General features: G+C 28.9%; 1 protein-coding gene and 1 long non-coding RNA gene across 4 annotated transcripts; both read right to left on the bottom strand.

The window, feature by feature from the left end:
* Positions 1–6,709: 6,709 nt before the first annotated feature.
* On the bottom strand, positions 6,710–7,141 carry LOC119671341. The gene is made up of 2 exons (XR_005251809.1): positions 7,054–7,141; positions 6,710–6,996 (listed from the first exon to the last, which is right to left on the bottom strand). It is a non-coding gene; the product is annotated as an uncharacterized LOC119671341 (long non-coding RNA).
* Positions 7,142–40,391: 33,250 nt separating this feature from the next.
* Positions 40,392–43,478, bottom strand: LOC119670456. 3 transcript variants are annotated; one of them, XM_038080724.1, is made up of 3 exons: positions 43,379–43,478; positions 40,658–41,604; positions 40,392–40,599 (listed from the first exon to the last, which is right to left on the bottom strand). In XM_038080724.1, the coding sequence occupies exon 2, from the start codon at positions 41,589–41,591 to the stop codon at positions 40,695–40,697; it is 897 nt and encodes a 298-aa protein (XP_037936652.1). In that variant the 5' UTR covers positions 41,592–41,604; positions 43,379–43,478; the 3' UTR covers positions 40,392–40,599; positions 40,658–40,694. The 3 variants fall into 3 exon arrangements, with proteins under 3 accessions (XP_037936652.1, XP_037936651.1, XP_037936650.1); XM_038080723.1 differs by lacking the exon at positions 43,379–43,478 and adding an exon at positions 42,776–42,917; XM_038080722.1 differs by lacking the exon at positions 43,379–43,478 and adding an exon at positions 42,776–42,917 and having other exon boundaries at positions 40,658–41,663.
* Positions 43,479–72,089: the final 28,611 nt, after the last annotated feature.

The raw sequence follows: 72,089 nt of genomic DNA on the forward strand, positions 1-72,089 counted from the left end.
CCGTTAATTCTTAAGAAAAAAAATAGTCACATAGGGTTTTTATTTGTTCAACTATTTATACTATTAATGCATAATAGTTGCATTTTCGATATCTGAGGTGTAAAAAATCGTTTTGATTATGGAAATACTTTTTTATTGGGTTATCTATAACTGTAATAAATATTATACAAATATATTATTTAAGACATTATACTTTTAAGTTAGGTTTTGATATTTTACAATACAAAAGCTTAATAAGCATCGGATGTGTTAAGTTTGTAAAAACTTACTACAAAATTATGACAATTTCTCATATCAAATTTATATCAATGAAGAGGTTCAGTTTTCGATTGGTGAACAATGTTAACAAACAAAACTGTCACATTTAGGATAGTTGAAGTCCCAAAAAAAAATCCGGTAAAGACTATTCGAACCTAAATAGCCATTGTATGGCACAGTATTAGTTTGGAGGTGTGAATGATATCCACTTTTTAGAAAATCGATGATTGTGTGATGGAAACTGATGGATTCGGATGACAACAGGTTCATAATTACCAACCTTTTTTATGTGATATTTAAGATACAGATATAAAAAATGTATGCTTTCGACAGGATGAAACCATAAACATGTCTTGTTTTGATTTCGTTGCTTGCTTAGTTTCTTGTACGGTTATTTTAAATTTTAGTGATCAGTATCTTATAATTTGTCACCACATAACTTTTTTTGGACTTATGTGGGATAATCCGAAGGATTTACAAAGATGTAGTACTGTATTGGCTTATGTGGCATAATGTAAAGAACTCAGAAATCGACTACTCTTAAAAAAGTAGACTGTTCTGCATGTCATCACTCTGGACGTGATATTCAGGTTAAATTAATTAAGTCTTTATTAATTTGTTGTCATAAATACTAATAATATATCCTCGCTATATACATAAGATTATTCCTAATTTCATGTTTATATTATTGTTTTGTGATTATATGCTTATAATATTTTAAATGTATTATTCTCATACAATAATTAAATAACAGGATATGCTTTAGAGGCATTCATTATGATAAGGCAAAAATAACGCATTTCAAAAGTGCTAGCAGCAAATAGTGCTTAAGATATACTCAAACCTTTTGCTTGATGCCTTCGCGCCATTATAATACTACCGACATCAGCCAACATAACACTACCGGCACTGGTCGCTATACCTAATACTACTAGCACCGGCCGTTATAATACTACCGGCACGGTTCGTTGTAATACTATAGGGCCTTGTTATCTTCTCTCTGGAGAATAAAGTACAACAATAACTATAATGCTAAAAAACTCGTGCCATTAGCATCAATAGCATCATTTATACTATTAGTAGAAGAAATATTAATTTTATTTTATAATGTAGTAATTTTCTTAATTTTATTTGTTTATGTTTTTTTTTTGTATTACATTTTCATTATTATTTAAATATGATTAAGTACATATTTTGTAGTTAGTAACCTAAAACGCAAAAATTATAACTTGTCATTGTTTCTTAATAAAAATTTTCTTATATTTTAGTATAACATTAGTAATGCAAAATTTTATTGTTTTTATTATTTTATTATTATATATTTTTTTAATACTTGAAGATAACATTTGTGTTCATACTTGGTTTTTTAAATTTTACTATTTATTTTGAAATAATTTTTATGTCAATTTTGAACAATTCTGATATAGAAGCCTGACTGCATCTTGACCTGAAATTTGTTTACAGATACTTTTGCAATGTAACACAGATACATAAAATGTAAATAAAATCATTTTCAGACTTCAATACCAAAATTTGTTTTGCAAATATCCTTTTGAGATTAAAGACCAAAATAAAGTATATTTTTTATTCTCAAACGCTCTGATGTTAGTATGGCACAGTAACCTAAATTCATAAAACATTAATTTTTTCTTTGTGAATTGTTTCAAATGAGACACAGATTTAATAGTAGGAAAAACTTAATTATTACTTGCATTCATAGTATTCTTTTTTTTTTTTGTTGGTACACAAGTAGCTTAATGAAGTATTAATCAGTTTTTTAAATTATGTCATATTTTTATATTATATAGCAAAATATCCATAATGAGTCTATTGAAAGTATCTCATAGCCGTTTTTATACTCGCAGATAAGTTAATTTTTCATCTTGTTTGTTTAATATTGCTAACATTTATTTATATTTATGTTAAATTAAAAAAATTCTCTATATATATTCATAGCTCCACATATATGTCTATTTAAAAATATTTATTATTTTTTATTATTATTGTTATTTTATTATTATGTTGAAGCTATTTGAGCCAGTGCACTTGAGCACTTTTACTCTTTCTTGACTGGATTATTGTTTATCACTTCATCAGACTAAGCAATAATTGGCATCAGATCTGCATACCTCCCCGAGAAGCCTGTAACCATTCTGAGATTTGATAACGCGGTGTTGGTAAGTCTGTCAGTTTTCTTAAATAATTTCATGGCTCTATCATTTATGTATTATTTTATCGGATCAATCTTGAAGTCCCCGAGGATGCCATTCGTCCTAATGTACTATGGTACTTTGAAAAGTCTTCTCAAAGCCTGGCTTTGTGCAATTTTTAGCTGGCGAATAGCAGTGTTTGAAGTTTTGCTCAACGCTACACATCCATATAGAAGGGACGGACGAACTATTTGGTTATATATCAGTTTCCTATTCTTAGCATTGAGATTTTTATTTCTGAATAGTGGTTGGAGGTGATGAAGAATTTTTATACAACTAATTCTTTGCAGTTGAACATATGAATCGTTTGTCCAATGTTTGTTTATATAATTTTTTCTAATAAAAATTTGCAATAAAGAGAACTAAACCAATATTTTATATACAAAATTTTAAAATCTTTCTAACCTCAAGTTAATTTCAGAATATAAAATGAATTATGTTTTAAGAATTTATGGTACTTCAGTTTATTTAATCTCATTATATCAGCTTCAGTTCATAATAATAAGGGAATTGAGTTTATTTACCTTTAGGTATATGGACGTTTCAAAGTTCAATACTCAGAGACTTGCAATTAATTTCGATACAAATAACTAACTACAATTTCCTTACAAAATGTATTTGTTTCAGTGCAAGGATCTATTCAGCAATAACAGGTCTTATAATTTAGCATTCAGTGAAACAACAACAACCACAATAACAATAGCAACAACATTCTACTATGAGGAGTGCTATTCAAATTCAATTGAGTTTTGTATGCAGCTAATTAAATACGTGACTACTTGAATTGAAATTGATTTTTATTGAATTTAGAGTAAATCGTTTCTGCGAATGTTTGGCAAAATATCCTGGTACATATTTTGTGTATTTTAGAAAAGTAATCCAAATAAAATCGCATTTTAATTGAAGTTAAATGAAATGCTAATGAAAAAAAAAATACGGATATATAAATGGAAAGGAAGCAAAGCTTCAATTACAACAATGATTCTATGGTTTCGTATCTAGTTCAAAAAAATTTTTATTAAAATAATAGAATTCATTAAAAAAATTAAAAGTATCTAGAAAAAGTTGAAATATATAAAGAATTCTAAAATATAAAAAAACATATGCATTAGGTTAATTTAATTCGAATGCAAAAAATATTAGTGGAATTCACGATCACGGGTAACGAATTCAGTAATCGAGTAACTTGAAACCACTACAAAACGGCAGCAGTATAGTGCCTCTTCGCGATTTAGTTGTCACCGTTTCACACTAGAATACTCTATTATTTCAAATCCATGGACGTGACTTCGTTCAATATTTTAAATGCTATTCATTTAAATCCTATTCATAAAGTTGATCAACTTTACATAGGTGATATAATGGGTAGCTTGCAATGTTCTGTAAGCTTTGTCTGTTTATTAATTGCAGCACAAAGTTTATTGGTGAGTAATTGTTATAATGAGGAGTTACGTTGATAACTTCTGATAGTGTGATATGTATGTGATCTGTATAGAATAACTTTTTAGTTCGAGCTGTTTCGAATTGATGTTGTCTGTAGCTGTCGCGCGGTGGTTGGCCACATGCCGCTGTGGTTTAGCCAGGCATCCCTGTAGCTAGTCTCACATTATCGCATATTGCTGCGTAACGATGCTGCTTTAGTCCTGATTAAGAGAATTATGTGCAGCTAACTGTAACTCGGTAAATGTCAGTGTATGCTATGACATGTCGGAGCTGATTACATAGGTCTAAATTTTAGGATATATTTATCACTTTACCAGTGGTATACGCTATTGTGATGCATTTGCTGAAAACTAAGACCACGTGTGGTGCTTATTTTAAGGAATTACCATTTACCCTGGGCTGTTACGAAGTCTTGGGGAGTCTGGGTACCATCCCTTATTTTTTTTTTTTTTGTTACGCTGACTGTCGTAGCATTTATTTGGCATCACCTATGTTAAGTTATTGTCGTTAACATACATTGATAACTGCTTTTCTGGAATTTAATATAAATTCTGTTATAACTTTGTGACAAAATTGGCAGCAGGGAGGAGTTTGCAGTTAAATTAAAGTGGTTTATAAAGCTGTTCTTCGAAGAATTTCGCTTCAGAGAATATTGCTTTATGAGATAGTATTGAAGTTCTCTATTGTTTTCACTTATATTAATACTGCTTGTCTTTGTTGGCAAATCAAAGTGCAGACGTTCTTTACTCGTTAATGTTAATTGGTTGTTTTTTTAATCTGCTAAGACTATAATTCATTGTAGTCTAGAAAATAACTTTTTTCTTGGATGCAATTTTGTTTAAAAAAACTTATGGAAACAACTCTTACCCAGGGTCACTACAACTCTAACTTTCAATTTTTTTTTACGACAGGTGAAAGGCACCAAGAGCCAAAGAATGTTATTTTACAGCACTAAAAATAAAATGTTGATAAAATTCCGCCCAATCCTGCAAGTCTGTGTCGGTTACACTCAGTTCCGTGACCTTTCTTTCGTTGCTGTTGTTGACCAGGTTTCGGTCCTCGCATTAACTCAAAATGCCACTTACAGGCATATTTGGTTAAAAACGCCCTTCGAAAGCACTAAACTTTTGATTTCTCCGAAAAAACTTTTAATCCTCGATTAATAGGTCTCAGTATATTTATCAGAATGATATGTTTTGATTTTCGCATACATGAGCGTTTTCAAAAAAAAGTGTTCAGTTGGTCTATTCTACTTAGTTCTTGTAATTTTTTCAATTCTAATTAAAAGTAGTAACAAATGACCTGTCAGCACGACCATTAGTTGTATTACTTTGCTCCGAAATAATTTTTTTATAATCTAAAAAATTTTATTTATAATTACCTATAGTAAATTATTCTATTATCGACACAAAATTAAAAAAAAAAAGCTTTTTATTGTGGAAAATATTTATTGCTCTTAACAAAGTGAATTTTTAGTTATTTATCATTATATCTTTTTTATAAGGAAGAGTTAAAATTTTCTTTTTCAATTTTATATTTCAAAACAACCATTTAAAAATAGTTATATTTAATTAATTTTTAGAAAAACGCAATAAAAATGACAAAAAATTATTCTTCTGCATTTCCTGCAAATAAACTTAATATTTTTAATTGTAATTTTGCATAATGAAATTAGAATATAAAAGCAATTAAATTTAATTAATATTAAGAAAATCATAATTTACGAGTTGTTGATTTTATAATAATGTATTTATATAAATTACATATATAAAAGTATTTTATATTATTTATGTGAGTAAATGGCAATATTCTTCTTTTTGATACAAATTATGTAAAATTTATTCAGTTTATGCTTCAATAAAATATATCTTTATTTACACAATAAGAGTTATTAATTGTGGATGAATGAATGAAGTATATTATTCACTGTTTGTAAAGATTACTTATAAAACATATTGACATAAAAATTTCAAGTATATATCAAAATTTAAACAGAATTTCAAATCCAAAAATATTTATTTAATGTTATTTTATTATAAAATGTTTGTAATTACTGAGTCATATAAAATATAAATTATTTATTTATTCAAAATATTTATGTTCAAACTTAGTAAAATTAGGTAAGTTTTATTTAATTTGTATTTCAGTAATAAGAGTCATATTATAAGACAGATACTAATTTAATAGACTTACTATTATGTACTTTTAACATGAAAGTAATTGGCATTAGACAAATTCATAGACAAATTCATCAAATTGATATCAAGTATTTGTTTATTATCTCAGAAATAATAATTTCACTCTTTTGTTTAATAGAAAATAAGGTATGACTTAATAATTATTTATTAACTAAATTTAAAATTTATTTAAATTGAAGTTTTCCAATAGTAGTGAACTACAACAGCATAAATTATTTTTATATTATTTTAATTAATTTAATTTTTGGCTGACCAAATAGCTATTTTGAATATTACTAAATACCCATCATCATTGGTCTTGGAAATAATTCATGTATTTACTTATTCGTAAATAATTTATTGAGACTGCAAGTACTAGGAATCGAACTCGTATCCCCCCCAAATTTGAAGCTCAGTGTCAGCGTTTCTTAACCAACTGATCCAAAGCCGTACTTGACTTTTATGTTCGCACATTTTTCTAGAGTTTTGTTAATTTATTTTAATTTGGATTTAATTACATTTAAATTTAAAATATATTTAAGTTTAAATTTATTGAAATATAATTATGTTCAAAATTATTTATATTTTTCTTTATTGTACAATATTTAGGCAATCAAATACCCGATTAAACCAAATCACTCATTAAATAGAAAGAGTATAATGGCTGGTGGCAAAACCAAATGGTCTTATTTGAATTCATTAAAAATGCTATAGAGGTTTTTGTGGCTTTCAATAACATGGACTGTAAGCTACTAACTGGTGCGACACCTCTTTGGTTCTGGCTTCACTGACAACAGTTTATAACGCCTTTGCTTGGACGAAGGTGACGTCATGGAACATTTGTTATCCATAGACTCGTATAATATCTGTAACAATGTAATAAGTCAATTTCACTGCCACTAAAACAACTAAAATTTATAAAAATTAGTTTTAAAATACACAAAAATATATAAATTACCTCTTACTTATAATTATTGAACCAATGCAATACCAAGACGGCATATTTAAAGTCATGTCAAGTACATTTTATACAACGTAATGGTATATAATAAAATTAAAGCAGATAATTTACTTATACCATAATAAACAAAATTACGTAAGACGTTTTTGTCAAAGCCAATTTTTTTAAATTTTATATATGAAGCACACATACTTTATATACTTACTTACGTACATATTTATTTGGGTATAATAACCCATTTCCGGATTCGGACTGATATATTATGTTTCTCCTGGCGTCACTACTACGTACGCGCCTTCATCAGTCTCGTACATCATGTTGGGTAATGCTAAACTTAATCATTTTACCGGAGACACCAAAAAGTTCTTGAGTCTTCTTTGAGAATATCCTTCGAACATTTTCCGTGTTCCCAAAAGCAGCCAAAGAAAGAGAAGCCTGTGTTTGTTTTTACAAATTATGCTTTAATAATAGTTTTAATGCGTTAAAGTATATATTAATGGGTTTCTATATTGTTTTACAACTGCTGACAATAAAATTGAAAAACAAATTCTTCTTTCATTCGCTAGGGTCGTCAATGTTAGACTTAATGTGCGATCATCTTGCTGTCGTATTAGAAGCTGTCATAGTAAATATTTTAAAATGGAGTTACATAGTCATTCTTGTATCTGCAATTGTTTCACTGCCCATCAGTCTGTTAGTATGTTTATCAGCTAATTATTTATTCAGTTAATGTTTCCATTAGAGAACCTCTTGACTCATCTGCCCATTTGGGCACCAATAATATGGCCTCTTACAGAGGAAGCTTACCGAATAAAATTTAGCATAGCATATATACACGTAATTTGACGTACTGCAAGTCGAAAAAAAAAAATTAGTTATATGGATTTGTATTATAATGTATGCGAAGCATAAATCACAGATGAAGTTGAACTAACATGTTTAATTTAAGTTACGGTTAAAAGCAATTTGAAAATTAGTAACTAATAATAAAAAATTTTTCGAGAAGAGAACTATAATCTGTAAACTGCATGTGTTTTCCTACTTGTCCAGTCCAAATGAAAACCTTAGATATTAAAGAATTCATTGGTGTTTTATTAAAATTGTTTCAAGAAGTCTTTAATATGTTTAATTATAGTCACTCAATTAGAAGTGCATGAGGTGCCGGAATATTAAAATAATTATTGTTAACATTTCTCAACTCAGAGAAAAAAAATAATTAACAAACTTTTAATTTCTGTTCTTTATTTAACAGTAGGTATTTTCCCTGCCAGAAAGCAGAAATAATTGAAATTCATAGGACATCAAAATTGTTTTTAATGGCACAACTTAATTATTTCGCAGCGCGTTAAAAACCAAAACTCTGCACTCGAATTATTTCTGCGAAGGAATTTTTATTGAAATCACTATGCGAAAAATTTTATTTATTTTAATAAAAATTTCGTAAGAAAAAAGTAAATAAACTCACGCTCGGATGCGTGCTAACACAATTCCCTTTTGCTGCAGGAAGGAATATCCTAAGTTCCCTCCACAAAGTAGGCAAGCACTGATTAATTTGTTTCATTATCATTAACTTGGTTTGGATTATCAAATCAGCCTAAACGCTGCCTACCATTGTGCCATTGTGGAAGGAGCGTTGTATTCATCTACATCGAAGGTGGGGTGCTACTGGTGCTGTCGGAGCTAATACCTAACACAATTTGTTATAATGTGGAATTAATTACGAAAATTTTCTAGACGCCTTTGTTAAATTTAATTTCAGTTATTTTTCATGTTAATTAAAACACAATTAGCCAAAACAGCAGCAGAATGGAACTTCTTATGCAGAAACGCACACATCAGAAAATAAATGTTACACATTTCATCAATTAATTAAAATTCTAAAAGATTAATAAAGAGTTTTTCATCTCACAGCAATTAAGCAAAAAAGATGCGAAAATTTCTTAAAAATGAGATTTTAATTATTTTCGACTTAAAAACAAACATAAATTTGCAGAAGTAGAGAAAAAGTTCAATTTTTAGTCTAACAGTCACGAAATAATACTTGACCTATTATCTGCAATGAAGTTTGTAAGGAGTAAAACTATCACCACAAATTATGTAAAATAATGTTATAGTCCTTTCTAAAAATAAATTTGAAGACTTATTAGAGACTAAGAATGTTCTCTGACAGTTAATAAGCAACTCTTAGTATGACTTATCACCAGCTTAACAGGGCTGATGATATTTTCAGAAAGATGAAAACAAGTCTGATAATGAAAGTCTTAGACTTGTAGACTAAGATGAAAGTCTTGTTGAGTTTAAGCAAACGGATACCTTACCAGTATTAAAAAATTTAACTTCGAATATTTAAGAACAACGTGCTCTCACTCCCAGTCCCAAACTAGATGTTGACATCATTATAGTTTATTAATATTTCTGAAGAGAAGTCACATCATCACTTAAATCCTTAAAGTATATAATGCATACAACACATATATTATGTTATATATAATTTATACAACACTAACAAGTACTTATCTTATCCCTGGTACTTGCAGTCTCAAAAAATTATTTACGAGTAATTAAAAATAAGAAAAAGTTCCAAAACCACTGATGATAGGTATTTGGCAACACTTCAATCAAAAGTTCAATTCATTTAAATAATATATAAAGATTTTTTGTTGTTGTTCTTCACTACTTTTTGAAAGAATAATAATATAATAATATAAGAATAATAACGAATAATAACATATGGACAGAAACATGTCTTTCAATTAAGATGAACCATTACAAAAGTATATGTAATAAAACAGCAGTTAAACAATAAAGAAAATATATTAAAGTACCGTAAATATTTTATAAATATAAAAATTTAATTAAAAATCAATTAAAAATATTTAATGATGAATGATGATGTGATGAAATAAAGGTAATACCGACAGAAATGTAATATGGAACCATTACTTTACACTAATGATATGATACGATAATAAATTAGAGTAATGAATGAAGGAAGGATGGGATTCTAAGAAGAGATGGTGCTTGTTAGTACTATTGATAATGCTCAAATATTTCAAATATTTATATTTAGTGATCTGTCTAACATTCCAGCACATGGCATCAGGTAATATAAGAAGCTATCACCGTTTTTTATTACTTGATGATGGTGGTACCTATACAACTGGCAACACCTATACCTATGACTATTAATTTATTTTGAATTTTTTAAAAACAGTCCAAGAAAAATAAGTAATATTTAATGGACCTGTGGCTTTACTGCAACAAACACGCTATAAAAAAAAATCTGATATACAAATGTTAAGTGTTTACAATCCAAAAAAACTGTACACGCTTTCTTAGGGCTTATAGATGAAACAGTATGCCCCAGAGTGTTGATAAGGAATAAACAGAGTATGTATATATATACACATATGCACATACAAGAATACTACCATTCAAATATAACTTTTATTCCATATTCTTGTCCATTTATATACATACATATGTTACATATGTCCATTGACAACATGTCATCATAACAAATATTTTATAGAGCTTAACTTGCATGGACTTTTTTTCTATTCGGTAAAAAAAATTCCAATAAGAATATTCGCTCACAACAGAATAGAATCGATCATCTGCATAAACTTATATGCATAGATATGTGCGTATATTGCTGTTACTTGTTTCACTTACGCAGCAATAAATGAGTGCTCTCTCTAATTCATGGTATTTTAAATGATCAGCATAAATAAATAAATAATGTGACCAGAGTTGCAGTTTTAGCACTTTTGCTGCTAGATTTAGCAATTTTATTTGTGAAATAGCTGCAAAATTTGATTTTAGCATTTAGCATTTTATTTAGTATTTAAGTAAACTTTTTTCGGCATTATTTAGAAAATAGTTTAAAAATTAGTAGGAGTAATAGAACCTTTCAAGAGGAAAAGATAAGGATCAGTGATAAGAAAATCACCAATATAGGACTTCAGTGGCATAAATTAACACTACTTACTTGGAATAATATAATTCGATTTCTGGATTCATTGATTTTTGGATTTATGTGCTTGAATACAAGAATGCAATATATGAAAATCCCTTTAATGAATTGGCGACGTTTGTCATGAAATATTTAGTGTTACCTTTTAGTAATGCGGAGGATGAACGTCAGTGGTTTATAAGCAACCTATATCATGTCAAAATTTTTAAAGGTAACATGGATAAATAGATTTGTGTTACACTTTCCAGAAACTGTATTTAAACGTTCTTAACATACCAGGAAATTAGACAATATATTAAACGCAAAATATTTTCATGTCCATTTACGCATAAGGAGATTAAATAATAATTCAAATAAATTCTAATTAAACTCTTTAATAATTATTATGTTATATTTCCATCTCTAACTTTATAATTCAATAATCCCGTTTTGATCATCAAGAGTTACAAATTACATGTTTGAACCTTTATTGTATTAAAATCATTATTAACAATCTAGAATGAATGTATAAAATATATAAAATGAAATTTTTTAACTGAATGAGAATTATACTTTTGCGTTCTAAACATAAAACGATTTCTTTTGATATTCAGTTAATGAGCTTTAGCATAAAAGCAAAGTCTGTAGTACAACTCTTTTCAAATATTCTATAACTTTTATATACATAATTATCACTTATATATTATGTAGGTGAAATGTATAATCACGGACTGAAAATCCATTTGGGTTTTCATTATGATTATGTTTGTTTTTATAAACCTAATTTTTTTTAATTTCTTTCGGATAACGAAATATATACACACTCTTTCATATTGAACAATATGTATATGGTTTTAACGTTCTCAAGAATAGACATATAACTTCGATTTTTTATTTCATCGTTAATCTTTGATTTATTTTGTTTAATATAAGGATTATTATCAAAGCAACGTCTACCCAGTAGTACTTAAAACTGCGACATTCATTATATATTATATACAGAAACGAAACAGAAACATATTTATTATAATTGAATAAATACAGTATACTATTTATATTTAATAATAAAACTTATTGTTCAGCATAAACAATATTATGAATGAAATTTAAGTAAAATGGATTGAAACTATTTTTATAACAGAGAAAGACATTTTCATTTACCATTTTAAATTTTACTGGGTTATTTACGTTTGTTTATCCCAAGGGAAGAGTTGTTTTTATATTTTATTTGTAATTTTGTATTCTATTTTCCTCTCCTTCTAGGCATACGATCTTGCCTATTTAGGGGAGCATGCATTAGCAGCGGCAACAACAAAAACAAATAAGGAATGCTAGCATTGAATTAGTAATTATGTGCATATGCATGTGTACAATGTACAATAATGCTGCATTGCATACTGACTTTAACATATGTATGTATGCCCAAAATAATGTAGTATTTAAAAAGTGATTTGCACTTAATAAAAAATTTGGGATTATTTTATTATCAGACTATTCTTAGTATTAATACATATTTTTCTACCAACAATGTAGAAATCAACACTCAAAGCAAACAGGTATTGGAAGTGCAAGACATGCTGGCTGTGGGGAAATTTATTTGGCGGAGCAGTTATTGCTGCCGAGCCGTGCAAAATTTTGTTTTCATGAAGAAATGTTGTTAATTCGACTTCAGTTGCGCGTTTTTAAGCCAAGAAGACGTACGATCGGTAATGTCGGGGTTCGGTTTTTTATAAAAATATTAGTGTTGAGTTAAATTATTTTTCCAAAATATATAAATAAATAAATAAATAATATGTGATAATTGTGATAGGAGTATATACTAAAATATTATATGTGTTTATATTAAAGTTATAATTTTAAAAGTTCGGTGGTAAAGTGTAATTGCAATTTATTTTACCGTTTATCTTCGTATACACTCAACCAAAAATATTCGGAAATTTTAGTGCAAAATGTGTTTTTTTATAAATTAAAGAAAATTTTCTTTACAATAATAAAAAAAACTATTTCAATAGTTATAGTTATAATTGTTAAAGTTAATAATTATTTTGAATTGTTTAAGAATAATTGTCAAAATATAATTGTAGTGATAAGTGTGTTTTTATTTAAATTGCAAAAAGTTACCTAAATATCATTTTAATAATTTATTAATGAATATATAATAAATTAATAAATGTTATCAAAAAAATGTTCATATTAAAAACAAATTATAAATCAGCTGTAAAATGTTTATATGGTATTGTACATTAATATATGTATTTGTTATAATTGAAAGTGATTATATGTATGTATATATAACTAATTTATGTTCCCTGTTTTTTCCAATTTTTATTTTAAACAAAATTTTTAAAATTCGTGTTTTTTCGCATTAAAAATTAATTTTTTATTTGATATTAAATAATAAGTTTTTTACGCGAGTGTTAATTGATATGAACTTAATTATGTTATACGCAATGAATACCCGAAAAACTATATGGAACCTCAAGCTTCGATTCTTCATATACAGGTAAGTTTGTAATTTTTTTTTTATTTTTTTTTGGTATTTTTTTTTTTTTCGTTCAAATATTGTATATCAACTTTATTTACATACAAAAGTATAACAAAATAATTTCATTGAATTTACATTGTAAATTGTATACCACCGTAAATATATTTTATAGCATTATGACGATTGATACAATGTCAGATTATTATTGATTAAATTGAAGTGCTGAGTAGGGTTGAAAAATTAAGTGCTTAATTTTGAATTTATCAACACTTGCGGATTAACTTAGACATAAATGAGTAAAAAATATTAATTACGGATCAATTAAATTAGCTTATGAACTATTAACCCGACATATAATTTGTGCGATGATATTATTAAGTTTTTGTTTAAATTCATTAAATTAAATTAATTATAATGAATTTATGAACATACATACGTATACTATTATGTTACCTTTAATTTGTATTTCATGCAATTTTTTTCAATAAATTTCAATTATATGTGTTATAAAAAATTTTAGTAGTGGGACTATCACATTGCAGGTAAGTTTAGTTTCTTTAAATATTATTTTATATTAAATTAATAGTAATTGATTCCATTATACTGTCAATTACCAATAAATACTTATTCATTGTTCCTAATGCTTTACATATTCATATGTATATTAGACAAGGAGTCACTCTAATTCATATTAGAAATCAGTTCAGCAACGCTCGAACAGATTTTGCAGCTCTGAATGCGGTATAGAATCTTGCCTTGAAAGAATTAACTCCTAACTACTTGTTGTTATTATTATTAATAACATGTTTTAAGTTAAAATAGTTATAAATTGTTTAAGAGGCTATATGGTTTTTATTCGGGTCAAGCTCATTTGAAAAGCTATTTTAGTAAAAACAGGTATTTTGAGCAAGTTTTTACCGTTCTCTATATGTCAATATAGTTGAATGTTTGAGATAAAACACTTTTAAATTAGACACTTTATATGAAAATTAAAAACAATAAGAAATCCCGTCATCTCTTAAAGAAATAACTACTTTAAACTTCAATACACCGAGAAATGAAGTGTGATATTGAGTAAAAAGTTGCTACAAATAGTAGATTCCTCTGAAATCTGTTGCTAAAACCACTTGCTTCATATCTTCTTAAATAATTTTATCATTCCGCTATTGATACTTTTATAAGACGCCCTTTGCTTTTTTAAGACACCTACTGCTTAGACAACATTGAGATATTTTTGAGTTGCGAGATTTGACATTAGTTTGGGTTCATTACTATAATACCATTTCATTCATACCTATGGATTCCATTGCTTTCTAAAGACTTCGTATGTTCCAAAAACCTCAGGGAATCCTTAAAAAGCGATTTGGGATCCTCACTAGTATTGTGTATTTCTGTTGTTTTTTACTATAGTTTTTAATAGCAAATAGTTGTAGTAAGAAAATTTTAAAACTTTTAAGTTAAATCTTAAAACAAGTGAATCCTTTAGCTAGGCCAAATCTGCAAGAAGTGTGATTCTGGTAGAGATTTTAGCTGTATTGATTTTATTTTTGCTGTAGATCGTGTTAAATCGGAAAACATTCTTTTAAAATAAGTTTTAATCTCAGTTTGGTTTTTTACAATTCGTTTCTTTTTGTCAAATATGTTTTTATATACAAGTTATACAATCTATTCTCTAATTTTTCCTCATGACATTATTCTTAGCAGTATTTCTTTTGACGGTATACATTGTAGTATAACTAACTTTGTTAGCCTTAGTACTTTCTTTGTTATTTTATCAATTATGCTTATATGTCCCAATAAAACTTCATATCAATTATTAAGACAGATAGTTAAGAGGCTAAGTACTTTGAAGTTAACATATTTCGAAGCCACAAAACATAGGTTTGCAATAGGGAAAACAAAGATAGGTGAAGGGGTTACGATCACTGTGTAAGCATGGAGGTTAGCAAGGTAGGTAAACTGAGAAATCTGTCTCCAGGGTCACGGAAGTCAAAGTTAAAAAGGCGGAGGGGGATGAAATACCACGAATTAAAGTATATGCTCAGGTATTGGGAGCTTATGGCACTTTGTAAGAGGTCAGAGAAAAGGTGAGACTGACCGTAATCGCTTGCTTACAAAATATCATGTAGAATGTGTATCAGGTATTCACTCGCTTCACACAAGTTTTTATAGATGATAGATACGTGACATGTTACACCTCAAAGGTGGTAACTTAGACAAATACGGGTTTTACTGTTGGTGGGTATTATGTTCAAGCACATAAAAGAAGACATTTTTCACCAGTTTTTAAGTCACTTAAATTTATATTAGAAATATTTTTTCTTTCAAATATTAAAAATCTACTCCCACTGCATTTAAGTAATTTTTTATATAACTTTCTAAGTTTTATGTATAAAAACAATTTCTTATAAATTAAAATCTTTAAATTACTTTGTAAAGAATATATCAAAATCAATTTTTTTTTTTGTTATAACCGTTTCGCATTAAAAATTACATTACAATTCAGTTAAAAATAATCCTCTTTGCTATTTACTGAAAGAATACAAATATTTTTTGATAAAATATTCTGCAATAAATGAGTTTCAAAGAGACTTCATCTTAAAATATAATATATAAATAATTTGTTAGTATCTACAATTCAAGTAAAATATTTACGGTTCACAGTTGCGTATACATAAAGGCAACCCGTAGACAATGCATTACTCATAGAATCTATCTTCGTATATTCCTCCAATTCTGATTCTGAAAATTACACATTTAAATAGAAAGTAAATTTGTGCATTTCTATGCGTTTATTTGTGGTTAAAACAACTCGTAAGCAAATGCATACTTGCGGTATTAGCTTTTTACCTGCAACTTGCAACAATCTACAATGCAAACACAAGACAAATGAAAATGAAACAAATTAATTTCATATGCAGATACATTCCCAACGCATGTGAGTTATATACAAATGCGAAATTGCATTACGTCAGGTGTATCGAAAGCATAGAAGACAGAAGACGTTTTACGTTTTCTTGGATTTGTTTAAGAATACGATATGTCAAAGCGAACTAAATGCACATACCATCTTCCATTACATATTAACTTGTTTACTGCGCTCATATAATCTATTTCCATCGTCATCATCATTATCCTCTCTGCATACCCATTCTGTTGCGTGGAGCTCTGTTCTTGGAAATGATTATATTTTTATGCAAGGAAATATAACTTGCAGTGGTAAAGGTTGCGATAGTTTTATATGCAACAACTGAAAATTCCTTCTGCTATATTCAGTTGAATAAATTTATCTTATTTAAGTGAGTGTTCATGTAAACATTGTTTATCCTTTAAGGAACTTTTAACTAATTTAAATATACTTACATGCGCATCAAAGGTATTTGTTTATGTTTTCAAAAGCGTTTCTCAGATAAATAGGATGTGTTGAATTTATAAAAAAATTGTTATTTGTGAATGCTATATTTTAAGTTAAATAACTAATGTAAGAAAAATGAAATAAGACTCCGAAACAAATAGGAAAGATGTAAATTATTGATATTATAAGAAATTATAAAAATATTTCTTATAAATTATAATGACTACAAGTATGTAAGGAAGGCTAATACACTTTGCCAACCCATAACTTTGTGCTGATTAAAGGCTACTTTAGGCTAGTTTAAAAATTAAAAAAACTAATATCAAATTATTTCCTTTATCCATTTTTAATAAAAATTTCAAATATTCTTATTAAATGTAACGTTTGTTATATATCAATAATCATAACTAATCAAACCAATATCTTTTTACCAATTAGGGCTAAATCAATTCTTGCTGTCATAAAAATCAATGGTACCATGGTTTGTATTTGTATCAACCATGTATCTGTAAGTGATGCCAATACATGTAAAAAAATAACTACTACAATTACCGAATGACAAAGCATTCTGCCGAATGTCTAATGGTTTTGTGACTTCAGAACGTATTGCCAGTATATAGTATTTCTTATATTTTATTTGAGTAAAGATGGATTCTTTATGTATCCACAATATTTCCATAGTGTTGCTTTTTGAAAGTAGTTCGTTTTCTCATACAAGCATTCCCTCTTCCCTGTAAAGAAGAATAAATTCATTAAATAAACAGAACGTTGTTCCAAGGCTAGCGAGAGTGGAAATAAGTATGCATGGGAGTTGTAACGACACTGACAATATGACCTAATAGTCTTATGCCTCATTTACTATCCACTGACCTTAATATTTAACAAACGATCACAATCCATTCAGAGAGTCTTAAAATTTTTAAGATTTGACTTCAAAATTAGAAACCCCACAAGAGAAAATGATTAAGCGGAGTTCATTGCCAAATAAAAACGAGTGACAACTTACACTAAAATATCGAAGTCGGTTAAAGGCACAAGAGCCAAAATCTACTGCCTGGATCTAGGAATGTGTACATCCTATCCCTTTCGCAACTCATCCTAAAAATTTCTTTTCGTGCTGTAAACATAGAGTTATAGAAGATGTAAGTCAGTGTTAAATGTGATTCACTGACGGTCAGGCAGCTACTAAAGCTATTTTAACATACTATATCTCCATATCACCCAAAATAGTTATAAACTTAGATGATTTGAAAAAACAATTAGCTTTTTTGATACGGTGATGAGGTAAAAAGACTTGATGCCTCCTTGATAGAAGCACCCTCATCAATCCCTATTCTTTGGAGTCATAGACGACACTTGATATATGTTTACATTTTGCGACAGGTTAATATGAATAGGTATAACATTTTTCCAGTGACGAAGCCAAAATCAACATAGCATGCATACCAAAAAAATAAAACCTTTAGAAATAAGTTAGAAATAAGTTGGAAGATTATAAGATATTAACGATTCTTAAAAGGATTTAGAAGGAAAGACGAAAGCATTATAAGTTTTCCATTATTTACCCAACAGTGTACAACCTCCATAAATTCATTTTCTCTGCTATTGTTCCTACCAATTTGAATTTTTTGGGTATGTTGATCCTTCATCATCTCTGAGACCTCGATGTAGGATGTATTTCCAAATTAATGTTCTTTAAAGTAATATTGGTTAGAGAAGTGCAGAACCGCCTAGGCTTTTTCCTTAATAACCATTGCGTTAAGTACGATTTATCTTGTTACAGTTCCTAGAGTAGCTTTGGGATATACTTTGAATACCTTTGTATCACTTAAGTAAGCTATTCTTTGGACTTTAATTAACTTCTAATCATTAAATATTATTCTGATTTTAATCTTTCTTTAGCTGGTTAGCTTTATTTGATTGGTTAGCTAATAATGCATAACAAACCAACATATTTTAATCTTTCGCTAACTCCCATGTGAATGATGCATACCTTTCCATTGCAATTATTACTGTTTTGAATGACCAGTTAATAATTTTGAAGTTTTTCGAAGTTATACAAGATTTATTCCTTAACGTTGTGAATCTTTATAACTATGTTTTCCGATTAATTTATCTCTTTAATTTGCCGCAATGCAATGAAATCCTGATGCATGGAGTACTTGTAACTTGTGAGGCTCCATTATTGTCTCTCTAATAACAATTGTTATACATTAACTCCATATTGAAATAAGTACCAATTTTATTAAAAATTTTTCATTGATATGAAATGAAAATGTCACCCACCCATTTAATTTATTTAATAAAATTTAAATAAATGTTAGGAACAGCTGTTGAAATGATAAGTAGAAGAGCAGAAATGATAATTGCAATACAAATGTGGTCGCATTGTGTCAATGGTAGCATGTTGCGCTAGTCACCAATTCTCTGGTCGTTCCTTCACTTGCATGACCCATATTAGCACCATTTGTACTTAACTTGGTGGACAATTGCTGGTGGTAACAATACAGCCAACTGACAACAGCTGCGGTTGTTATTGTTAATGCTTAATCTTTGCTAATTTGTCTTTGGACATTTCGTTGCTGTTGCTATGTGCTTTGTTGTTACTTTAGCTATTGTATTGTTGTACTGTTGCTGCTATGTTCATGACGTTGATAAATTATTTTAAAAAAAAATTGAAATATAAAATAAAATAAAGTAACGACAATAGAAGCATTTCGAGAGGTAACTTGGAAAGACTTTGCCATGCCCCTGACAAAACCATTAAGTCAATGTATATGTACTGACAGCAATCAAATTCAATTCAAGGTATTTTGCATTTTTACAATGAAAACAAATTAGTGGTATTTTTACTTTTACAAAAAAAAAAAATAAAAGCAAATAAAATAAATTCGAAGAACTGAGTGTGTATATATTTAAAGGATTGAGATTTGACTTCTGTATTGTGAAATAAAATAAATAAAGAAATATATTGAACAACAGTTCTTTTAATAAATCAAAATTAGATTTTTTATAAAACTTTATACAGAAATTATTAAAAGAATTAGTAGGTGGGTGATATAGAAATTTTTTACATCAAAAACAAAAAAAAACTTTTAATATTTCCAAAACGTTTTAATTTAATCACCAATGGATTAATCTCTCCTTACAAAATCGTCTCAATAAATCACTATATCACAGTTTGAGAAACACTGTGAATGCCTTGAACTTTTACATATACTCTTAAACTCACTGAGCAATATTAACTTTATATCATATATTGCTGAAACTTGTTTAATTCTCTTGTTTTAATTTTACTGTAGCTGGAAAGCTTAGAGAGCAATAGTGTGGGGGAAAGCCACGTCCATCGAATGAGTTGAAATTACTCCAAATATCGGTTTGTGAAACACTTTCGGATGATATAACATTTTAGTAATCATTGATGAAAATATAAGGCGCTTAGTATTTGGTTTTCTAGATTTATCTAGACTAAGAATGACAACGTTAATTTAATTGTAAGTGGTAAATATTCATCGTATTAACTAAGGTATACGATTCTTTGACTATACTCTGCGAAAAGGGTTGCTCTATCCATGTTTAAGAAACGGAACTGTGAAGGAAGAATGATCCATCCAATTAAAACACTTTGATTTCTTGAATTTTAATTGTTGATTTTTAAAAAATAATATTTAAGTAATTAGTTTAAATTTCTTTTCTAAATGAAATTGCTATTAGTCATTAAAATCAATTTTCGGATCGTTTTTTCAATATTAAAATCTTGGTATACCTTTATGTTGTAGAACATAATCGGAGGTAAGAGAAATTTGATCAAAAACTGAGCATGTCAGTACTGTTTTCTTCAGATTATACAGATTCTGACTTTTTTCATATTAGTTGATAGTTTCTTTTGAATAGAAACCAGATAAATGAACCCTTACTAACATATCGCATAACACCAATTCGAACATTTAATTTCTTATTTTGGAATAAACCTATTAAAGCAATATTAATAATCTATATAATATTGTAACATATTATTGTTATAATATAATATGAATATTATAATATTGTAATAATATACCGTTGTATTGCAGTCAATGCCCGGTAAAGATACAGGGATGGTTTTTCTTGGGTGCTTATTATATTTATCTACCCCAATTACTGGATGTAGCACATCTAATCTAGCGATGTGTCTACATATAAAACTGTGTCCAATGATGACACAATTAATATTTACATAAAAGTTAAGTCTTATTGTTAGCATATATATGCCCTATTTGTTTTAAGAACTTACTAGTCACACTGAAATAATAACATTAATAATCTGAGAATATCCTTACAATTTTTTTTAATTGAATTAAAATGAATTTAATTTGAAATTTTTTGTTTTTAGGATTTTTATGAAATTTGTCTACTTTAAGGATTTTTAAAATTTATTGCTTAAAAATTTGATAGGAAATGATTTGTTGCTTCACGCACTGGCGCGTTAATAATTCAGTGCAACCCCTAATCATTCTGCAGTGAGGGAGGAGGTTTGTGAATAAAACTGAATTTGACTTTGAAAAATGGGCAAAATAAATGACATTTTCCACGCTTGATAAATTTATTTGAATTTGTCACCCGTAAAATTCAATTGAAAATAAACATTTTTTTCTCGGTTTTTAAGTGATTTTTTAAAAATTACTTCACAGCAAGGATGGATACATATTTTTAAAACCGCTTTTGGATCGCTTTTGGATCATTTGGGCCATTTTAGGCTTTTTTCATATACTATTGTGAAAATTTTCAACAAGAGTTCAGCTGTGAGGGAAAAAGTTAATAGAATTAAACTTCTTTGATTGATGTAATTATGTTTTGTGATTAATACTTTAAAAAATAAATTATTTGTAAAAAGAAAATTTTTTGTACTTTTATGTACTGTCCAAAAACATTTTTTGGATATTCTACAAAAATTATACAATTATTTTACCTTTTATATATCAAGTATGCTTACAACGAGCTTCATATGTAAGTTTGCAAACATATAGTAATTGCTAAAGATGTGATTGATTGTATATACAATATAGTTATAGATTGATTCAAAGTCTAGTTTCAGTAATTTGCTTACTACTATCAGCAACTCTTAATATGATGAATTAATTTAATGAGAAAGAATTTTCTTTTTTTTTTCATTTTAATACCGTTTTTTGCAATTTAAACATTTGAAACACAGATTTTTTTTAAAAGTATTACTTTGTCATATATTTTTTTAATGCAAAATTTCCATAGTAATTGATCAACTAATGACTCTATAAACTAGCATGAATATAGTATATGTATAGTATATGTATATATACTATATAGTATATATATTTTATGCAGTTTGGAACCATAAAATGGATTTTTTCAATATATATGGACTTTATGGCAGCCCAAAAACTTTTCTACACTCTTTTGAACTACAAATTTGATTGTTTTTGGTAATATAATGATTTACCGACTGTTAGTATAAGATGAGATGTATCTTTATTTTACAGAACCTTGTAATAAACCATTATTTGATATTAAACTTATTTGAAAAATAGTGAATAGATAAATAATTTATTGTTTAAATAATAAACAACACTCATTTATATAAAATATATATCTGTATATAACATATATATAAATATAAGTATCAATAAAAATAACTCATTCCAAAACTTTTACTAATGAATATTTGGAACAGATGCACACGTAGTTACGTATGTATTTATTATAAATTTCATAATCTCTTCCATTGAATTCATATATTTTTATTTGCAGTGTAAATAGACAAAAATTTCATTTCGGAATTTTGCACAAAATAGTTTTAATATTCGATAATAAGTAAAAACCACAAAAGTTTTAAATACTGCAACGCCCAGAGCGGCAATACTAATTTCTGGTCATTAAAACTTAAAATAATATTATTTGTTCAACTGTATTTGGATGTACTGAGCACATATTTGATGGTTTATAAATTTACGTTAGAGTAATTTTCAGTTTTAATTAGAATTCAAAATTGTTTTTAGTTATATTTCGGGAATTAGAAATCATTGAATTCAAAGCTAATAAAATGTATTTTATTGTGGAAATTGAAAAAGATACTTTATATGACTTCCAATGTTTTATTTGAAATTCAAATAACAATTGACCATATCGTGTTAATATTATTCATTAACGTGTTTTATTTGATAATGTAATATACTTAATTGTATATAAATACTAAACCTGAGGTTAAATAGAAAACAACGAGATTGTTTTCATAAATAGTTTATATTACAATGTATACTGTAATTCATACACGGTTATCAGAGAATAATCTTTTAAAACGATATTTTTTAGTTAAAATTTACTTTAATTCTTTTATTGAATAATTCCAAAGCCAGCACAGCGACTCTAAGACGGCAAATCCTAAATTAGTTATATAGTATCACGTAAGCTACAGAGACTAGCTAGCATAATGATAAGTCGAACGATGAGAACCACCGTGACAGCGTCCCTTGAGATACCATTGGGTTTCCCCACTTCACCTACTTGTCAAAAAGGAAGCAGTGACATTCATAGGCAAACTGTAGTTGACTAGTAATTGATCAATAATATCACTCGACACCTCCCTACCTAAAATAAGAAAATGCAAAGAGAAGATGGGCTAGAAGATGAGAAGATGGGCTTCCACAAAAGTTCTGTGTGCTAATACCAGACAGAAATGACTGCGAACGGAACATACCTTCATTCGTTGGAGATCACCATCTGTAGTATATGGATGGTTGCAATTGATGAAAAGAGTGGGGCGGGCGTCTATGTCGCAAAACAAAAAGAGGAAATATATGCGAGTATGAGTCAAGTAAACTCAATTTTTCAGACTGACGTTCATGCAATTGAACTATGTCTAACGGAATATAAAGGGAAACTCATCACGAGAAAAAATATATATGCTTTCTCAGACGGCAAATTAGCACTGTTAGCACTAAGCTTACCTCGAGTGACTTCAAAACTAATGTGGGAATACATTCAAATTCTGAAAAATCTTGCTGAAAAGAGATCATAATATATAATATACTAATATATTATTAAGATCTGAATAAAGTATTCGTGTTGCTGTAAAGCTACACTTTCTTTGTATAGTGACAAAGAAGCTTTATTAAAATTTAGAGGTGTTTTTGAATAACAAAGAAAGAAATAAAGGGCAAACACAAAAATTTATTTTAATTTTATTGAAGTTTGGCTGACCATACAACGCTGTTTCGAGTATTGCCAAGTACTCTTCATCAGTGGTCTTTGGAAATAATCGAATTTTATTTAATTAGTTTATAGTCCGTACATAATTTGTTTGGACTGCAAGTGCCAGGCTTAGAACTCGTGCCTATCAAATTAGAAGCGATGACTAATCGTGTTTATCCACAAGAAGCCAAGGCTGCACAAACTTTCAATGCTCAAGTTCCAGGTTTTATTGTCTCTTATTTTTATTTAATTAGTGACAACAACCAAAGCACTTGCCGTGCTTTAAATTAGAACGAGCTTATAAACTACAGCTTTATTTTTTTTGGAAACACAAGTTCAACGAATTGAACTATTAAGATCTTAATAATAAGATAAAAGGGGTCCACTTAATATGGATCGCAGGGCACAGCAAATTTGAGAGAAATGAGAAAACCGATGACTATCTAAAAAGAGGCGGCCTCATAATATATCGGGCCAAGATCATTCTGCAATCTTTCAGGAAGCTTTTGTACACTTAAGTTTAATAAATTAATAGAAAAAGTAGCACATACTGAGTAGGTAATGTAATTGCCTGCAGACAAGCTAAAGAATTCCTGTCAAATCCATCGAAAGCCAAAACTGGAAGAGCTGCACAGAAAAAGCATCCAACTTGTCACAAAGTTTCTCACTGGACATTGCAAAGCCAATAAACATCTATCAAATTACAAGGACAATAGCTGCAGACTTCATTGCAAAGAAGAGGAAACAGCACAACACATTTTATGTCACTGTGATAGTCTCGCCAGATTCAGACTTTGGTACTTACCAACTGCCTATCCACTTATAACTGAATTAGGTAACATCTCTCCAAAGAACATAATGGAGTTTTTAACTATGGAACGCACCTATAGAACTAAAGTGGATTTGTCACAACAATCCTCAAAGGATGCAATAACGTGGTGACATAGTTCCCAATCCTTTCAAAATATAATCTAATCTCATCTACACTAAGGTTGGAAAGTGAGTTCCAACTTTAATCGGGGAGAAAGTAAGGGCAATAGTGGGCACAGCTCAGCTTTATAAAATCAAGTGAATAAACGTCAATTATTTAATAATTTTTAATAATTAATAATTAAGAATACTCCTCAAAAATTTGTCAAAAGTATTTATCCAATCCATAACTTAAATTGATTATGACACTGAAAATTATATTAACTTTAATACTATATACGTAAGTGATTATATATCAAAGAGTAAGCTGTAGTTTCTTTACAGTAATAATAAATTCACTATTTACTCTAAACATGAAAAATTATTTGTTCTCTTGATATAAAAGCAAGAATTAACATATTTGATATATGAGCACCTCGAACATAGATTCTATTCGAAACCTCTTCCCTATTTTCATGTTATATAAAGTGGTACTCTTATGACTTCTTATGATATTATGTTTAAAATTTCAGCACGGACCCATCTTTTACGTCTGCCTACTTCTCTATACTAGACAGTAGTTATGAGTTTATTTTTTTCTTCTGCATCATTTCATTTTTACAATGTAAATATTAAAATTTTTCATCACTGACTACTTTATCCTTCTGTGTGCATAACTATTTGTCATTTATTTAATTAAATGCCGTTTTTACTAATTTGTCGTTGATATTTTTAATTAAATTAAATCTCGTGCAAAGTCTATAAAAATATTTCGATAAATATTAAATGTAGTAAATTTATGCAAAATATGAAGTTATGATCAATATAAATAAATACTGGAACGTGAAAGCTAAATCCTTTTTATCCTTTCTGCAATATGGTAAAATGTTTACATTTACATGCTGTAAGGGATAATTCTGCTTTTGTCATATGCAAATATTTACTTTATTAAATAAATTATTATTAATATTAATGTTTTCATAAATCAAAAACAAAATCGCAGTAACATTTTCCCGGACAAAACTGAACAGGCAGACATATCCTTGCCACCGTGAATAGTGTCGCAAATAAAGCGACACACAACTTACAGGAGTTGTTTATGCAAACAGAATGTAAGACCAAGTTTACATTATGCTTCTTTGTGGAGGGAATTCCGAGTGCTGGAGTTGCGGTCTTAAGATATACGTGATTTGCATAGCAGAGATCCACTATCAACGCTTCTGCACGTATTGAGTGCAGTGGCATAGGCAACATTTGCACTAATGAACTATGCAAAGTGAATACTCAATGTGCACCACATGAAATATGTAAAAGACACTGTCATTCAGCGTAAGGATCTCAGTGTGTTTAATGAGACTCATGAAATAGAATAGCTATATGTGCACACTGAAGCGGAAAATTTTTTTATATGTTACTATATTTCAGTTCTTTCCTTTATTCCAATAAATAGTTCTAAAGAATATAAAAGGCGTTTTGATGAAGTAGTATAAAGATAAAATGAAACATGCTAACCGATTGCAAGAAATGCTAGCCTAGAACAATACGACTAAGTTGAAAGTAATAATAGTTGATTTCGAGAGGTTACAGATGAATAGGCTAAATTGCCTAAAAATTGGGATTATTCATTATCCACGCCGGCAGCAACTGCAAGGGAGGAGATTTTAAAGAGACTTCTGTCTTCAACTGTGGAGGACAATTCTATTTTAGTCTATTCTAACTTTTCAAATATTCAAAATAGAATTCTTACAAAAGTTCCAAAGTTCTTAACTCTGGGCTATGTAGCCACTAAAACCCGATACCACGAAAACCAAAAAAACAGTAGTAACTGATTGCATTGTTAAAAAATGAAAGAGAGTGGTATTCATAAAATACTATAGAATTAAATATCAGAAAATTGGTAACGTTCTAAAAGAACTATGGCGAATAGTATATAACTGTGAACAAGCGATTTCATGTATGTCACTGGCTCGAAATCATTGCAGAGTGAATAATGCCACTCTGTGATTTGTAGTCATGTATTCTATCTAATTATAATTGTTTATAAAGAGAGGTTTTGAAAATACCTCGAGTTAAGAAAGAGTAAATGTGCTAAGGGCACTAGCTCAAGGAGCTTCAACATAATGAATTAATTTAACCAATGGGTATCTCTTCTCTTGAATTAAATTCTTTTAAAATTTTTAAAACTTTTCGTTGTAACTCCTGTAAGTTGTTGTCCCCTGGTGCGGTTCGCATAGGGTGTACCCATATAGCAATGGCATTACGAGCATTACCTGTGATGTATCTTTTGGAATACTTTAAAATTATTTATTCTTCGCTTGTTTTATAGGATTAGGTTCTAAGTTTATATAAAACTTATCAAATACTAAATGAATGAAAACTATATTTTATTAAGCAACTCAGGGCCATTCAACATTTTCATTCACATTCTCAATCAGAGATTCTGTTAATTAAATAATTTTAAGCTCTATCGTTGCTTATGTGCTAGGGTGAAAATTTTTTGATATTTGAAAATGATTTGAAGTGTTTATATTACGGATTGCTTTATCTGAATGATAGTTGGTATCAGTTCTTATTTCTTACCCTAGTGGAAATCCTAATAATATAATAAGCCATGTATAAATTCATATTTCAATGTAACTTCAACGATACATTCTCAGTTTCGTTTACATATTCCTATAAACAAGATTCTAGATGAATTTTAGTGAATAATTTTCAATAAATATGAGCAGAAGAACCCTTTACGAAATGAAGTGTTCATTTGAAGTTTTTCACTTCAATATAGATAGAGCATAAATACATAAATTAAAACACCTAAAAACTGAACCAAAAGCGACTCGAGGGATTTAAAGGAAATTTATTTAAAGGAAAAGGAAATGTTAGCTTAAATTGCTATTGGGTAAATTTTATATAAAATTCAAGCAATATTTAATGTAAATACTTTAAACGCACAGGCAACTTTTAGTCAAATTTCATGCTTAGATATTTTATTTAAACATCAATAAATTGCAATTAAAAATGCATTTCATTACAATCCAAAACTTTAAATATATAAAAACAAAATATAATAATTAAATTCCTAATGCTTGTGACTTATGTAGTTTAAATTTATTTAACCTTAAATATTTTATCAATTTAGCATTTTCCAAATATATGCATATCTGCAGTGCTATAAGCAAAAGCATTTAAATGCAATTTAAAATAAGTTTTTAAATTGCATAAAATTTTTATGCCAATGAAAATGAAATCATCCGCACAATTTATGCATTCAATTCGGTAATTTATTTTATCACAAATACATTTGATATTTTTCATTTTGTATTTTTTTTAAAACCAAAATTTTAGTATTAATTTGGGGATTTATAATCTAATTTTGCGTAAAAACCTCACACGTACAAAAATACGCATGCGAATTTACGCGGAGTTTCGGGATTGGCAATCAACTTTTGCAATAAAACAACTGAAACAATGTTTATCTGATATGAGTACTTATGCAACCTAATTGATATTAAATTTGAAACATTCCCAATAACGATTTCATACACATAATCTTTTATGCCTTGTCATCAAATTCTATTAAATTTTCGCTTTATTGAATTTTACGTATTACCATATATGAACCAAATGCCGAGGAGCGTAAAAAAATTTTAATAAAAATTCAAATGAAAATTATAATAAAATTTTACTGCATGAACCAGGAATGGGTAACTCGTGGTCTTAAGGCCACATTTGACTTTTTAAATAACCTGTACGACCATATGCAACCACACTTCGGAAATAAAAACTTATATATAATTTACCAATTTCTCAAATGTTTAGCAATTTTCGAATAATCAAGACTTCTCTCATTTTTTATTCTTGTATCTAAACTGTTTTTCACATCTTTTAGTTAAAGTCAATTTCTTCAAATCTATTCCTTCCGTAAGTGAAAGTTGTACATTTCTACGGTATTTAATAAAAGCATACGCATGCCGAATAATAAAAGCATATTTTGTTCTACAAGTAACATATAAAATACATATTCGCTTACAGAGGAAAGTACCGGAGATAACATAGTCGGTCCGGCAAGAAACATTGAAAAACACTGGGAAAAAAGACTAGCATCTTCCAAGTGGAAATATACGCAACACTTACGTATGTACTTTCCAGTATTGAACGAAAACATCTGTAAAAAATATTGCTATAGTAAAAGACAGCCAACCGACTACCAAGACACTAAACTAGCATCAGATGACATCAAGTGACTGATGCAAGAATGTCTTGAAAAGCTAAACCTGCTTAGCGAATCAAATCTGTTGTCAATTCTCTAGGTTTCGAGTCATACTGCGGAAATTAACACTCAGACAAATTAGCCAAGAAAGGAGTAGCCACACCGATGACGGGACTAGAACGTTTTCGCGGATTCAGACAAAGTTTCTTTCTCTAATTAAAATGTAGGAAAACCAGAACAAAAAGGATTACTGTGATGATTTACTAAGATAGCAATCCAAATACAATCCAAATCACTTATTGGTACCTATAACAATAGGAGATACCAGGATTGTATGGATGTATCAAAAGAAAAACTTATAATCATTAGAGAAGTCTTAACATGAACTGTACACTAAAGTACCACCTTACAAGACTGGGCATATTTATGGATGCAAACTGTAGATTCTGTACATGAAGAGTCTGTCAAAGTATGTGCTGTTAAAATGTCCTGCGCTCATACACATACGGAATATACTCCTGGAAGTGTGTACAATTACGAAAGAGGCAATAAATTCCTGTAAAGTAAATTTTTTGCTACTTTTTATTGACGCAACAGGGTTTAGATACTTATTCTAAACCCAGAAGGGAGCACCAATAATCAATAATAATATTAGTAATAACATATTATAGCGATATTTTTAATACTTATATTTGTTATATAAGTATATGCCATGACAAAACCTCTGCATACGAGCCATGCGGAAAGGAACGATTCCCCCATTAGGTAAAGATCAACCAAACTGAGATTTAATGGTGTCCCGAAGATTTTATGTCGTCTTCTAACTAAAGATGGACACTGACACATGAGGTAATGTACAGTTTTTTCCTCATCCTCAGAGCCACAACTCAAAGTCATTGTAAGGTAAACCCCGTTGCATAGCATGTCTTCAAATTACGCAATAATCTGTCAGCACTCATACTACAGTACTGAGCAGGTTACGCTTAACTTAAAGAAGCTGTGCGATTTTTGTCTAGTTTAGACCAAGTCAATCTGGAAATCTGACACCTGGAGGGATCACCTGCTGAATTTGGCTTGGAAATGTTAAGATATTTTTGTTTGATTGACAGTTCAACTGTTGCAAACGGGACCTCAATAACTGAGAAGTGAATGTCAGGGAGTATACTGCCTGCCTTTGTAAGCTCTATAATCTAAACTCTAACATATACTTATCTTTTTTTAGATTTAAAACTTTACACATCTATTAGAAAATTTAATAAAAGTTTTCTTATGCAGTATTGGTCAATATTAATAATCTATTGCTTTTGCATATAGAAATTAAGGATATTATTCATTTATTTAGTTAATTTTATTTATCGGAAGCTTGCATTTATTTTTCATTTGAAATGAAAATGTAATAGAACTAAAAATTGAGAAATTTTGTCAGAAAAATGATTTCTTTTGAATTTAAAACTTATTTTTACGTCAATCCAAATGGCCATAAAATACTGCAAACATCCAAATTTGACATAAAATCGGATACTGAACCACATAAACGTTTATATTTGGAAAGCAAAAATAAATGCATTCCGTTCATGTTGACGTCGAAGTAATATTGGTTCACTTTTATCCTTTATATAAATTTCAGCAAAAGGATGTAAATTTTAAGCAAAAGTGGATATGAGTAGTACTGGTACATTCATATATAAATAAAATGAAATATTTATTATGGAAAGTAAAATTTGATATTTCGAAATATATTTATTATTTGTTACAAAATTGAAAGAATTTTAATAAAATTCGTGAGGAAATTTTGTTTTTGTTTTTATATATAAATAATTTCTCAGAAAAAATCATTTTAAAAATGACGACAAAAGTTTAATTAATATATTCTTGATGATTTTATGAGTTATTCGATGTATGTAACATAGTTTTCAAAGGTTTCATGTCTTTTCAATTATTCTTTCATGGAAATTTAAGAAGATACGTTTAAACGTGATAGGAAAAAGTGTCTGATATCTGTTACTATTATCACAAAAGATAAATTTGATTTTTAAACTCTATTAAGACTAATACGAGTATATTGATAATAGGTCTGAATATTCGATTAAATTTCTTGGTTATATTAAATCCAATAGTATTAAAAGCTCGCTTATATATACCTACATCTTTTGCGAAATATTTAGAAGTATGTATATACACAGTAACTGTAAGTATATTCTATTATGTTTCAATATAAATAATCCGCATCAGATCTGGGCACCATCAATTATAATAATCTATCCCTTGAAAGCTAAGAAAATAATATAAGAAGCTTCAAAATGTGGGCTATATTTATATCGGAAATAACTATAAAGATAGGTGTTGCCAAAAAATGGATAATAGGGAGAACGTTTGGAGCAATACTGCTTGTCGACTTGTCAAATGTTAGGGTACTCTCTATATTAATCAATCAATCTCAAAATCGACATAGGTTTGGATTAGGATATAAACAATTTATTGAGTAAATGCATACCAAAAATCTAGTAATGACAAAATGTATAAATTAGTTACTGAATTTATATCATTAAAATATAAAATAAATAAAGATGTGTGTTCAGCCTGTGCCAACATACTGTGGAGACTACATATCTTCCATATCTACTCCTATTTCTCACTATCCATTTTTGCAAGAATGTGGACCGGAATTCTTACCTCTTAACAAATCTCTCATACATTGACTTTTTGTGTATGTAATGGACTTCCCATAGTTATTTACGGACTTTATTAATCTATCAAAATATGAGCAGCATCACAAGTATAAATATTGATAGTGATATTAATAAAATATTTGCATGAAAATATAGATGCGAAAATTCATCTCTACTTTTGTTGAATATTTCATTACATTATGCATTAACCGGTTCTTAAACGATCCCTATTTTCTAACGAAAAGTTAATCCTATCTGTAAAGAAAATTCTATGCAAAAATTAATCGTTATTTCTGTAGATTGTTTTCAAAAATCATTTAAAGGTTCTTAGGTGCTCCATATCGTAAAACTGAGACTAAAGATACGATACCTTGGATGACAAGGTATTGTATCCATATGTCAATGGAGCAAATGAATTGGGACTATAATATGAATAACTTGGTATTGAAAAACTATGTTTATTTTGATTAATATGTTTAAATAATTTTTTGTGCCGAATGTCTCTAATATGGTATAGTCAACTGTAACTTAAAATATCTAAGCCATATTCATTCGATACTTAAACATTCTAGGGATGGATTTTGGGAACAATCTTGCATACAATATTCATTGGCAATCATCCATTTATGCATGTAAAATAATTTTTGTCCCTTTTGTAGAAGACGTTGTTTATCTTCACTGAATTTTTTAATTCATATTTCTTCCATACGTTTCCTGATGCTTTGATATATTTTTTCCTCTTTGGTTTGTAATTTTTTATTCATAATTTGTTAAAAAATTAAAATCTGCTTCAGACTTAATTTAATTTTGTAAGACGAGTTCTCCATACAGTAAGAATCGAAAAATTCTTCATTAAATAGTACATCATACGTACCACCAAAGACCATACATGCGAACAGAGAAATCATCAAGTCTGTTTGAGCATTTATTGAATTTACTCCAAGAAAATGTGGAGCAAATGCTACGCAAAATATATGGAAAGACTTGGGTGAGAAAACTCACAGGAAACTTAAATAAACCAATTTTTCATAAGACATAGCCAGGTTGTATTTACACACAACTGTACCGGATATGCACACATGCAAATGGTATGTACTTTGCCACTCACCCAGACAGGGTGTTTGAGGTTCCACTTATGTTCATGATGTGTTAATGAGCTAAAATTATATTTCAGTCGGTTAAGTAATATTTCGAGTTGCGGAAAAGTGGTACGTATATGCTCCATAATGAAAGGTGAAAACCCTGCAAATTTGTGCATATTAATTCCGGAGAAAATGAATGAAAACGTAAAAAATACAGCTTAAGCGCTTAAGGATAAATTTCGACAATATTACTTTGATATTTCACAACGAAAATTTTCGAATAAACTGACATTGAGTATGTGGGTTGGCTGCTCTGTGCATTTCTGAATAAATTCATAATTGATAAATCTCACACTTGATATTTAAATCTTGTTTATTATGAAATGTTGTTAATATTTATTCATATTTTTGGTTTAAAAATAATTGCTTTAATAAAATTAAACCGATAATTTTGATAAACAACAAATTTGTAACAAATTGCTTAATAATTACGATAATCAGGGCAGTTAATAAAATTAATAAAATTTTGATATATTAAATATGCCCATGGGGGTTCCTCTATAACTATTGTAATTTATATGATTATTAATTATAATATATGTATCATTTTTAATTAATATTATACTCTCTAAATTTATTTCTCTAAAATTTATTATTTTTTGTACATTTATTTGTATTGTAGTTCCCAGCGCTTGAATTCTGGCTATTAAATTAATTTGCGAAACTATTTTCGTGAACATTCTGTGGGCGGTATTATTTCATTCTATGTACTTTACAGATACCAAATAATATTGACATTATTCTAACTGAAACTAACTGTAGAGTATATTTTCTAAACTAAAATAATTAAAATAATTACTAAATTAGTATTTCAGGTAGTATTATTTAAAACAATATTATTTTTTTATTATGCTTTTAATTATTATTTAATTATTTAATATAAATAAAAATACTCTTAACAAAACAATTATAGTTATTTGCAGAATAAGTATAAAATTTCAATTGTATTTTTTAATTAATTTTATAAATATTATTTTTGGTTTTTCATTCATATTAATTAATTTTATAAATATTATTTTTGGTTTTTCATTCATATTAATGTCAAAAAACGCTCGCGGACGTCAGTCTGCCATTTGAGTAGTGCAAAATGTATGCAAAGGTTGGCACTGGCGCCGCTTATAAGGGTACACGGTTCAAATAACCCAGTACACTATAGCAATAAAAAACGATTGCTGATGCTGGGCTGTTATTTGAACGGTATAGATATAGATGCATTTGCACGCAGAGGTTAGTGGTACTGGTTAGTGGTACTGGATCAAATGGATTTGATAACCACCGATGTAACAAAGTGAGTACCGAACTTTCACTGTACTCTATAACAAAGTGAATAACAAAGTGAGTACCGAACTTTCACTGTACTTACCTATCATATTAAGCATTTATCTTTTGTCGGCCTTTTCTTTCTCAGTATTTTGATTTTAATATATTGTTAAACGTATTGCCTTCAGTGACGATCAGCCTGGGACTTTTGGAATTAAGAGATCATCATATCTGTTGAGATAAATGTATTTTCTGCAATGCTATTATATTATTACACAAACAACACAAATGCATCTGAGTATAGGCTGAGTACCTTACCAAATAGGAACCTAATGTAAATTTATTGGGTCTGATTCATTGTGCATTCCAGCAAGAGAGATATAGAATAAAAACTGTTAGATGTCATAGCAGTTCCAATTTAAAAATTAGTCATCTACTTAAATGAATTAGATCTGATCGAGTTTCTAATCTAAACAAGACGGCCGTAGATTAAAGAAAATGGGAACTTGAAATTGAAATCTAGTCCAATCATAGAATTGTACTACCCACAATTTGATAAGTGGGTGTTGGTAGTTGTTGAAAAATCCTCTGTAACTGCTTAGAACTGAACAATAGCAGGCGTGTTCATCTTGTGAATAGATTTGTTGCTTCACAAAATAAAACCATCAAGGGTGCACATGTTTATTTAATATTTAAAGACCCAATAAAATATCTGTGATCAGCACAATAAACCAACAGAGTCACAATGCTATATATAAATTGTATGGAGTTTATATGTAGTGCCAACCTGACTACACTAAACCCCCTTAGTAACACTTCCAAAACTATATTCTTCATTAGTTTTGCTTATTTATATGTTTTAAATTTATATATTTTATTAAAAATAATTAAATATATTAAAAATATAATTGCAACTGATATTTTAATAAAAATAATTAAATAAATGGAATTTAATCAAATACATAAAAAAATTTTATTAAAAAAAAAATGGCTTCAAATTAATTATTGTTTTATTGTAAAAATAAAAAATTACTTACACTTCCAGTAAATGAAATCTAAATTGTAATTTTATATGATTTACATACTTCATACAAATAAATAATATATGTTTTTTAATATATTTTATATTTCATGAATAAATTGCGGTTTTTAAATGCATAAACTCTTAAATATGCGTTGAGATAAAAACAATATTATTTTTTCTATATAAATGAGGTGTTAACTTTAATATCAGTTGTGGTTTATATATTTGATTCAGTTTATTCACAACTATTTTACTGTGTTTATAAATTTAAATTTTATTATTTATTCGTTTTAAATCGACTCTAAACATTTTTTGTATGTAATACTACTCATTTTAATTGGATTAACGACTGTGAAACTCCATATGGAATAAAAAATTATATTAAAAATATATAAAAATGCAAACATTGCAACAATATTTCTTTATATAATAAAGTATTTATTTTTATTTATATAATTTTTTTTTTATTATTAATATTATTGTTAAAATTTTTTTTAATATTTTACTGACATTCAGTGGGAAAAACAGCGGCTGTTTTAATGTACATACGATTTGATCAAAAAAGAACGAGAAGTTAAAAAAAACGCAAAATTTTAATTTTTAATAATTTTCTTTATTATCGCCTTTAAAGTACTCTCCTCCTGCGGCAATACATGCATGCCAACGCTTGATCCAATTTTCCATATAAGTTTTATAGGCCGCCGAAGGTATGGCCTTTTGTTCACGCAGCGAATTCTCTTTTATGGCCTCTATAGTCTCAAAACGCATTCCTCGCAATGGCAATTTGAGTTGGGGGAAGTGGAAAAAGTCACACGGGGCCATATCTGGAGAGTACGGTGCTTGGTTGATGATATTTATGAAGTTTTTGGCCAAAAACTGCTACACAACCAACGCACCGGCTTGCGTTATCGTGGTGTGAAATTCATGAGTTTTTCTTCCATAAATCTGGCATCCTTTTGCGAATGGCCTCACGCAAACGACGCATAACGGCCAAATAATACTCCTTATTGATCGTTTGACCATCCGGAAGAATTCATAGTGCACCACACCACTAATATCGAATATTGCAGACTGACATACAATTTTCAATTCGGCATGGATAATACAGTGGTCTTAGTTTTGTTTGCTAAAGGAATAATACATAACTTTTCCAACTATCACAAACTCTGTGATGTTGCCAGATGTTAATTGTAAGCAGTTATAAACGCAAAGCATAATTTGCTGTCTTTTGATTGAAATTTACAGTTTAAGTGTTTACACTTTAACTTTAAAATCTTAGCAAATAGTGAAACAGAATTAAAAAACAAGAAGCAATTTGTTTTTTGAAACCAACAGACAGGTACTGGCTTATGATGTACAATTTTATTTGGAAATTGTGTGGATTTTGTATAGAATGTGTAATTAAGCTAAATAAGCTTATTGATTTATATCGAAAAAAAAATTAAGCCTAAAATAAATAACACTGAAATAATAAGTAGAACAAACTACAACTACGAAATACGACTAGTAACCAGGGACCGTAACAGTTATCTAAAAAAAAATAAAAATAATCTTATAACTGTTATCATTTGCATTTTAAAATAAAACTCAAAAAATAATAATTAAATTTGATTTTTATTATATTCATCAAAAATAATAATTATTATATGCCTTTTATTTTTTCGCGCAGAAATAACTCTTAAAATTTGCTTCTTATTTTAAAACTCACAAATAACTGGTATACTTGCGTTATATAATATAAAAATCAAGAGTATCGCGCAAATTCTGCGCGATATTTTTAAAATGAAAATATAAAATGCAATTTTCATACAAGGTAGTTGTTTTTGTAATTCCATAGAAAATGTTTTAAAAGGTTGGTACAGGTAAAGATTTAGTTTAGTTTTTTGTTATTTGCTGCTTTTTGTTGCTGCTTTTTTCCATAAAAAATTTTAAAATAACTGTTATTTTCCGTCCCTGCTAATAACTACAATAATTACGAATAATTAACAAAAACATATATTGACAGTAAATTTGGATATTTTTAGACTTCACAGGCATGCGATTTGAGCTGCTTATTAAGCGGTATAGTTAAGCGGTATCAAAGAAGTTGGACTAAATAAACCAGCACACTGTTATTATTATTTTTAAAATAAGCGGTTGTTTTTTTGTGAAATGCTTACAAAAGAAAAGACCTTAGTATAATATAAAGAAACACTTTCTGGTTATAACCATGAATGATTCTTATGTACACAATGTGTTTTTCATATTGCTACTACTGTGTTGATACTCTACAGTTGTTTCTTTATTTAAAACGTCGGATTTGTATTTATTTATAACCACACATATATAAACATTCATGTTTTTAAAGGGCGCAGATACTGAGATTTATTAGTTACTGAGAAAGACCCTTATTTATTGGTAAATGTGACGGAGTACAATGAAATGACATAAACTCAAAAATCGATTGCTTATAATGGCTTCAACATTAACTCCTTTTTTACTATTCCTTTTAGGCTCAACGAACTTAATCCACGCAATATGTCCGGTCTTGCACTTTATATTGCTTTTATCTGTCACTACTCTTAGCGGTAGTTGCTTTTTCTAAACGACCATATGTCAACCACCAGAACAATATATAAATAACTAGGCATTACTTTATTTATTCCCGAAGTGGTACTAATATTGATGCTAACGGCTAATTTTACTTCCTTCTATTTTTGGTTTCTGGTTTGATATTGTTTAGATTAGGTTATTATGACTATTTCTAGTTTGCCAACATAGACCAATATGGTATATGGTATAATTACTTTTGTAATTTTAAAGCTTAATATGTATTGAAAACTTAGTGGTGGACACATTTCTTATAGAAATTAAATTCGTAATACACTAAGAAATTGCTTCCCGTTTAATTCGCTTAGACCACATGGGTACACTGTGGTATCCGTATACAACATGCTATCTACACTTAACATCGTAACTACTATTTTTACTTATAAAACTATTTTTAACCCCTCATGATGCATGGAATATAATGAATTCTAATGACCACCATAAAGATCTGAGAGTTCGATTGTTTCTATGCTTCTAACCTGACCTTCCAACTATCTTAAAACTATTAAACTGTGATTTTGTTCTCTACATCCTTGAAATTTTAGAGTATCTATAAAAAGTTGCTTAATATGCTTGATATATACAAACCATAATTTTAGAGATATGATCTCCTGAAAGACTTAACAATTTCTTTAAATTCCTCTTATCAATTTTCGACCATGTGATCCTAGTTAATTGTTTGGACAATAAATGTTTGAACAATACAGATGCTTAAACGTTTTTCAGTACCATTTCTTTATATCTTCAAGGGTAGTATTCTTCTTATATAGCTAATACGTATAACTTACTGTTTCTTTCAATGAAATTATGTACTAAACCCATATCGGATGCACTCTAAAATACATATTTGCTTGATTTTGAATTACTAGGTAGTCCTATCCAAACATTTAACTTAGTGTTACTGAATTTATAAATTTGATGGTTGGCCGACTGTTTGGGAAGGTATAAATTTGTTCTTATACCGTATTCAGAGTTTTATTTTTAATAGCAGCTTTTTAATATTAGTTTTTTTTAAAAAAGATTTGAAAAATATTTATATGAAAATATTGACGTCTTCTATTAGGATTAAATCGTAACATAAACAAAATTTAGTGGGACAATTCACAGTAATACAGCACAGTATAGTACAATATTACTCTATTGTGAGTAGTTTTGAGGAATGAAAGAAATTTTAATCCAATATGAAACAAAACTGTTATATTTAACATTTATAATGGTTTTGTCTTTTTCTATTCATTTCTTGTCGAACTTCACATTTTACAGTACCTAATATAGTTAGTTTTGTAATAGAATGGTCAGTGTTTTAAATGCAGCTACTTCAGTCTTGCAAGATAGTAGTATCCCAACTGCTGGTCAACCATAGCGCCATGTGTTTTCATCACCTGATGAAAACCTACTGATAGAACAGTGTTTGACGTTGTCTCTCTCATATTCTGCAGTTTAAAAAAGAGCAGTGACTTCTAACAACAAGCTCTGCTTTTAAATCAATTAGAACTCAAGCCAGTATTTTTTATAATTTTCTCCTATCTCTCTCAGATTGGTGAATGCACCACATTGTGAGAGTGCATATTTATTGCATTCTCTTGTTATAAACATCTAGGAAATGTTTAAATTTTTTCTTGTATGTTTATGAATTTAATGAATTCATTGTATTTATTTATAATTGGTGTTAAAAAAGTGATATTTTAGGTTAATAGTTACTTAACATATGGCTGCTTTTATTTACTTTATTACATGTTATTACAAGCTTTAAATATACCTCTTGGTAAAGTCTTAACAAAGTTCTAAGTGCTTCTTTTGAATCGTATTTTAATTAGAATGAAACACATATCTTAACACTTCAGAAGAAGCATTTAAATGTGCAATTTACATAAAAAGTACTCATATTATATACGATTTATGATGGTAGGCAACATTTGCCTTCAAGGCAGTACTTTTACACACATCCTCTCTAACAGATTGAACTTAAGACATTGAGCAATTCATTTTTAGTCTATTTTAAACAGAATTCCAACAGCATTTAACTGTTCGGTAATCTGAAATATACAAAAAATGTCTAAAAGTATCTTCGCATAACTGAGCTGACATACAGACAGAAGCGAATATTATAGTATGATTGCTTTTCTTGACGTTGGGAACCTTCACCCCACTTAAGATTTTTAATTCTATGTCAACGCCAAATGTACCATTTGTAGTATTCACTTAGTCAGATGAAATTAAATGAATGTCATTACACTTTTCATACAAAAACAGTGTAATTAAAGGGTTAAGCCAGCAGCTGAGCCAAATATAAAAAAGTTTTTAACGCTCAAAGAAAGCATGAAAACGTTTTGCGTTTCAAAGTGAACTGAAGTGGCTCCAAGAACTCTTATTTAATTAAATGTACATCGAACCCTTTGGCACTTCGTCTCATGCTTTCACTTTAATTAAACCTTGAGTTGTTTATTTTCGTTTATTATTGCTAGCTAAAAATTAACGTGTTTATAATATATTAAAAAAATCATAAATAAATGAAAATAAAAGAAAAAATTATTAGTAGCTTGTTTTTATTGTTAAATGTGTTAAATGTGTTAAATAACGCATTTTTCCAACAAACAGTACAATTAATTTATTAGTATTTCTCTCTGTATGTATTTAAAATTTTCTTAATTATTTTTGCACTTGATTTTGTACGCCAAAACTTAACATCTTTACTTTGAAAAATGTTGAACTTTGAACTTTAAGCTATAAGAGTTATTGCTATTGCTATAACCTACAAAACCAACAACGTAATTTTAAAATTATTCAAAATTATAAAAATATATACCAACCTTATAGCTAATAATTACTATTTAATTGTTGTTAACTTCATTCACTATCAGATGAACCCCAGTCGGCACATATTGACTCCAAGTCCTGATCAATTATCCCAAGCGGATCATACACCTCTAATGGCTCAACTTCCATTAAAATACCTTCCGGAGAATTATTGTACATATCAATGCCATGACTTGAAGAAATGCTCTCAATAAACATTTGATCAGTCATTTCATCACCGTTTGCTTGAATTACTCCTTGAGATGCTTCTATTGAAAATTCTTGAAATGAAATATCCTCATAAACCGGATCATCTATGGAAAAATTTGATTCAATAGAATCACTCAAAATGCTTTCGAATGAGTTATCTGAATCATCCATTTCATGTGGTAGTATATATTCAACTGGTGGTTCATCTTCTGGTAAAGCAGCACAATCGCATGCGACATTTTCCTTTGACATGGTTTTATGCACTTTTGGTATTCGATTAGTTAACTCCCAATCAATATCCATATCGCTAACCGAATTATTATTACATCCTTTTGGCAATGGTTGGCATGGAGTCGATTCTTTCTCTGTTAGCTTAGTTGTCTCGGTTTTCATTGACATGCCACCACTTGAAGCTGTATCCGGTTGAATGTTATTAGCGACACTAGTTGGACCTGCGTGTTGAGTGACCTTACTTCCACAACTTGAATTTATTGGTTGTGAAACCATGCCTTGTTGAACATTAGATTTGGGAAGTGTTTTCTTGATCTCCTCAATTCTATCTATATACTTTAAGATGTAATTGAAATACAAATCATACCTTGCAAGGGTAGCTTGTTTCTCCATATCAACAATTAAAATATCAATAGCTTTTTGGTATTCCTTTATAGCATTCGCACCATCTCCAGTATACTCCAGCTCCATTCCTTTGGCCAAAATTTGCATTGGATCATTCTCCATTTTCAATTTATCTCTTTAAAAGCGTAAAGTAACAACAAAAGCTCTATTTCAAACAATATTATTTGATCGCTTCTAAATGTGTTAAAACCAAAATTATTTCTTACAATATTAAAATTTTTGACAGATTGTTTAAATATAAAAATAAGGACTGCTTTACAGAAATTTTAGTTATAATAGGCCATGAATGAATACACTAGCCAGAATGAGCATTTAAGGTTAATTGTTTCATTTGGTTACTTGTAGAAGAGAAATGAATAAAGAGTATAGGGAGTACACGGTTACTTGATTACACATACAATATTACTGAACTTTCAAGTCAACAGCTTATAAACATGCATTTGCAAATTTTATTTGGATCTATTATTCACGTTTAGACTAAAGACCACTGAAACCTATAAGTTTAGTTATTATAAGAAATACTTCACGAGAGCTTTGAATCAAACTAAGAAGATGATTCTGAACACGACAATACTTATGTAATAAAGTCGGTGGAATAGTATTAAGTAATGTAGTTAATATAGGCGAAAAATACAATATGTTAATTGTTATACTAATTTTGAACAAAAATAAATAATTTTTTCTTCGTCGTAAGAACAATGTTATGCAGATAGTCATGGTCTCAGAAATTGTTGTTGTTTTCATTGTTAATTATCTCGCCACATAATGCGGATCATTATTGCTTATTGGCAATTAAACTTTAAAAAATGCTACTGTGATTTGACTGTTTGTATAACTCACGTTCATAAACATGATCCAGAAAAGCTAAGCGTCACATGACTACACGTCGTAGCACTATTTTGGAGAAGCACTTACTATTATTAAGTTAGTGCTTAGACCCGACAGGACGAAGAGTATAAAACTGAGAACTGTGATTTGACTGTTTGTATAACACACGTTCATGAACATGACCAAAAAAAGCTAAGCGTGACATGACCACACGTCATAGGACCATCTTCTGCATAACGCAAAACAGTTTCAGTAGCAGTAATAGTTGTCATAAAATTTTGAAGTTACGACAGAAGTAATAATTGAAACTGTAAAAACCGTAGCTATGGTTGAAAGTTAGAATGTATGCTATCACAACTAAAAACGATAACTAATAATAATAAATATATTTTCAAGCGAAATTTTTCTTTAGTTTAAAGAACTCTGATCTAACACTATAAAAACATATAAGTACTCACAATCAATTTCACCAATTTGAATAGTCTATAAACAGCAACTTTAAAATTTAAAATCTGAAGAACGGAATCACTTCTGTATTTATGAAATATTTTCTAAAACGAAAAATGTTCTTCCTCTTTAAAGAGATTGACTTGATATGAACTGAAAAAAAAAATATTACACATACGTATATTTTTGACAGTTCAATATTTAAATAAAAAAAAATAGACTACTATTATGAAATTAAAGGCACCAGCAATTTAATTAGCAAATTCGAAAAAGAAAGTCGTCTATTCCAGATGAAATGAGTAATATCAGCTGAAAAATCTTTCGTGTCGTGTAATACTTTCTGTAGATATCTTGCCTCATATCTACAAAACGGTGATTGTAGTTATCTGATTAACATTCTCTAGCTTCAAAAGTGGTAATAGTTGTCGTGATAAGTAAGATGACCATATTTATGGTTGATATTTAAAAAAGGCTAATTGTACTTTAAGGCTAGAAAATACGCTATCACAATTAAAAATGATAACTAATAATAAAAAATAAACTTTCAACCAAATTTTTTAATATAGTTAAAAGCTAGTTTTATTCTAATGATATAAAAATATATAAGTACTCACGATTTATTGCTCCAAATCACTAATCACTAATGGTTTCGATAAACAATAATTTTAAAATTTCTGAAGAACGGATTTAATACTGTATTTGTAAAATATTTTCCAAGACGAAGAATGTTCTTTTTAACAAATATTTGTCATGAAATCGAACAAAAATTTTGAACATACACTTCTGACAGTTCAATATTTAAATAAACAAACAGACTACTATTATGAATTCAAGCAATTCATTTAATTTATATATTTGAAATCGCTTATTTACTCTATGATTTTTACTAGTATTCAAAACTTATAAATAACAAAAAATTGCTCATTTAAGTTGTATTCTATAATTATTTAAAGGCAGATTTGTAAACTGAAATCTAAAAAATCTATTACATTGTCAATGAATCATCTTTTCATTAAAGATTCCAGACTTCAGTTCTATAAAGGAAATAGTCATCTCTTGACAATCGAGCAAATAAAATATAACTATATATTTTACTCTGTATTTTTCAGAACCAGCTGGTGTTAACGTTTTATAATATCATATATAAGCACATCATATCGAAAATACAGTGATTAATTTAAGTTTAGATCTTCAGTTTGAGATCTGTGGGGATTGGCATAGATAATCCCCACAGAAAATGGTGTGTTTGCGTTTGACAAGATACTGAGCAATAAAAATGGTTACATTAAACTTGAGTTGACTGTTAATTACTTATCGGGATCCAGCGATCGCGAATGACCGCATCAACGTATGGACGTATGCAACAATATATTAAAATTTTTCAATGTTCAAATTAATTCAACTATTAATTGCAATAATTCAACCTTTTTGAGATGCAATTAAATTATTTAAGAAAGAACAAACTTATCTTTTAATATCTCATTATATTTCTTATTAGTTTGTATAAAGTCTCCACTTCTTTTGATAGTTACTGTATTAAGGGTATAGAAAGCTAGCTTCTTCTAAATAGGAATGAAAAACTTTAGAAGTTGTTAAGGATTACTCTCCATATCAGAAAGATTATTGCAACATGAAAATCACCTCTCAGTGTTTACACTTCATAACTGTACCGGCAGATATATTATAAATCTGATTCTACACGCACTACAATGACAGGTATGTTTAATTTGCACTCGTAGTGTGCAAGCCTGCTAAACCTTGCATTTATAGACTTAAGAGTATTCATAAATAATAAAACACATTAGCAGGGTTTAATATGATCAAATTGCGAATATAGTTGTTATTATACAAGTATTTAGTAAAAATATTATATTATATTGGCTTATGTGATCATTTTAACAGGGATGGCATCATGGTACATAGATTCAAATGATGGTGGTTAAATGTGTCCAGGAAATATAATACATCTTAAAGAAAAATTTAGTAGGTACAAGGGGCGTTATTAATGGATTAATTACAAACTCTGTGTTATTGCAGTATTTCAATATATCCATTGAGGATGTATACTTTGTATTTAATTACATCCTTTCTCAGTTGTAGCTGTTTGGTCTTTATTAGTAAAGACCATCAAGTATTTCACTGCCTTAACAATAGCACTCCATTCTAGCTGTTTCTTAAGCATAACTTCCATATATTTAGATTCTCTGGATAGTGGTATGGTGTTCCCATGAAGTGTTATGAAAACTTCTGAAAAAAATAGCGTGTAGCGTATGCTCAAGTGCGGTCTTGGATTGATTATAATTACTGCATCACAGCACTATTTATATGTAATGTTCAATATATATTATAGCTCTTCAGTTATCGCTAAATCGATTTTGCTCTCAACCGTTGATAACTACAAGTTTCTGTTAGTATTTTTTCATTTCTAGCTATCTATGTAGTTAATATCGTTGGAAAACTGAACCATTTGATTGAGATTTTAGATCTTTATAAAATTAATTTCTATTTTTAGAAATAGAAATTAGGTCGTAGTGTCTAACTAATAAAACCAATTGTTAGATTGAAAAGTTGTAGTCTTTACTTTCATCTTGTAAAGCTCATATAACCTAACCACATATAAAAATACATTTTGAGAGTACTATATAGGATATCAGTATAGGGTTTTAGAAGATTAATTGCATATAAAAACTGATTAAAAAAATGTTTTTAAGACATGAAAATCACGTTTAAATAAATTGTTTTTTAAATTCAGTTTCTATTCATTTAGTTGGTGAGGTAATAAATCAGAAGGACTTACCAGTGCGATAAAAGAGAACACGACATTTCTGTCCTGTTGCTGCTGGCTTATGTGGTCGGGTGAAATATATAATTTCCATTTCCAAAGCAATTTATCAATTAAAAAGTTTTATTTTCAGTAAGGATTAAATAAGTCTTTTAACATAGTCGTTTATATTTTTTTCAATTTGTACAGCTTTTGTTAATTTAAAGTCATTTATGTTGAAGTCACTTTTCTGAAATATAAAAATGAATTTTATTTTAAAAATCCTACAATAAAAGCTACATTTCCAAAAGTTTTGTTCATTTTAACAATTTTTGTGTTTCAATAAATTTTATTTAACAATTTTATTTCATTTATATTTAAAACAACATTAATTTTTACTTAATGAAATTGCTACAAAAATCACTGCGTTTAAAAGGATACTCATTTATTTAACTTCATTATTTGACTTTTTTTCTTTTATTATTATAAGTATTACTATGATAAGAACGTTGTAATTTGAGTAAATTTAATAGAAAAAGGATTCATGTTTACTATTGTAAGTTATTGTTCACCATAAAATGTTTCGTATTATTCAAGAATTTATTGCAGATTGCATGACTTTAGCAGAGCTTAACCCTTTAACCGCTAAATTTTCTTTTATCAGCACGTAAATCTGGAATCAAATGAGCTATAAAAGTTTTTATTTCATGTACCAGATAAGTCAATACATACCAAACAATTTAATGAACTTCGGAATTTATGTAATAGTATAACAATACGGAGTGCTTTTTTATATGAACCATTTCTGAATATATTTTAAAATCTAAGATTCTAGAGCTATGAGAACGTGATGAACCTTTATATATTTGATGTACCGATATAAATATTCCACCATTTATTTAGCTTAAACGACTAACGAAAAGATCAATATTTGGAAAAGCAATTTATTATTATTAATATGTGATTAAAAATAATTTAATTTTTTTTTATATATTATTATATATTTATTATCATATATTATTATCATATATTATTGAAAAATGAAAACAGTTTATTTTTACTTAATATATATTACTTTAATTCTGTTTTTGCACTACATTATTTCACGTCACTTTCAAAAACTAAATGTTTCTTTTATATACGTACATGGACGTGTCTTGTATTGACATATAAAGTATATACATATGGACTAGTATATATATATATATGTATATACCTATAAATTTTTAATAAACTTAAAGAATATGGAAACTTTATTTTTTAATAGAGGAAATGGACACTTTGAGGTTCTACTTCATTAGACACGTTTTAATTGCAGTTGGTAAACAGTATATTAAGTAATAATGCTCAATTTTTTTTCTATTTTTGATATCAATAATGATGAAAGAAAATTATTTTTCAAATATTGGATGATTTTTTAGCTGCATGAGAACTATCGATATCGATAACTATGGCTTGACAGCAGAAAATGTCAAAATATTTTGCATTTATGTTTTCTTAATGGAGCTTCTATGGCTTGTTTTTTAAGAATTCGTTTTGTTTTTGGTTTTTTTTTTTTTGCTATCACAAATCTAACGGATAATCAAGCAATTATTAAACGTACTTAATAATCAACGTTTCAAAATTTTTTTAATTTTAGTTTAGGCAAACGGATCACTCATCCATTATCTTTAAATTATTCTAAGTTATTTGAGAAATGATTTCAGAAAATCCATCATATTCTAAACATTCATTGCTATAGCTGTAAATTACTGAACAATGACTTTTAGAGTGTTTATTCCAAAGTCTGTAAAAAATTTTATAACGATTTACTGAATTGTTATTCTAATTTTAAATCATAATCACAACTCTTATAGAAAGAGCATGGTAACTATAGAAAGAACTGCTTCCTATAATTCCTATAGAAAAGAAAGTTTTTTGTGCAGTTGAGGGTTGTTCTCGTTTTTGGTACCTATGAACTTTTTGTCTATAAAACCAACAGTCAATTTAAAAAATATACCTGGTAATCTCCGTTACCTGGTGGACAAGATACTATAATTTAAGTATGGCACTCTATTTACTTTGATCTAATCGCTTAAAACTTTAAGCGGATAGCAAGCCCGAGATTTCTTCTGAAGCCCGTAATAATAATTACCACATAATTTGAAAACATTTCATTAAGGAGAAGCCATGCAAAGTAATAATTATAACTTGAAAAAAATTATTGTCTCTTACTTGTACAAAATCATTTCGAGTTTTAATTACTAGTACTGAAAAACTGTCTACATTTCAGTTCAAATTATGTTTGTCCTTTTATTACAGATTACAACAAATAAATAAAACTCTGAAATGGAATTTCACTTTTTATTTGCTGTTATATTTTTATTACTAGAGCTTTTCAGAACAGCATGGAAAAATATTTTTAAATCAATAAACACCAATCAACAAATGAGGCAATACTAAAATCCAATACTTTTTAGGTTAGAGGAAATGGATTTATTTTTTCTGAGCAATTTACTTACAGCGTTTACAAACAAAAATTTTATCAACAATTATAAAATGAAATAATTTGATGGATGCAGAACTAAATTGATTTGAAATAGAAAAATTTTATTTTTTATTATCAAAAATTAAAAAAAAAAATGTTTAAATTCCAATTTCAAATGAAAAAATATTTATGAAATTATGCTTGATTTGATTCGATTGAAATTAAAAATTTTTCATATTTTATTATAGGTAAAAGAATATTGTAATGGAATTTGGTATATTATAAATATATTTTTTATATAAATCGAAACTGATGTTATAAAACAAAATAACAACAAATGTTATTTTTACTTTGGGATGGAAGCGGTTTTGCCACAAGGCTCCTCTCCTTATTAACATATAAGGCTCCTCTCCGTTTAATATTTACACATCCGGCATACCAAATGAGAAATAGGAACAACATTTTGTAATGACTATCAGAAAATAATTGCAGCTTCTGTTCAAAAAATGCACGCAACTAATTACGAGTATTAGCCATCGAATGATATTGTGTACTCATATGGATATAAATCATATGGAAAAACAATCGAAACACTTATGAACGAATTTTAAATCTAATAAAATGTTTAAGAGAGATAAGTATGTCCAGTGGTATATTAGTAATACTTATCTTCTCAAAGATCTGAAAGTAATAACAATGAGAAAGTATAAATATATTATATATTAAAATTCAAAAAAAAAAGAAAAAACAGGCCACAATAGACAATATCTTCAAATAGTCCAGTCCAGTACAAGTTAATATTTGTGTTCTAATAGCTCTTACTTACTTACTTTTTTGGCTGTTACAGACATGAGTCGTCCTTAGCCGCGTCCAGTGGCCTCCGCTAGTCAACCCGAGCAGTTTCTTGCTATCGCCAGGTGATAGCACCGAGCGCCCGTAAATCGTTGGTGACTTGGCCCTCCCACCGCAGAAGCGGATGTTCTCTGCCGCATTTTCCACCTACGGGTACCGAATCAAACACGTTACTAGCCTGATCCACGTTCTGAGGTCAATTACTGTTTAGTCTGATGAAATGATAAACAATAATCCAGTCAAGACGTAGAGAGGGGTTATGAGGAAACCTTGCAGTTAATATAGAGTAAAAGTGCTCAAGTACACTGACTCAACTAGCCTCAACATAATAATAATATAAGTTCCAATATATCTCAAAAATCATCAGTTACATTTTTTTTTGGCTTCATATCAAATACAATATCAAATATTATTTAGTATCTAATCTTCACCTCATTTTATTTATAATTACTAGTTTATAGTGATTTTAATAATTTTTTAATCAATTAATTTTTCATATACTAAAAAACTGTAATCCAGTCCAACTATATGTAGTGTTGCATCGTATTACTTCGCTATACGTCTCAGATAAACAAGATAAATTTTTTGATATCGTGAGTTATATTCCTTTTAAAATACTTAAACTACTTTTATAAACACATCATCCAAACTTACTAACTATGAATATTTTAACATATCTTTACAACTCCTAATCTTAAGATCCGTTAGTAATGATTTCCTAATGCATCAATTCAATTTTGAATAATTAATTATAAAAATTATTAAATTTTAAGCAATAATAAATCGCTGGAAAAATACATCATTAAAGAAACTTTAAAAAGAAACTCAATGGCAAATAATTAAAAATCTAAACATGAACTTCAAGAACCACTACTAACTAAACTACATTTTCCTAAGTGCGATCTTTTGGTTTCAGTGCATGCACGGATACCCTAAAAAGTATTTAAAAGAAATTACACGCAACATTTTCAGTTGTGCGAGAGTTTATCTAGTGAACTCCTACTATTGTTGTTAGTAGTTCTGAGTTGCTTAATGCCTCACTTATTCCTAAATTTGTAAACAAAAGCAAAGCTAAGTAATTGCTGGAACATTGCAGAATATTTGAGAGCATAAAGATAGCAACTGTCAGCATGCGAGTTTGTCTTATTTGCCTGTTAGAATGTATCTGCATGGATTTCTAGATACAAATTCACGGTCTAGGATAAACTTCTTCCAGCGTTATAGTAATTTTTGTTCGAAATGAAGAGCGGTGTATCTATCATAGCGCAGTTCACTAGAATGTTTAAAATATTTTTTGATCACATTCCTTAAATCCGTAGTAAAAGTTTTACTTCATTCCAAGCTCGACCCGCGTTGAGTAAGTGGCGAAGTACTGAAAATACTGAATGAATTGTTGAGTAGTGCAAACGAAACTTTTTAATTAAAATTGTTTTCATCTGTTTTTTTTGTACTTGGCTGCAACCCACACATTTGTTGTAATTAAGTTTCACTGTGCAGGATTTTTTTTATTTATATTAAGTTGGCAACTTACCGCTCTTAAATTTTATTCGAAATGCAGTTCTACACAAGCTCTGAATAGTGCGGACTTAATACACGTATGAAAGTATTTGTAATATTAAATCAAGTTAAATTTAATTTCGAATGATAGTAAATCGGGCAGACTTAACATAAATCATAGGAACAACTGCGAGTGCTCCTCTTTAAAAGTTCTATACAGTAGAGGTACTAGAATAATTCCAACAAATTTTGTGGATTGCAAAACGTGTCAGAGCACCAACTGCCAATATATACACATAGTATCATCCAGTAAATATTAAAATTTTATACGTTTGGTTTTTAAATCGGATTAAAATACAATAAAACCATAAGAATGTTTAGAAAAAGAACTTTATTAGGATGATATTTGTATATCATTACACACATTGAGTTTAATTTTGGCCCCATGATGTACCTAGGGCGAATGTAATCTAAGTAATGTAATGTAAGAATGATTTACATACGTACATTCGCCTTACGATTCGTTTATTCGCCTTACGATTAGCTATTGCTTTCTATCAGTAAAAACTTTTCGAACATTAGCTTCTGGGCCCAATGTCCTTAATTTATTTCATTATACCAGCACTTGGACCTTCTTTCAGTATACCACGCAAACCTTCTTGAGACTAAAGTTCCTGTCTATTAATGTCATTTAATTATAAAATTATATTTACCTATAGTGCTCTATATAGCATTATTTTAAAAACATGTGAAAACATTTATACCAATCTATAAATCACACATAAATCATTTAGTGCCTCAAAGTCCTAAATATTCATTTTGAATTTGAGAATGGTTAAACATCTGTTAGTTGTCAAAGTGGTTGCCATTAGAAATAATCTTCAAAAATCAAGGTTTAAAAAAAACTATAAATTCCATTTATATAACAAAATATATGTTGCAACGTATCAGATATTGTAAATACCTTATTTTCCTTATTGTTATTTGGGATATGGACTCATATCCCATATACGCACAGGTTCTTGCAATCATTTTTTTTGACATAAGGCTTTCGATGTCACAACGAGCTTCTCACGAAACTTTAATGAAGTTAGCGACAGCTGAATTCATAATTCTATTAATATAGAGGAGATCTATTTTTATATATATGTTAATATTTAATACATTATACAAATGAAAAATTGTTTGAAAAAAAAGCATTTTGATTAAAATTTGTTCATGGTGATTAGAAGTTTTATATCTCATCAAGTTGGTCATAACCATCACACTTGATTACTGAGGAATGAATTGAATATTGACATTTTTGGAACAAATGTTTGTATATGTAGACATATCCATACTAAAAATACTACCTTTTAAATTTAGGCACAAACTAAAATATCCAAAATGATGGTAAAACTACTATGGACGTCCACAAGACATAAAACTAGTTATATATTAGTATAAACTAAATAACCAAAATATATGAAATTAAGAATCTTGTTTGATATAGCATTCCGCATAAGAACCTCGTTATCATATTTTAAAGGAGCGTTACCCTGACACGCCCATTCTATCAATAGCTGACATTATAATAAGACACTCAAAAACTTAACTAAATAGATAAGTAAATCGTCCTTGACATGGTTTCTATAATATATAGTTAATCTTCCTAAGTAGGTGTTACTGCCATTAAATTCTTTTTACAAAACTATTATTATAGTTGTAAAGTATTGACATAGAATATAAAGTCGGACAAGACTTCGACTTTACAAAACTTTTCGTGAACTCGAATACCAAATATGTGTTGCTCATCGTCACATTCTCAAGTTTCCAGTCTACGCTACATAAATTGGGTAACCTATAAATCATTGTTATGCCTTTGATTTTTTTTATTAATTTTCAATAAATTTAAAGTTACCAAGGAGTAGTTGAAAGAAAATACATTAGTAGTGGTCTTGCCTATCGGAACCCAATGCTCTGACTAAGAATTTAAAGTTGCTATATCACATGTCAATATAGTTAAAATATTCTTGCAGTATTCTATATTTTTGAGTTAAATAACAAAGTAGAATAATAATAGTAATTATTATATATGAGTATATTAAATATTTCTACAAAAGATGCAATTTCTGTGTACACATTTTTCTCTCCAAGTTAACTTTAAAATGAGTTTGCAAAAAAGGAAACCAACAATTTTGCAGAAAATGTGAAATTATTAAGTAAAATATTAAATTTTAATATATTTTTCGCTGCAGTGGATATGATTATGTATGCGTAAATGGAAACTCCCAACTTAGTTATGGCGTTTCATATTATAAAATATCATTTAATTTATTCACACTCCTTGGAAATTTCTTCAACAAAAATGCATGCTCCACTTAAAGTGCAAAGCAAAAAAATACGTAGCAAACTTTAAACAGAATATTATTAAGGGAATAACAGAGTAAAAGTTTCTTATCGAGTTCAATACTTATCCTCTGGGTGTTGCAAGGATTATTGAAGTACTCGTATAATGTGTTTCATGTGTTTTATAATAAAAATGTATTTCAACTTCATATTATGAAAAGAAAAACGTAGTTAATTCGTTAAGAAATGCATGGAGTTGAGTATATCTATGGAATTGAGCACATTATGACATTTTATAAGATACTTTATTTACTTGCCGGATATGCAAGTGAGGAGTGCATCAGCAAGTATGTGTACTGATATCATCATCAAATATGTGTACTGATATCATTAAAATGATATATCATAAATTAAGTATGATGCTTGATACTCGATATATTATTGAAAGAATTTTTATGTTGCAAATTTATGTTTTATATTTCATCTCCATTAGGAAACTCTTATTAATATATTTTATTTTAATTTTATTTTTAATTTTATTTTATTTTATTTGAAATTTTATAAAAGAAAACTTTCCTCCTGTTTGAAATATTATCAATGTAGTATGTACATTTGTACTATTTGTGTTGGTACCGATAAAAGTGATGCACTATTTACCACAAAATATAGTTTCCTCAATTCCTTTACAAATTTCAAAGTAAAACAAAAAATTTAAGTCTACAAAGGATTTCAAGCAAAAAATGCTGCCTGCGTTGAGTTCAGTGTTGGTTTGTTAGAAATTTTTTATCCTTTTTGCCATATTCTGCTTTTTGCCACATTTTTTTTTTTTATTTTTGTCATTTCGAGTCTCGGTATACTTTCAGTGTTGGTATAGGAAAAAAAATCACAGCAAAACGCTTTGTTGATTTAAAAAAAAAATATTAAAAAAATATTGATGTCACATGGCTCGTTGCGGGATATTACACGTTGCAAGTATTTTAAACATTTTTATGAAAACTTTCTCTATGAAAACAGTTATTTCTCTGCTTCTCTCTTGCTCTCTCTCTCACTATCTCCATTTCAGTTTTTAAAAATAAATTTTTAAGAAAATATTTGCAGTAAAATTTGCCTTATTGCCATGTTAAACATGTGTCACAAATACGTGTCGGATTAACGAGAAATAAACGCTAAGGTTTATGGTAGTCCACAACCCAAGGCTACAGTAAATAATAACTTTAATTTATTTGGAATTTAAATAAAATTATTACTACATTTAATTTTATTTGACTTAAAGCATTTTCTTGGCTCATGTTCATATATCTTCTATCTGCAACTGTTCATGAAGTTTGCGTTTGTATTGCTGTCACGTACAGAATTTATTTTCCTTCGAGTAAATGGTTTTGCTTTTGTTGTGTGCTTTCCCCAATTTTATTATTTACATTCGAATTGCACTTGTAACTTTCATCGAATTGCAATATGACAAAATAAATATCTAGTTTCATTGTTCAGTGACTACTTACTAGTGTAAACTTATTTACTTAAGTGAGACTGGGAGAGTGTTGCTATTTTTTCAGTGTTTGGTATCTGTGAAAAAAATTCAATTTTCAACACACACAAAAATTGTAAGTAAATCTTTTGTTATACGAGTATTTTGATATGAAGTTGGCCACATATGTTTGAAATATTTCGAGATTTTCGAAATGCACTTTTCATACAAAAATATCTCAAAAGAAAGTTATTTTTACTTGACAGGAGTTTTTGCAATTTTTTGACTGACAGTTTTTCACTGCCAACTGTATATACTCGCACCTTGTCGGTGAAGTTTGTGAAAGATTTTTCAAATTTCAAGCTATGCTTAGCTTAAAGTAAATGTTATAAATTTAATGAACAAAAAAAAATGGAAAGACCACAGCTATCTGAATTACGATGAAACGCTTTTTTGCTTAGTTTTTGTATGAAAGCTAAAAAGAACTTTGGGCTGTAAAATATAAATCCATAAATCCGATTTGTATAATGTGCAAATATATCTTTTTCAGCAAAAAATATATTACTAAATAAAAGAAAAGTAAATAAAATTTAAATACAGTAGTAAATAATTAAAGTAGATATAATAAAAATCATTGTTGGAAGCGTATTCTTAGTTTATTTCGTACAATGCTTAACAATTTTTACTATATGTGAGTCGTTCCATAAAAATAAATCTCTTCTAATGAAAGCCCAAATTTTTTGTATAAATGAATACAGACATAAAAAAATTAAGTTTATTGGTATATGAAATTGTAATTATGGTACTCTAGAAACCATTTATTATTTTAAAATTTAAGTTATCATAAATGATCACCTAATATCATGACCATAGAGATATAGAAGGTCCCTTTTTAGGGAAAGGTTTACCCATTTTTACTGACGGACCCAAGTTAATTAGTGGTGTAAGCAATTTAGTTTTCTATGAGTAAGTGAACCAATTTTCTAACTATAGGCTAGCGGATCATTATATTGTGTTTTTCCATTAGGGAGCTTAAAGCTGGACCCAAAGTGGCTGATATATTTAACAGGAATATATCCAGAGTCTCAGACAGTCAAGCTGCATTAAAGTGCTTAAGGTCAATATAATTTACATCTAAGACAGTTTTTGATTGCTACATATCTCTAAACGAGATGTAGATTCAGCTCAACATTCTCTAATCTCTTATCTTGGTTCTCAGTCAAAGGGATATTCACCATCGGCAATTGTGAAGTAGACGAACTAGCCAAAAGGGATGCTTCAGGAACACCTTAACAATCTGAACATTCAGTTAACATCATGTACACTGTTACTATGTTCTTTCTGTGCTGAACTTTTTAATAAAAGATGTGAAGACACAACGATAAGTAGACAACTGTATGCAATATGGCCACATTCCACTAAAGGAAATTCAATACTCTCATTGAGACGCTCCCTTTTGATATCAGTGTTGTGGTAGCTTTACTCAAAACTCAGATTGAATCTTCTCTGCAATTATACCTGTCGCAGCTGTGTGAAGAAAGATGAAAGTGCCTTTCACCTGTTTTATTTTTGCTCAGCTCATGCATGGCGGGCCCTCTTCTTTGAGGATCTTGATCAACTACAACATCTCCCACTTCTAGGTATCCTTACCGTAGTTGTAAGATTTTTATTATATCATAAACAGATATTCAATCAAAACAAAACCGATTCGATTTATTGTTTGTATCATACAAAAAAAATTTGTTCCTAAAACAAACTTGATTACTTTTTTAATATATATATATAATATATATATATGTATATATTTACAAAAATAATTCCTAATACTTTTAATAATTTCTATTTATTTTCATATAAATAACATATACGAACACTCATCAGTTTGGCTAGTCTGTTCATTTGATAAAAATTCAATAATTTTGTATTTATTCAAATGTAAATTTATCTCCATTGGCAATTAAAATAGAGCAGATATTGTTTTCAATTGATTTATTAAACTGTCGATAAAATGCAATTTATTTGCATAAAAGCATTTGAAAATGCATTCAAGTTTGGGCGAGTAATGCTTGCCTATGCAAAAATAATTGCAATTATGCACATCACAAATAAAGAAAATTAATTGTTACTAATCAAATAAATGTAGTAGTTTCCATTTAGTTGGCATTTACAAGTTGACAAAACCAATTTCAATAGATAAGAAGTAAGCATATATTTATACAAAAAAGCAGTAAAAATATAAAATATACAAATTTAAAATAAAATTAAAATAAAAAATAATAATAAAAAATAAAAAAATAAAATTATTGAGAGAGAAAGGTAGTATTGTGTATATAAAAATATAATAGCACAATCTGCCAAAAAATTGCTATGTAAACTCTAAATAAACTATTTTAATAAGAAAAGCAATGTGTGCCGCAAATCTTCTTTTTAGTACACAAAATTCAATATGATCACTATAACGATAAACCGGGGATGTAAGTTATCGAAGGACTCAACTTCTGTACGGTTGCAGTTGAACGTCTGTCCAACAAAATGCTCGTCTTTTTGACTATATAAGTCAAATTAATTTGATACCTACTAATCGTTGGCGCCATCTGTTAGTTAAACTTAATAAAAGCTCATGCATATATATGGCATCTTCCTACTCATTAAAATTTTATTATTAATTAAATTTATTTTTTTTTTTATATATATATTTTTATATTTTTTTTTTTTTAGTTTATATGAGTCGATTTATATGAGTCTTCGTAATGATATTTTTCCTGCTTGTCCGTTGCATGTTTATTAGGCAAATTTCCTTCCAGGATCTGTCATCCGGCACTTATAGTATATACGATTGCAATGCATTGAATCTTATCTAAAATCTTACCTATGTGGTGAAAGAATTCTTTATTTTTAAAGGGAAGCTAATATTTTTTGTCAACTAAATCGCACTAAGATCACTTTTTCATTGACTGTATTAACTTTAAAATAGCAAAAACTTGTCTAAACTCATATTTAAGTATATAGTTCATTCTAACAATTTTCATCCTTAATATTAATAATAATTTTGATTTTTAATGGGCGTATTGGTCAGTAGTTAAATAATAAACTTTTTCAAACATTTTTTTTTTTTTTTAAAAAAATTTTTGATTGATTTTCAATTTTTTAATAATAACTATTATGGTTCCTGGTGCTAAGTAGTTCATATAACAACTCATAAATTAAGCATAGTCCAGTTTCTCGGTATTATTTTTATTAATTTTGGTTATGTTTACTGCATATTATTGTATATTAAATTCATTCTTTAAATAAATTTTTATCATTTTAAAAGTTTTCAATATAACAAAATAAATATAAAGAGGTTTTGCAAACAGTAGTGAACTACAGCAACAAAAATTTATTTTTTTATTTTAATTAATTGCATTTTTGGCTGATCATACAGTTGTTTCGAGTATTGCCAAATATCCATCATCAGTGGTCTTGGAATTATTTCTTGTATTTAATTTTTCGTAAATAATTTTCTGAGACTGCAATTACCAGGAATCGAGCTCATACCCTGCCAAATTTGAAGCTCAGAGTCAGTACACCAACTGACCGAAAGCAGTACTTAACTTTTGTGTTCGCACATTTTTCTGGAGTTTTGTTATTTTGCTATGAAAGTTTTATTAACAAATTTACTTGCTGTGTTTATATTACAATGAAATCATAAACCAGCTGTAGAATAATTGAATGAATTAATCATATTTTTATTTTTAATTGTTAAATTTCAATACTATTCTGTTTATAAAGGCATTATTTGTTGCATGATTTATATGCTTTTTCTTATGTATAGAACCTAATTTGAAAAAGTCATGCTTATGTTACTCCACGATTAAAAAATGTGAAGTAAAATGCTTAACACATCACTTAAGAGTTGCCCACATAAGCTTTAAGTTCAAAATACTTGCGTGCTCTACTCCTTAGCAGTTGGCAGCTGCCACATTTGCTCAACAAGTTCAGTTTGAGTTTTTGCTGTTTCGTGTAAACGCCGTTGAGTTCATCAGGCTTTTGTGTATTTTGTGTAAATTACACAAATTAGTCTTACAAAAAGCGGAATCATTACGCTCAATGACTGAGACGTAATTGGATAAATACTTCTTCCCTTAAATCCAATTGTTTTACTGTTTACACAATTGATTTTTCATACAACAAACAAACAAAAAATAAAAACAACATAAAAGTTAAGCATTTACCAAAAAAACCAAAAAAAAAACAAACAAAATATATACAAAAAAAAAAGAAAAATAAACAGAACAGAAAAAAAAAAGTCGGAAAAGCTTTGTTAACAAATTTACACAGAAGTGCACACGCACATGTGCACGTCAATTTTTCAAAGTGCAGACAGACACACGCAAAGGCAACCATTGTTCAAATTAAACAACGGAAATGGATGTGTGCGCTTTCAAACGGAAAGGACATTCTTATCCTTTATGTGTGCGCTAATAGTTAAAATGGTTTTAAAAATAAAAAGAATTTATCTCTTTTTTAAATTGAAATGAAAATAATGAATTGCAATAAATACGATTTCGTGAGTACATAAAGCTTTGAGCAAATGTCATACACAAGCAAAGAGACCTTAAATTTAAAGGAACTTTAAAAAATATATCTTAATTTTATTGATTTCGATATAACTTTAATATGTGGTAGGTAGGTTGGAGTGGCGACCTTGTTTCCAAAAAGCCCACTTGAGCTCAAATGATGGCCCATTGTGGTACCACAGGAATGGCATTGGTATGTACATAGATTTAAATCAGTATACAGCCAACGCCGAAGAAGGTAACGACTCCGCCATTAGGTAAAGGAAAACCAATCTGACAGTTCTATAAACTTGGCTAGATCCCTAACATTACAGAATGACAACTCATTCAGATCGGTGAATAAAGGTGATCTGAAGATTTTTAACCTTCTTCTAGCTAAGGAAGGACACTGAAACATGAGATGGAGTACGGTGTCCTCTTCATTCTCAGAGCGACAACCTCGACAAAAATCAGTGTCCCGTCAGCACAAATACCGTGGTGCTGAGCAGGTTCCGTCTTAGTTAAAGTAGTTGACTAGTTCGTTTCTTGCCTAAATTAGACCTACTCAACCCAGAAATCTGACATTGAGGTTCGTCAGTACTTCAATATATGAGAAATTACATAAAATACCAAATTACTGTACACGTCTCAATATATGCATAAATTTAAATAGTAGAAATAATAAATTTCAAGCTTACTTAAGCAATTTCACGCATTAACTTAAATGCTGTAAATGCATATCTTTAACATAAATGATTTTAGGTAAACAGGACCTCTTTAAGCCACTCAACTCAACACAATTTGATTTTTGCCATTCAAATGCAATTTCACATTCTGATTTTTGGTGAAGATATACGCAGTAACGTTAAGCTCCTGGCACTGTTTGTTGTTTGCACTTGGCCCACCATAGCTTTGATTATATACATAAATACATACAAGTTGTGAATATAAATCCTTGTTAGTGTAGGCGCCTGTAGTAATGTATGTTTCCTGATACATACAAATTTTATATATGCATCGTTGCGTATTAATATGTATGTACACATCAGTACACAGGACAAGAGTCTTAAGGATTTATTCATTCATTACACGTGCATTCCAATTTGGCTTGCCATTTGATTTCCTGTTTAAGCATTTATATTGCCTCGGTGACAATTTAAGATGAAATAATTGAACGTTCTTAGTCAGGATTACAGAGTCAGCAATGTAACTAAGCACTTATCTGTGTTTAATTTGTTGCTGATAAATTTACAGTTAATTTAGTTTACAGCTATCAAACTAACATCGAAATAGCCTAATAATGTATATCACCTTTAGGAGTAAATAGATGTTCCGGACTAATGGTAATTAACAAATCACCAAATTTGTAAATTTTGCCTATAATTTATAGTGGGGAAAAATAATTTAATACCTCTGCAGGTCTCTATTGAAACGAAATAAGTTTGACTTAAATTTATAATCAAAAGATCCGATTTGAAATTTTAAAATCTTTTTAGTTTTATGTTACATTTTGGTGTAGTTTTTATACCGTTTCCAGAAAAGTGTGAAATATATATATAGGCTAGTCTAGATTTTTTGACACGCTTTGAAGCATACGTACAATAATCCAAAAAGTATGTACAGTGGGTCATTTTTTTCAAATGCGTGCGGGACTTTGTCAAAAATTGACTTCACTACTTATGTTAAGTTGAGTTATCTATTCTTGATCGGTCTGTCCGTTTGACTGCTTCAGTTTAAACCAGTCCCTAAGTTTTTGAGGTATACGAGTAAAAGTTTTCACATGTACTTTCCAGAAGCAAACTTTTTCGATTGGCTTAGTTCAGACCATTATTTCATAATCATAATCATAATAATCGAATAACGATTATATGCTGCGAAAGAGCAACACATACGCAGAAAAATCAAAAATAAGTTTTCGTTTCGATTGGCTGATTACAGATGCGTTTGGATATTGAGAAGACTAAGGAATAGATTTTCTATTTGAGAATGTAATGAATGTTATGAGAACATATAATTTAACACTTATCTAACTGCTTGATAGGTAGCTCCGATCCGTATAGTTAAGAAATCTTTACAGGCCATTATTATTATCCTGTGACTCTGAACAGTGTCAGAGACTCGTATTTTGGGAACATGTTCTCAAAGAGCAATTGAGGTGGTTAGGTATTCTACTGTATTAGAGATACAATTATTAAATCACCTCATTGCATTTGCAGTGCCATGTTTTTGAAATCGAATTACTGTCAACAATTTCATTTAGTGAATGATACAGTATATAGCATGACTGCTTTCCAAGGTGTCTGATATCAATCCAATTAAGACATATCAACTGCTTCACAATTGCTAAATCAGATCAGTCTCTCTGACGCAGTCCTCTGCATTTATTAAAACTTGTGGCAAATATGTTACTATAAGGGCCATGTTATGCAGAGTGTTTCGGGCACGGCAAATTACGCTCTTTCGGGCTATGCCGAAAATGCATGTTATGCAGAGTGTCACATCAGTATTGCCAATTTTGTATTTTTACTACTTCTTGGTTGTAGCTAAATTTAAAAGGAAATTTAGATATACTCACTTTCAATTTGCCACCAAAAATAACTCGCATGAAAAAACTCATAGAGGCTGTAATAATGTTAATTTATTATTATATTATCTTATAATAATTGTTAACAGTACTTACGCGTTTCTTTAAAATCGGAAAGTGTAATAAATATATTATTAGCGATTTATAAAAAAAAATGCTGTGTTGCTTACTGCCATCTTTTCTTCATAACGTACTAGAATTGTAGTAGTTTGCTCCTAAAAGGCGCAAATTTTGAAATTTATTACTATACAACACTGTTTTGCCTTAGTGCCGGGGCACAAATACGCCGGCTCTCATGCCGGAGTTTGAACGGCCATATTGTTTTTTCTCTCATTCTCAAATTTAAAATTTGCATTGAAAACAACAACAATTGTACTCATGCCGTGCCCGAGACACTCTGCATAACATGGCCCTAACAATTGTTTTTGAAAAGTACATCCTAGAATATTGACAGATGGGAGATATTAAATTTTACCAGTTAGGGGAAATTGTTTCAAACATTGTTAATAGAACCGTTACCCTATTGAGCGCTACGTACCTAACCTGTCGGTTGGTTTAATAGTACTTAAAAACTTTCCAAAGTATTTTTACATCAACACTATTACTAGTCAATCTCTGGTTCCCTCTCTCTCGTTAGCAAAAAATGTACAACTGTCTTACTAACACATTTTTAGAAATTATAATCGTCTAGGTACAATTTAGGTCATATAAATTATGACTTTCAGCCGTGTCTCATCTATTTCCAAGACGTGACGAAATTGTCAGAAGATCGCTTTAAGTCTATAAAATATTTAATTGAATGGAATACGTAAATGTACCTATTGAATATTCCCACATATACTTGTGCGAATATATATCTTTTGATAACTTTTACTAAAAGCACCTAGAACATGTTCTTATTGATATTTCTGTATAATACATTGAAAGTGTATTGAGATAAAATAATATTGTTTATATACGAATAGTTAAGGACCGAATTTACAGTCGTAGCAGTATATGAATAAAGTCAACAAAGTTGATGACTTTAGTATGACTTAACTCACTAAGTCATGCTTTAATCGAGACTATGAATGCTAAAGATAACTAATGGCACTTTAAGACTATTGTTTTGCACAAAACTTTATTTTATTTAAAGGTAACATCATGAACGATATTGTACTGATATCTTTACAAAAAAATCTATAGTAAGTAAAATTCTAAATGACGTCAAAAAAATCACTTTTTTGTCTATTATCAGCGCCCCCTTTTTTCATATATGAAAAGCGAATAAACGTTATAGAGTGCTTTTGTTACTAACCTCCACTAAACAAACTTTCATCAGTCTTTTTTTTTTGGAAGTGTTGAGGTTAAAAAAGCAGAAACGCTCTAAGTGCTAAAAGCCATACCGAAATTTACGTAGCAGAAGTGCTTTGAAAATTAGAAAAACTGCTAGTGCTGACGCTCATCAAACAATGTTCACGAAGGCTACCGTTTTTAGAGGCAGAAGGCTCATATAAAATCAGCAAAGTTGGTTAAATCTGTGCAGTGTAAACACCTCATATGGTTTAATTTATCTTTTTGTAGTTTCAACAGAAATATGTATTTATGCTACATTATTTTATAAAGAATGCGATTTGATAGTAATTACATAGGTTTATATATTTTAATGTTTGATGTCATAGTATTGACATCTGATGTTCTTATATGCAGTACTCCTATTTTATTCAGAAGTATCATTTATTTTTTTTTTATGAAGTATATTTTATTTAATGTAATTTAAGTCATCTATGGTGGATAAATTTATTAATATTTATATTAAATTTTATATTTTCTGAAAATTTCTGAGTTAATTCTAATATTTTTGCAACACAAATGTAACGAATTAAGTAATAAGAAAAATGTTTAATTTATTCAAAAACTTTTGATCTACTTTCCTTTCGGAGCTCATGTTTTCCAGTATTTACCGCAAAAGTAGTTATAATTTCTCTTAATTTATTTTGTTAAATTAAGCAGAATAAATGATAATCTAGTGAATGCTGTTATTCATGAAAGTGAACATGAAATACTTGCAACACAAAATTGCAATTTTTCAACTAAGACATCACTGCCACAGACTCAGCTCAACTGCCAGCACACTAAGACTAAACGAGCATACATACTTGCACATGAGAACGGTTTGGGATGTTTGGATGCACATGTGGAGCATACAGCATTGGAAGTGCATATGCAAAACTGCGACGAAGAGCACTTCAATGCAACAACTGTACATAAAGCTGACTTTGCGTTAGTAGTTTACTGCAACTTTAAAGTTCCTGTAATCGCTGGGTAGCTCATGTAGCTCTCAAAACTTGTGGTTCAGTGCTGCTGCATTACATCAAACTGTGCAAACTAACTTGAAGTTTATATATGTCAGCCAATAAGTTGCAAAAATTTTAAAAATTATTTTGTAAGTTCTTTATGACAAAATTGATTTTAAGTGATATTAATATGCAGTACTGTGTCCACAATCACACAACATCATAAATTTGTATGGCTCCTTTTACTCGACATAACTTTTGCTAAGCAAATTTGTCTTTTTGCTGTCAGAGATTCACACTCAGCATTGCATGGACCCAAAGTGGTACATTGAAACTTTTTTAATTGTTACTTTACTAACAGAATTTTTAATATATGCAAGCAGTTGAAATGGCCAAAAGTTGTCTGTGACACATTTTTATTAATTGGCATTGCACTGTTATGTATTTTAAGTAGCTCTTGGTGACTCATTACTGGCTATAAATTTTTAACTACTTTAAATTGGAGTGTTGCGAAATCGTGTCCGAATTGTGTCTGCAATCCAAAAATTCTCGGAAATTAAAATACAGTTCCTTTTCTACGCTGTCATGTCATTGTTACAATTATTTCTTCACCAAAAAAAAACAAAAATCATGTACTTGCTTTAAAAAATAAACACTACCTTAATGTGGCAACTCCCGTGTACAGTCATCGAAGCATTAACATTTTTATGTAAATATATTTTTTTTTTGGGTCGCTAGTTACTCATACGCCACTTGTAACCACTTCGGGTACTTGACTTACTGTTGCTGCAAGTGACACACTTTACGAAATTCAGTACTTGAGTTGCCAATATTAATATGCAAAATGCATTGCCTGCTACGGAGATGCTTAAATTTGCACTTAAATACATTCAAAAAAACATTAACAATATAATTCCGATAAAAATGTTTTTGACTGCCTGCAGCGCGATATGATTTACAGCAGTTAATACGAATATTCTCTGCCTACAAAAAAAAGATACTTTTGTATAAAAAATATCTGCGAGAAGCAGCAATTGAACATAATTAAAAGAAATTTTGTTGACAGCCTTTATTTAATTTTTATATATTTAATTAAACGTTTTTTTATTAAAATAATTAAATATGCACTGAAATGTTTATTGAACTGAAAAATATAATACGAAATTTCTGCTCTTAACCTCTTTTAAAAGTTTTATCAGAAACGTTTTTTAAGGCAGAGAATGGGATCACCAAATATAGATGGGCATTAGACCTCATAGGAAAAAATAGGACACAGCAAAATGTAGTCGACGCAACAGCTTATAGAAGTAATCAAATTCGAAAAATAAGAGTCTGCATTCATAAAAATGGAACAATGCATGATGTATGAGATAGTAATGTTTAATTGGTTAATTAGTTGCATTGGTTAATCTGTAGATAGCATTCCGTTCCACATAATCAGCAATTATTTAAAACTGGGAAGTGAGTTGCGAGATTACATATGGAATTAAAATTGAAAAAACCTAATTTCTAAGTAGTAAGTGAGTTGGAATTGAAAAACTCAATTCCAAATTACAGGTAATTTGTAAAAGTAATTAATAGAAAAAGAAGCATTGCAACTTCTAAGCAATTGGTAATTTGTTGTTTCTTCTTTTTCCTTCAATTATTTTTGTAAATTACCTCGAATTAGAAATGCGGTTTTTCGATTTCAATTGTAATCTAGCAACTCAATTCCAATTCCTTGGATTTTTTTTTTTATTTCCAATTCCAGTTGTAATCTCGAAACTTCATTTCCAATTCCAATTACATTGGAATTTGGTTTTGGGGGTAGTCATATTACAAAGTAATCCATACTTCACAGCTGTGCAAATACTTCCGAAGAAAACTTTGTCGATAAACAATATTCATTCTGTTGAATCTAGTTTATATATGCTAATATAATTGTATAATTAGATTTGTATATTATTCAATTCAATTTCAACATTTATTTACTTCTGCTTCTGAACTTATAGTTGTAACAGAAGGAGGTTTGATGTATTATATGCTTATTATTAATTAAATTAAACTTATTACTAATTAGGTTTAAAAAGTAAGCGATAAAAAAAAAAATTCATTCTATTCGTCTTCTTGGAAAATGTAATTTCTTTACGTGGGGTCCTATACACAAATTACCTGAAGGAACCCCTATTAACCTGGAAATATGAGCCTGATTTTTGTACTTATGTTCCCTTGACTGGTCGTACTATTGTACAGTAACGCATTTTGTCAGCGTTACGTGCTATTTAGTCTGTCTTTAATTATTACTCGTATTGTTAGGGGATGTGGCACTGCGACCGTTGGGTCTATTGTGCCCCCTAACTTTAATTAAGATGTAGTGATTTATTTTTCAATTGTATTACTCATTATTTTACTATGTATTACTCTTGTTTTAATAATTTACCTATAATCGAATTACGAAAATGACATAATCCTGAACTTGAATATATTATTATTCCGCATTTTGTAAGTTATGAACTTATAATTCATGTATTGATTTAATTTAATATTTAATATAATTTACTATTTAATTTATTTATCAATTAAAATATAAACTTTAAATTACCTTTTTGACATAAAATTTTATGAAATTGTATTTGTCATAACGTGATTTGTAGCTTCAGGCATTTCCGCCAAAATTTAATAATAAAAGCTGTGCTATAAATTTAATAAATTTATTTGACAAATTTTCAAATTATTGCCGCTTTCAATTTATGACAAATTTTTTTAATTAATTATTAAATTTGATTGTAAGCCATTCATATGGAATTTAATAATTTTTACTGCAATTAACATTTATTTATTACTATTTACATATGTCATCTAACCGTAGTGACAGGTGACTGCCGATGTGCTGAGGGCATGAGCCTATACCCACTGAGGTGGTTATAAGCCCATGAAAATGACGGAATGTCAGTCAGCTAACTGGCGACTGAAGGGCTGGATATCAAATTATGAAACAACTATCTTAAACAGGCTATTACCTGGCACTTATATAAAGCAATAAATGGTTTGGATACTGGTAGTTTGTTACAGTATACCCTGCTTTGGTACGTCTTATCGATCTATTTAGGGGAATAAAAATAAAATGATATGCTAAATACCATATAATTATGTATGCTAGTAGGGCATATAATAAAAATATAGAAAATAATTCCTGTTGTAGATTGGCATATATAATCGAAGCTTAAATTTATTTATAAAAAATAAAATAAAGAATATGAGACCATTTGATACTAAATGTTTATTATCAGATACTTTTAATCAATATTTTTATAGTGAAGTTATTCCGAAAAATTTTTAAAAATAATTTTACAAAGTGTGAGGACACCAAAGTTGCGGTCATTTAATATTCAGAAAATCTGTTTATTTTAGTCAGCACAAATTTTCCACATCCAATCTCTGACCTTTGGAAATTGTTGCAACATTTTATAAATCCTGTCTGCAATATTGTTTTATGCAAAGTTTTTGTAGAAATTGTTTAAACAAAGATGGAAATGTGAATTTATTTTTATTCCATTTTATTCCCATCAATGTTGTTATTTAAACTTAAATTTATTTCTTTTATTTTTTTAATCGAAAGATAAATTTATGCTTAAAAAAAAACCAAAAATAAAATCCAAAATGACAATTTGTCCAAATGGTCCACACGGAAATCATAATTAAAAATTTCATTTCAATAAAATTCAATTTGCAGTTTGTTACAAAGAGATACGTACTTAATTTTATATATTACTTAATTTTTTTTTAAATAATTATAAAAAAAAACACAATAAAATGTCTCATAAAGATTATTGCATTATTAAGCAAAAAAAAATTCGTGAAAAAGTTTTCTGTTGAAAATTTAGTTTTTCACACTTTAACTGGCTTTTGGGCGCTTATCCTGAACACGATTGCTTTAATGCCTCAATAATAATCAATTTAACTTTTGCTCCTTTTGGCTTTGCAATTATGGCAACCCGAGCACTTGGCAGCCAGGAGCATTCGATACGATACAATACGATTAACTCGAATCCTGTTTTGGTAACAAAAATCCCATAATACTTTCAATCGATTTTTAATATCTGGATATGCTGCTGTAAATGTATCCTGTTAGCTGAACTCGTACTCAAACTACGAAATGAGCAAAGTTCATAAAAATAAATTGCATCCGCTGGCAAGCGGAGCTATTGTATGAGCGAAAGACGCCAAGTTAAGGAACCAGCGAGTGCAGCAAGCGCTAGGACAGCGGAACCCCAATAAAAAACAATTTCACTATAATTTTTTTCTTTTATTTAAAATAAAAAATGTTCCATTAAGAAGCTTTCATTGTGTAAAGTACAGGGGTACATGAGTATATGGGTAAGTAATGAGTTCAGAAGCTATAAAAATGATAATATTAATTAATAATGTGAAAATAAGGTCCAAATATTGCCTTGAGAGATTTCATTAAATTATTACTTGGGTTTTGTGTTTGTAATGGCGAAAATTATGTGCACTGCGGTTCAAGGAATTTTCAATAGTCCTTTATTTACTAGTGCAAGTTGGATGAAAATTAATGGTTCGATCAAAAATTAATATTTCATAGTTACCCATTCATAGTAAATATAACTACACAAAGTATAATTATTAATTTTTTCGAAAAGTGGGCGATTTATTATGGCGAATAATAAAAAAGGACCAACATTGTTGGAATTTATTGAATATAAACTCATAATAGCTTACGAAAATAATAAAAATACTAAAAATTTTAGTTAATTGAAAAAATTCCAGCTTCTTACAACGTAAAGTAAGTTTAAATTATTTCTAGCTGTGGAGACATACGTATTTTTTTAAAGGAATGGATGGCTTTGCTGTGCTGGTATTGAAAATTGTGAAGCTTATGAGCTGGACAAACAAGGTGCTGCTTATTCGACTAACGAAACAGTACCCTAGAATAGTATTCCTAAATCTCACTCTAAGCCTTCTGTTAGACAAACAAAAGCTTTCTAAAGTTACCAACTTGCAGATTTCGTTGTATCTATAACAAATCATTAGCATATCTTCGCTGCTTATACGCTATGATTGCCAAGAAACAAGTCTAATATTAATAAATTAACTAGACAAATACAATACACAATAATAGATGTAGTATAAAGAAATCCATTGTTTTTACATGAAATTGGAGGCTTATTTACCCTAGTTAGAATGATCCGACTTAGGTCAAATATGTGCTGTTGTGTTCGATAAATTATTGCCATTTTGAAGATAATTTCATTGTGTCTCTTTCATAAAAATCGTCATCCCTATTAGCAAAAAATTGAGAGAGTCAATTTTCACAAGCTTCTCTTGACGCCTCTCCCTTCACCAGAAAAATCGTTCGCATACACAGAAGCAGATGGTAATCACTTGCTGTCAGGTCTGGACTATAAGGTGTATGCATGACAACTTCCCAGCTAAGCTCCGGGAGGTTTTGGTGAGTCATTTACGATGTGTTTGGCCTTGTGTTGTCCTGATGGAATATAATTCCTCTCTTATTGGCCAAATCTAGCCGTTTCTTTGCGATATCTTCCTTCAGACGGTTCAATTGTTGACAGTGCAGTTCTGAGTTAAGAATTTTTTTTGTAGGAAAATAGCTTATAGTACATGAGCAAAGAAGAAAGAGAACTTACTGTAATAGGTAGTATATAAAAAATATTTGAACATTCATTTCATTTGTATTTATTTTGTATAGTATTCTTTTTGTGTGAACTAAGACTCTAGTATTTACATGCTGCAAAGTTAAAGTAAAAGATCTTTGATAGACTCCATTTGTATTTATTAGTGTTTTTTGTAGAAACTAAAAAACTAATGTTAATTTGCTAAAGAGCTTTGGAAAGACTAATTTCCATTTATTTTATTGTTTGGACTCAATATACTAGTGTTCACTAATTGAAAAGTGATGGAGCAAATTTGTGTTAGTATCATTTATATCACCAATTATCAGAAAACTCTTCGTATGAGTTTCTCTCATGAAAACTTCCCACATTTACTTAAAAATAGATTATAAAGGAATCTGATCTATCGTACGAAGATGCATATATGTGGAAATTATTTAGTCTGTAAATTGCATTTATTTGTAGTTTACTAGAATATGATATTTACTAATGAAAGTGAAGCATAAATATAAATTCTGTACAAATATATGTTATTTCTGCCGATGAAATTCATGTGAAATTATATCCAAATAAAATTAAAAATATAACTAAACATCCATTCATATTTTCCGCAACTATGCGTAAACTAGTGAAATTAGTACTTCATTAATGCCACTTACTGTTTAATGTTATTATCATTTCACATATTATCATATCATATTATTTTATCTAACTTTGTTATAAAATAGTTATACTGTGAAAATGTTCATCAAATTATGTATTTTCCACTTATCAGTTATCCCAAAAATTTGTTTCTATATCCACTACAAAATTGGAAATACAGGTACCGCTCCTCTCGCAGCGCTCATCAGTCTCAATGATTGTACATGCACAGACTTTCTGAAATATTTATATCGACGCAGTTGTTATTTGATATGTAATTATAACTACAAAGCAAATATTTGTCGACGAAACAACAGAAATCCAGAAGCTAAATTTCACAATTTGTTTATATTTAACGAGCGAATGGAGTATTTGCACTCCAAGCAACACATTTGCAAACAAACTTTGCCTGGGTTCACGGAGTTCTGGCTCAGCTCAATTGGAGGGAACTGGGCTGAATTATGTAAAATTACATTTCTAATGTGCGAAAAAGTACTTTAACCTTTTTCACATGTAATTATTCCCGTTGACTGAATATGTGTAAATACAAAACAATTTGAACAAGGTACGGCATATGTGTTGGGGAAATGCTTAAATAAATACACAAGGAACTGCTAAGCTCCTGTGTAAATGAGTGTTAAATTGTCTTTGTTACATTTTAAAATGAACCAGAAGAAAAATGGGCCAGCGCCTTTTCTTTACTCATTAAAATGTTAGAGGCGAAACGGAGGCAACAAACCGTAACTCAGATACTTTTGCTTCATGAACGTATTCGTCTGTGTAAACACGCCACTACAACTCTTGACTGCAAATGTGATTCTTTGTTAATTTGGCTCCAAGCGAAGTTGGTCCATTTTAAATACACAATTCCACTTATCATTTGTTAATTTAAACATTAAGCGAGAGCAATGCTTTAGTAGTTAAAATAATATTAAAAATATTTAAAATTTAAACATTCAGGAATATTAAGTAGAAATTAATTTATTTGTAGATATATTTTATATATACATTATTATAATAAAAATAAAAAAAATTAAAATTGAATATTATTACAATTACTATTAGTTTATAAGTCCCTTATGACTGTTCTGATGTATCTTAAAGAAGCTTAGCCAATTACCAACAGAGATTAGAAGGCGTTAAGAGAATTCTAGAGAATAATTCTTCGAAGATCTATGGTCCCTTATGCGTTGGTAACGAGTATCGCATTAGATGAAACATTGACATAGCCAAGCGGATAAAATTTTAGCGGCTTCGCTGGCTTCGTCTTGTCGTGCGAATGGAAGAAGGTGCTCCGGCTGGAAAGGTGTTGAATTTCACATCAAAGGTAGAGGACGTCTGTATCTTCTGTGAAAGTACCAGATGCCTAACAACTTGGAGACGCTCAGTACTACCAAATGGCGACAGCTAGACATGAATCGGGCTGGCTGGTGAATGCAACTCAACGTGGCCAAGAACGACTCACGTGTGTGATAGCCAACTAAGTAAGTTAATTTATAATAGTTAAATAAAAAATGAACTCAGAGTGTTCCAATAAGCCAACTATTCAAAATAAATATTAAGATTAAGTTAACATTATTCAATTTAAGTAAGGGTCCTAATATTGAATGGTCACTGTAGGGCATTCTCATGCAATTAAAAGCCTTCCCTAAAACAACATAATTCTGTTTACCATAATTTTGTGAATATTTTCATCTGAAGCAGACTATAGCTTCAATATATATGAATATATATATGAATATATGTTACATAAAATTCTTAAAACGTTTTAGATAAAAAAAAATTTGAAATGCAATTTAGATTATATTAGCTGTGTTGATTGATCCCAATATAGTATCCTTTATATCTCTCCTTGTCTGAATGAATGAAAAATTACTTTGTGTCCTGTAAGCAACAAAGCCTAAAATTTATTTGTAAAGTTGTTCAATCAATTATTTAATTAGTTAATTATTTACAACAATTCATTTCTATTTATTTGTGCAAATGTTTATTTATTTATTATTCAATTTCATTAAATCTAATCTTCACTATTTCCATTTTTTTTTAAATTATACTTTTTTTAGTTATTTATTATTTTTGCATGTTTAGTTTTTATTAATTATTTACTCTCTTTTGGTTCATACGTATTACATTAAATTAAAAATTCCAAAATTATTTACGATTTCAATTCATAAAAAATTGAAAAATAGTTTAAATATCAGACGATTCTAAACTAAAAAATAATATTTGAATTTTATTATTAAAAAAATTTTAAACGCAAAATAATTGCAGTAAAACAAATCGGT

Source organism: Teleopsis dalmanni, chromosome 1 (genome assembly GCF_002237135.1).
Source record: "Teleopsis dalmanni isolate 2A chromosome 1, ASM223713v2, whole genome shotgun sequence".
Taxonomy (NCBI): Eukaryota; Metazoa; Arthropoda; class Insecta; order Diptera; family Diopsidae; genus Teleopsis; species Teleopsis dalmanni.

What these genes read in the sequence shown, in the direction of transcription:
- LOC119670456 (XM_038080724.1), bottom strand. Translation starts at nt 41,591, where the DNA reads ATGGAGAATGATCCAATGCAAATTTTGGCCAAAGGAATGGAGCTGGAG.